The following is a 72,089-nucleotide window of genomic DNA, read 5'->3' as shown; positions in this document are numbered from 1 at the left end:
TTAGAAAATGAAATGTATGTGTTCTGAGACATCCCTTTCCCAGATGCAAGTTTTGTATACGGTGAGCATGACATGTTCTGGAGGATTACTAAGGAAGAAACTGTGCAGTCACTCCCTGTTCTGTGTATATTTGCCTCATAGATTCTTCTTGTCTCGCTTTTTTATAAATTATATTTCTTTTTTTCAATTGTTTACCACAAGGTTATTCCAGTATAAATGTCTTCTTAAGAGAAATATACTCAAGTATGTAGGGATGAAGAGTCTGCAATCTACTTCATTAGTTCATAGATAGATAAATTGATGGACATATAGATGCCTAGATAGATATATGCATAGGTAAAAAATAATTTATTAAAATAGAATGGAAAGTATGTGTGTATTATTCTTTCACTTCTTCTGTATGCTGACATTTTTTATGATTAAAACTTAAAAGAATGAATGAGAGGAAAGAAGAGGTGGAAAAAATGAAAGAAAGAAAAAGAAAGAGAAGAAAGGAAGAAATAAATGCTTTCTTAAGACAGACCCCCTGAAGATGTAGTGTTTAGCTGGTCTGTTCATTCTGAAAGCTTCCATGGTCAACAATAGCTTACAACATTACATTTTAATCACCTTTTGTCCAATTATTATAAATTACACAATCACTTTGTGAAATTTGATACCAGCTCCACTAGACTTCTCAGTGAACCTTCACAGAGCAACTTCTCTGAGAATCCTCTAAAGTTTCGCTGTAATCTTCTTCTGGCCATTCTGTGGGTCTGATTTATAGGTGAGATCTGATTCAGCATAAATACCTCACCCCTACTCTTTTCAGCAGTTCCAGGAATCTTTTTATTGTTGACCACCTGTCTTGAACTAGTCAAGGTAGGCATTATTGACTGGATGACCCCACCAGTAGTCACAACCTAGCCACCTAGCCCCAGCCACCTCTACCTGAGATGGCATACGTCACAGTTCTAGCCTTATAACATATGTGAAAATCTGGTGGGTGAGTTCTGAATAAATTCTTGTTTTCCTCATTAAATGGGCCTTTTCACCATTTTACCCTTAAGCCTTTGTCCTTTGGCCTTTAAATCCTTTTCCTTCTTCTTGCTACAATGTAAACATGAGTTCTGGAACTCTAGCAACCTTCTAGAGATTCTGAGGTGACCAAAGAAGAATGACAGTGGAGTGGAAAGAAGAAAAATGTCTAGGTTTCTGATATCACTGGTAAGCCACCTTGCCAGCCTTGGAATTCCTTTTGAGAAAAATAAATATTGGCCTCTAAGAGTGAAACCTTATAGAAGGGTTTTCTATAATTTGCAGCTGAAAGCAGGTCTCACTGACTTGACGAACTTTATCACCTTCTAGAAGATTTGGTCCTGGCATAACAAGAGTCACTCCCAGACTCATACTGTCCACTCATGATACCCTAATCAGAGCTTGGGCTGCCCACAAGTTACCAAGGGAGTGAGTCTTTCATGTGCCACATTTTTACACTCCACTGAGAGACTGATCTTAGGTTCTGAGCGTGACTGTTTCTTTTATTTTCTTCAAATCCTTATTCCAAAAGAGCAACGTGATTTTTTTCAGACCTGTGGACTAGGTCCAATTCTCTCAGACAAGGCAATCTTGCTACTTTCACCCCTGGAGAGTTACCCAAATATTGAGCCAAAGAAATTGAATATAGTCTATGAGTCAGTAATCATACCCATGAAATTTTTCAAGAAATAAATCTTCCTCTGGCCTATAGATATGTCTGGAGACTCTGGGAAAAGAATCCTGGACTTCTCATTGGGTAGAGAGACAGAAAGAAAAGATATTCTTTGTTCTCATAAACTTCCAAAGAACAATTTAAGTAAATAAGTTTCGACTAATAACTCTGGAGATAAAATCCTTTACCTTGGCATTGCTGAAATGCAAGCCAAGACAGAACGAATTTTCCCTGCCCCTAGTCCTCAGGCCTTAGTTTTGTACTGGCTCCCAAAATGATTTCTGTTTTGGAAACCCCAAACCACGCAAAACTTGGTAGGTCTGGAGTTTGTACATAGGAATAAAACAAGCCAAGTTTCCTCCTGACCTTGGCTAACCTTAAAATCAATCGTTCTTCCAGTGCTGGTCTGGCCAACAGTGAAGCTTGTGGTTTCATCTTGGTTTTACCACAAAACTTTGTGATGAAACATTAAGAACCCACTGAGATTTGTACTTCCATTCTTGTCGTTTCAAGTTATTTTTGCAAAACCTGGTGAGTTCTATAGCATATGACTATATAACCCTAATATTTCTCTTTTGTTGTACATGGGCTTATAACCAAATTTCTGCCCAGAAGCAGTTTTTGAGAGCCCAGTGATGAAAAGACAGAAAATATCACTAAAATCCAGTCAGTGTAACATCAAGAAGATTCTACAGAACTGATAGAAATCTATGTGATACCACACTATTACACCAACTAAAGCAACAATTCAAATAATTTGAAACACACAGTAAAGAAAAAACTTGCTGGGGACTGGGTATGATAGGGTAAAGGAGTTGGAGGAAAGAAACCCAAGAATTGACAAATGTTGCCCCAGACTAAAAGTACAAGAAACACAGAACTGGCACAGCACTGTGAGAAACCCAAGAGACAAATAAGAGGCCGGGATTTACCCCCAATAAAGAGTAGCTCCATGGTTTCTAGCCCACAAATCTGGGTTAAATCAAGAAACACATGTAGAGAAAACTAAAAAATCTGAATGTGCAGTCATTAGCAAGGACAGAGTACTTTAGTCTCATGAGCTGATTGTGCCACTGTAGGTGTAAAAAGTAACATCTTCATTCTGTATTCTAGCTTCGAATTGGTGTTGATAAAAATAAGCATGCCAAGTATTAAGTGGTCTTATCCAATACGGATTGTCATCACTAGAAATCTTTGGGAAAACATCATCAAGCACCCATCATTTTCTCATAAAAATAGTGAATTCTAACCACCTTCGGTTATGAGATACCTGAGCTGGATATAACGAAAAGGAAAAACAAAGCTATATATGCCTTAAGCCCCTTACAAATCTGAATCCTATTTTGTAGGTTTAGAAATTTAGCCACAAAAACTCATTAGCCAACCTTGGAACAGAGAATTTTTGCTTCATCCCAACAGATTCTTTTGTGAATTCTGTATGATATTCTTCAGTGATAGTAAAAGGGAAACCAGGGCAGGAGAGATATATACCACCAACTACTATAAAATCATGAAAGCAGAAAACCAGTCTCATGTCAAGAATATACTAGGGACAATCCTTGGGTCAGTGATAATATACAGACCAATTCCTGGATCTTTAAAATTTCTGCAAAAGCAATCAAGAATGACCCAAGGAGAGGACTAGATAGATGACTGTCACTTCCCCAGGGCCCCTCTATCTCCACCTCTCCCAGGTAGCTAGCATACAAAGTGTGCCATGCAATTTTCATGTCTTTCTCAAGGGCCAGGCTGATAGAAACTTCATGAAGTTCTAATAGATCGAGGCTGGGTACAGTGGATCATGCCTGTAATCCCAGCACTTTGGGAGGCCAAGGCAGGAGGATTGCTTGAAGCCAGGAGTTCATGACCAGCCTGGTAACGTAGCGAAACACTGTCTACAAAAAAAAAAAAAAAAGGCCAGGCATGGTGGCTCACGCCTGTAATCCCAGCATTTTAGGAGGCCAAAGCAGGCGGATCACTTGAGGTCAGTAGCTTGAGACTAGCCTGACCAACATGGTGGAACCCCGTCTCTACTAAAAATACAAAAATTAGCCGGGCGTGGTGATGCATGCCTGTAATCCCAGCTGTTCGGTAGGCTGAGGCACAAGAATCACTTGAACCTAGGAGGCAGAGGCTTGCAGTGAGCTGAGATCATGCCACTGCACTCCAGCCTGGGCGACACAGCCAGACTCTGTCTCAAACAAAAAAAAAAAGAAAAAAGAAGAAGAAGAAGAAGTTCTAATAGATCAAGACGTGTATCTATTTATCCTAAAGAGTCATTTCTACCTTCTTGCCCTCAATGAAAATCACAAGTTGCCCCAATGCTGCTATGAGTTCCAATCTACTGAATTGCCCTATAGGTCACAGGTCAAGTTATCTCCAAGGAACTGATTACAATAAAGTGATACAAAGGGGCACTTCTCCCCTAAATACCAACTGCGCTGTGGCTCCAAAACTAAAATTCTAGGACAAGATCACATATTTGGCATCAAAGCCATCACAGCCAAGGGGCCCCAATTTCCTACCCTTCTGCAAGATATACATATAGGCTCCCTATGGTAAAAAGCCACCCACCAACTGCCTATGTCACCAATGTATAAAACTCAGTGAGCTCATAATATAAACAGAGGACTATTTACTATACTCTTGGCACTGGTGAACTTGTAAACAATAGCTCAGTGGAATATTTTTGCATTGAGTTTGTTTCCTGAGTATGTTTTTCCTATAAATCTGCATGCTTATCCAAAGACCACATAACTCATTAGGCATTACAGCTGTCCTTGTGACCTAAAATCAAAGGGGTGTTACTTGGGCTCTTTCCCGTTGAAAACTGTAAATGATTTACCATTCTTGGTTTAAGGTTCAGGAAAGAGTTTCTGTACCTCGGCCAGCAGGTGGCACTCACATCCAAGGCTATGAGGCGTTTTCGTGCTAGCCAAGGAAATCTTTGTTCACAAAATATTGGTTCATTACAGTTCAGTAAATACTAGGCAGATAACTTTTTAGTAAAAGACCATGAATTTCACTCCTGGTGTCTTCTTAAATGTTGACATTGGAGGCCGGGCACAGTGGCTCACGCCTATAATCCCAGCACTTTGGGAGGCCGAGGGGGGCGGATCACGAGGTCAGGAGATCGAGACCACGGTGAAACCCCGTCTCTACTAAAAATATAAAAAATTAGCCGGGCGTGGTGGCGGGCGCCTGTAGTCCCAGCTACTCGGAGAGGCCGAGGCAAGAGAATGGCGTGAACCCGGGAGGCGGAGCTTGCAGTGAGCCCAGATCGGGCCACTGCACTCCAGCCCGGGCAACAGTGTGAGATTCCGTCTCAAAAAAAAAACAAAAAATGTTGACATTGGATATAAACAGGCACTCTATGTCTTTTTTTTTTTTTTTTTTGTATGAAGTAATCCAAATGGAGAAATTTCATACTGAAAATATGTCTTTGTGAGCACCATTATTTGGCCCAAGGTACCTCTGTCATCCCTTTCCTTGGCAATATTTTGGAATAGGATTAAGGACTCACATACTAATTTGAATGTTTAAAAAGCAAGCCAAAACCATTTTTGAATAAGAATGAATTAAGCAGAAATAAATAAAGACAGTCCTTGCTAAAGAGTCTCTTGATATAACAAATAGTGGCTACACTTGCCAAGTCACAGTTCATGGAGGTCTAGGAGAATTGTTTTGTAAAAAGGGTTGAAATATAATTATCCATAGACTATGCTTAGAATATATTTACCACTGAGTCACATGTACTAATTTTTTTTTTTTTTTTTTTGAGACAGGGTCTTGCTTTATCGCCCAGGCCAGAGTGCAGTGGCACAATCATGATTCACTCTAACCTTAGGCTTCTAGGCTCAAGCGATCCTCCTGCCTCAGCCTCCCGAGTAGCTAGGGCTATAGGTGTGCATCACAATGACAGCTAATTTTTTGTAGAGACAGGGGTCTTGCTACATTGCCCAAGCTTGTCTCGAACTCTCCTCAAAGCCATGCTCCTGCCTTGGCCTCTCAAAGTGCTGGGAATACAGGTGTGAGCCACCTCTCCTGGCCATACTAATTATTATTAATAATCCATATATCTCCACCTTGAAGAAGCAAAATCAATCACCCTATTATTTTAGTAAATAGAAATACAATAAAGTCTTATTGGCTGTATAAGACCAGGTATACTACTAGCTAGCACTACCACTTGCTGAGCACTTATTACATGTCATACGCTGTCAAAAACCTGCAACATACAGCAATTTAATCTTTACAGCAACCTTATGAGGAAGGTAGCACAATTATCTTCACTTTGCAGAAAAGGAAAATAAAGGTCAGAGGCAAGTTACATAATCTATGTAAGCCTCATCTCATTTTTAAACTGTGAATAACAGCATAGACATGTCTTATAGTTGAGTCCCAGTTAGGCACAGTGGCTCACGCCTGTCATCCCAGCACTTTGGGAGGCTAAGGCAGGTGGATCACCTGAGATCAGGAGTTCGAGAGTAGCCTGGCCAACATGGCGAAACCCCATCTCTACTAAAAATACAAAAATTAGCCAGGTGTGGTGGCGTGTACCTGTAGTCCCAGCTACTTGGGAGGCTGAGGCAGGAGAATTGCTTGAACCCAGGAGCTGAAGGTTGCAGTGAGCCAAGATCGCACCACTGCACCCCAGCCTAGGCAACAGAGAGAGACTCTGTCGCATTAAAAAAAAAAAAAAAAAAAAGTCCTTACAAAGTACTTAGCATGATAAGTGTAACTCTTGAATATGTGATTACTATTACAGCTACCTCAAGGATTACTGCTACTATTTATTTATTTATTTATTTTGAGACAGAGTCTCACTCCATCACCCAGGTTGGAGTGCAATAGCACGATCTGTGTTCACTGCAACCTCTGCCTCCCAGGATCAAGTGATTCTCATGCCTCAGCCTCACAAGTAGCTAGAATCACAGGTGCACGCCACCATACCTGGCTAATTTTTGTATTTTTAGTAGAGACCAGGTTTCACCATGATGGCCAGGCTGGTCTTGAACTTCTGACCTCAGGTGATCTGCCTGCCTTCGCCTCCCAAAGTGCTGGGATTACAGGTGTGAGCCACCACGCCCAGCCAACTGCTACTATTTATTACTAGTAGTAGTATAGAGGTTATTTGCTCAGGGTCACACAGACAGTATGTGACAGAGCTGGAATTTGAACTCAGGTCTATCTGACACCAAAACTTGAGTGCTTAGCCAATAGGAGATGATGCCTCTAAATGACAATTCTAGGGTAATTCTGAGAATAAAATAACACTTCTAGAAATATGAAAGTGTTATTTCATATTAACACTTTTATGGAGAGAACATACAAGAATGGTCGTCCAGCAATAGAAACCCATCTCTTTAAAATTTCTCCTTCCAGACCCAAACACACATACAAAGCAAATGCCTCCTCCCACTCATCTTGCAGGTCAAGATGACCTTTTGTCTATCTGACCAAAATATGATATCTTGATGGTCATAAAACTATATCCTTCTCAAGGGAGGAGGGTAAGGAACTAGAAGTTAATGAAGAAACATGACTGGTGCAAGCCAGAAACACCCAGCATTGAGCCAAGACGACCACACCATAGAATGCAGAGCCAAGTCTTTATCCTGGCCAATACAGTACCAGCAATGTGACTTTGAGTGAACTATGTAGTTCAGGCACATAAATCACCGTGAATGGTGATGCTGAACCATGGCACTAAGGGACAAGTTCTCTGAATAGTGGCCTTAGTAAGATTGGTGTGATTTTTGAAATATTTTTTTTTTTTTTTTTTTTTTTTTGAGACCGAGTCTCGCTCTTTCGCCCAGACTGGAGTGCAGTGGCGCTATCTTGGCTCACTGCAAGCTCCGCCTCCCGGGTTCACGCCATTCTCCCGCCTCAGCCTCCCGAGTAGCTGGGACTACAGGCGCTCGCTACCCTGCCCGGCTAATTTTTGTTGTATTTTTAGTAGAGACGGGGTTTCACCGTGTTACCCAGGATGGTCTCAATCTCCTGACCTCGTGATCCACCCACCTCAGCCTCCCAAAGTGCTGGGATTACAGGCATGAGCCACCGCGCCCGGCCTGAAATATTTCTTGATACGGTTCTAGTTCACCCACCAAGTTAATTTCACGCATTTGCCATTCTTCTAGCTGGCTTGGAATTCATATGTGAAATTGTTTTGGATCAGTATATTAAAATAGTTCAATGAAACCCCATTCCTTGTTTACCAGGATAAAGTAAATTGATTTAAATTACATTGTTTTAGGTTTCTGACCCCCAAGATTTCTGTGTGTGTCTGTGTTTTAAGCTATCATTTCTCAAACACCTACTATTTGCTAGGAGCTAGGCCTACCCTTTAAATACATTAATAGGAGAAATGTTCCTATCACTCACTGTCCCTTATACTCCTGAACATCATTCTTTTATCTATTCAAAAAGCATCCATGAAGCACCATCTAGGTATTTGGCACTGAGCTGGGCACTGGTCATACAAAGATAAATAAAGTGCACCCTCTCATATGATAGATGCCCATCTTCTTCCTCTATTTATCTTCCCTCAGATGCCACCTATGCCTTAAAACTTAGACAGAATTATGGACGAGAAAATAAAGAACATGAAGGGAAATTAGGTTCAGTAGTAAACAGGAGTAGGGGAATGTCCAAGAACAAAAGTTTGGAAAAATATAAAACTGATCAGACTCTCCTCAGGTGCTCCATATGGATCAGGTCTTATTAGAAATCTCTTACCTGGGAACTTTAAACAAAGAACAGTCAGCCTCTGATATCAGGATGACATCTGGCAACCTGACAACACTCCAGAGACATTTATTGAATATTCAGAAAAGAAAACTACATGTCTAGGTTCTTTATAAACCATCAGAGTCAAGGTTTTCTTGTTGAGGGGAGGAAGAAAGAAAAAGGAACGAGAATGCTATCTTCTGAAGTTGACCAAGACAAAGTCCCTAAATCATCACAAGCTGATCCTATCTAAAGTATGGACAATTTGAAAATCCATGAGATATTTTCCAGATTTCAGCCCAAGTCCTAGACCCCTTGAGGTTTAACTAATGTGCTAAACTTGAAATGATACTTGCCCCTCTAACCCTTTCTGAACAAGACTAGAAGGGGTTTATTGAGAGCATAATTACTGCTTCTGGAAATAACACCAGAAAATGTTTTTTAAAGGATAAATACTGAGGTGTTTTGAGTGGGCATCAAAGGTGGCAGTGAAATTCTGCCAAGAACCTTAAAAGGCAACCACAATGCAGTAGTTAACTCAGCCTGTTCTGATGGGTTATCTAGAACCTTAAATGTTTTTTTTTCTAGCCACCCTGAACTCTTAACAAGAAGATGACAAACCACAGGTTAGACAACTGCAATAAAGGATGTTATTTATTATGTACAAGTTACACTCTTAATAAATTATATTTGCCAACATGCTGAATACAGTAAGGCATTCAGGCAGCTGGTGTACTCTTAGCAGATCTCTAAGATATGATTCTATTAAAAATATAGAAAGAAATTTTAAAACATAAAAAGATAGAAATAGAACCCTGATGGCCTGAAAGCTTTTGTGTACCTTAACAGACCTGTAATTTACTAAGGGGTGAGGGAGAAGAGGTTGACTGAAGCTGCCTGCCTAATCTAGATTTACAAACTGTTTATAAAATTGGAGCAGTCAGTCCAATAAACATTATGCTTTCTGTACTGCAAATGGCCAGTTTCACTGTGTTTGAAGTAGTTGTTTTATGGAATTGCGATGCCAGTTTTCTATAGGCACAGCCTTAGGCATTTGGAAGAATCTAGTTTAAAAAGTGTAATCATAGATTATACACATGCTTATACTTGTTAACCAGTACAACTACTATTATTCCAAAAAGACACTGTTTATATTAGATTTGTTTTTCCTGGTTTAATACAGAGTTAAACACCAATAAATTCACTGAATGTAGTTAGATAAAAATCTTGCTCTCATTATCTTATGAACATTTACTATGGTTAACACCTTCCTGGGGCAATCTGGCAGTATTTTTGTTTGGATTTTTTTTTTAATTAAAAAAAATGCTAGCAAAGGTAAAGAGTCACAGTTTAAAGACAAAGATCATTTTTCTAAATTTTTTATAGTAAAAATACTTAACTCCCCCAAACATGAATGACATATATATTAGATACAACTCAATGAAAGCAGCCTGCACCTTTGTTATAAAATATGTGATGTTACCATGATGCTTTTCTAGGTAATTGTACTTCCCATTTCTCAGGGACAATTTGTCTCCAAGGCTACCTGAACGGTTTTCAGTTTCCACAATCTTATCAAAAGAGATCAGGAAGGGTGATAAGGCTATCCCATATACAGTTGTATCTGGAGGCCATGGCCAAATCCTTACTGTTAGTGCTACACTTGACCCAAGAACCATTTTGTGGATTGCTCATGAATAACATTTTTAACCATAATTCTCTACTCATTGTTAGAAAGGAGAGCTTTCTTTATATTTAACTGGTCAACTCTTTAAAATAAATGTGACCTCAACTCTATGAATTAACTAGTGGCCATGAGCAGATTCTTTCTGAGACAGCCACATTAAATCATTCTACCAGGAGGGCAGAGGCCTTTCACGATGGTGGTTTTCTAACTATTGCCAAATTCTCAAGGTAGAAAAGTGTTCCTATAAGAATTAGAGGCTGGGCGCGGTGGCTCACGCTTGTAATCCCAGCACTTTGGGAGGCCGAGGCGGGCGGATTACGAGGTCAGGAGATCGAGACCACGGTGAAACCCCGTCTCTACTAAAAATACAAAAATTAGCCGGGCGTGGTGGCGGGCGCCTGTAGCCCCAGCTACTCGGAGAGGCTGAGGCAGGAGAATGGCGTGAACCCGGGAGGCGGAGCTTGCAGTGAGCCGAGATTGCGCCACTGCACTCCAGCCTGGGCGACAGAGCGAGACTCCGTCTCAAAAAAAAAAAAAAAAAAAAGAGTTAGAGGTACACTCCACTACCCCTTTTCCTTGCATTCACAAACAAAGACAGTACTAAGTTGGAATTCTCATGAGGTGCTTACTGTTTTCAACCTTACTTTTATTATCATTGCTTGTACATACATGGCCAGCAATTTCACTTTTCCAGAGATTTCATTCTAGGCAAAATTTCTAATTTAACTGTAACACTCAGAGCATATCTAAAAATTTGGATTCATTTCTGATGAAAACAAAGGGGCCAGAAGTTTAGAAGAGATCTCTGTGCTGACATGTCTGCTTTCTAGATGCAAAGCATTTGGCTCAACCAGGCAGCACAAGTTCACTCAATTATCTAACCCCTTCTAGCATTACATTTTTACTTTTTCAAATCTTTAGCTAATTATAAGCACAACTTTATCAGCAAAAGAGAGAAAACGTTTTCTCTTACCCCTTTTGATTCAACTTCATTACCAACTCCAATGTCTCCTCCCACAAGCCTTAATTAATTACCCACTATTGATGAATTAGTCAATTATTCAATAAAGATAGTGTTTATTGCCATTAGTAAAGACAATTGCATAGAATCTACCTGGCATGGTTATGAGAATGTGTGAAAGAGGAAGATATATGGAAAAGAAAGAGCCAGGCTTTTGAGAGATTACTAGATAGGTCAAATTGCTCAGAAAATAAGTAATTTACAGTAATCTCTCACTTCACATACATTACCAAAAACTATGGTCCTTAGGAATTCACTGCTGGTTCTGTTTACTCTCTCCAAATAGCTGATCCAAGATAAGAACTTTTTTTCTGACATTAAGCTGATTCGTGAATGCACATTGTCTAAGATGGTACTTCATCTTAATAACCCATTGATTTCTACAAAACTCAATAATCGATTTTTTCTTACTGAAAAAATTTACCAATCTGGTAGTCATAAAGAGATACAGTACACACATAATAGCCATCAGTATTATAGTCTCAGTAATTCACCTACACTTAGCAACCTTATATTTTTCTTCCATAAAAAGTATTTATAAACATTATAACTTTTTGTTCAATCTTAAGAGGTTAAATCAATTAAAATATGAATAAATAGAAAGTCTTCAAAGCTTCCTCAGCCATCAGCTTAACAGCCATCCACATACGCACAAAAGATACCACACTAAAATCTAGAACAGGAAGTAAAGAATAAATACCACTTCCAGTTATGACTGGAACATAAAGGCGCATAGGCCAGGTCTTACATCTGAATTCCAGCCAGTATGCCAGGATCATTGATACTACTTCCAAGAGAACTAAAAATATTAAGGTGAATTGTGTGGTCAGGACTTGATGTTTTATTTCTCAGCTCTTAAGAAATGTGGCATCTTAGAATTCTCTTCTCTTAATGGATAAAATACTATAATTTCAAATTTTGACCAGTTGATTTACTGGGTCAGAAAGGGCTAATGGTGGACTTAAAAATAATAGTTGGCATCAAATTAGCCTTCACAATACAAACTGGCTTGTGGACAAAGAAGGAGCTACAGATCAGGCTCTGGAACTGCTGCCTCTTACCCACTCTACCCAGGGAGGCATGCAATCACCAAAAGCATTTCCCGTAGAAAACCACAAACCCCAATATCTCTGGTATCACCTGCATGTCCTCTGTACAAGGGTTGGCCCATCCCAATTCTGTTTAATTCTCAGAGCCAGCGGGTATACAATTGCACCAAACCACTGAATTTCACAATGTAACTTGAGACAAACTGAATCTGAAAGGCTATTTTATGGGTATTTTGCCTCCACTCCTGCAGGTAACACAATCCACAGTTCACCCACTGGCTAGTAGTATTTGACTCTCCTAATCCTCATTACCATACTTCCTTTGGTATACTTCTCAAGGGAAGTATGGCTGAGAACACCAGCAAAGAAAATAGGTCTTTCTTAATCGCTTGTGTTGTTCATAAAAAGCATAATGGAAGATCAAAATCAATCTTAAGTCTTGTTTGTGAGTTTTGTTTATATCTCCACAAAGATTTTGTACTTTTGTTTTACTATGTTTATTATCTATTTAAGGTAGTTATTCATATCAAAATCTTCATTGTCCTAAAGTTATACATGATCTAGTAATAAAAAGGGGAAGAGACCACAAATTACAATATTTTTCATGAGCATGTTTTTACAGCAAGTTTGCCACCATAAAATACTGAAAAGTTGAACTTTGAGAAATAAAGCTGATATTTCATTACATTCTCTGTTTAGCTCAGTTAACTAATGTTGAAATTTTTACTTTTCTTTTTTTTTTTTGTCTGTGTGACAGAGTTTCACTCTGGTCGCCCAGGCTGGAGTGCAATGGCAAAATCTCGGCTCACTGCAACCTCCACCTCCCAGGTTCAAGCGATTCTCCTGCCTCAGCCTCCCAAGTAACTGGGATTACAGGCACCTGCCACCATGCCCAGCTAATTTTTGTATTTTAGTAGAGATGGGGTTTCACCACATTCACCAGGCTGGTCTCGAACTCCCAACCTCAGGTGACCCACCTGCCTCAGCTTCCCAAAGTGCTGGGATTACAGGCATGAGCTGCTGCGCCCAGCTGAAATTTTTACATTGTATATGAAGTTGACTTAGTTTTCCATTGTTTTGGGCTTTAATCAAAAGGAAAAAAATATTTTTAACAGTTGACAGACCAGTCAGCTATCTGAGATTGACCTATAATTAAAATCATAAAATGTTATGCATCATGAAATATGCTGAAAACGTCTAGTATGTTATCTTCTAAGCACTCCATGAGGGCTAATTCATTTTTACCTATAACTAATTTCCAGTAGAATGAGAGTTATCATACTTCTGAGTATACTGACAAGTCTTTCAGTTTCATGAAGGCTAAGTGATTGAACAGGAACTATCTCGGCAGTTATATATATAAATTCTTTGAAGAAATTCTACAATTGAAGGGCCTAGATTTCCACAGTTATTTTATTTCACCATGATACATCTGCTGAGTAGAAATAAGACTCCCCTCTTTATCCAGCCTTCAAGTTCAGTCATATATTTTTTTATTTGAAATGAACTAAGGCTGATTTAGAGCGGACATGCCTTTTGGAATGCCCTGAGGCCTTTCATTTCTTGAATGATATGCTAAGGTTTGGAATCTACCCAAACCTCCTTGAAGAACCCTCTGCAAAGTTTAATCTAATTTAAATTTACTTATTCCTCAGCATAAAGTGCTCTTTCTTATTTCTCTTTGTTTTTTTGAGTGAGCACATGGACATATTTTTGTGTTTCTAAACATTTGGATTCTGGAACAATATAAAAAGAAAAAATACTACATATTTTATTCCAGTCATGTTAAAAGTTGTGGCAGAAAAATATAATTCTTAGAACTCCTGGCCCTGGTACTATGCAAATCATTTCACAATATGCAAATAATTAAGCTGCAATGTAATCACAGTTCCTACCAAATGTTTCTCCGATTATTAGACACATTCTTAAAAGTGATGGACCTGAAGTCTCACTTTATCTTCTATCCATTTCTGTGTACTGATTACATTCAAATCTTTGCAAATAAAAATAGTATTAGAACATGTATTTGCCAAAAATATGTGTGTAAACAAGTGTAATTTTGCAGGCATAAAGCAGAGTATAAATATATGACAAGTCTTTTAGGTAAATTATTAAACATGCATCTGCTGCTTCCAGTTCTACTTCAAGGAATTTGTGAGTGTAATACGTAATTTTCTTTTTTTTTTTTTGAGATGGAGTTTTGCTTTTGTTGCCCAGGCTGGAGTGCAATGGCATGATCTCAGCTGACTGCAACTTCCGCCTCCCAGGTTCAAGCGATTCTCCTGCCTCAGCCTCCCAAGTAGCTGGAATTACAGGCTGAGATGGGTGGATTACCTGAGATCAGGAGTTCGAGACCAGAATTTTTTTATTATTATTATACTTTAAGTTTTAGGGTACATGTGCACAACGTGCAGGTTTGTTACATATGTATACATGTGCCATGTTGGTGTGCTGCACCCATTAACTTGTCATTTACATTAGGTATATCTCTTAATGCTATCCCTCCCCCTTCCCCTACCCCAGAATTTTTTAAACAGACAAAAAAATAGTGTTCAACTCTTTCTGAGCCTATATGGTGATTGACTACAAATTGATTAACTTCTCTAAATTTAAAATTTAAACATGCACAGTTTTTAGTTGGCCACGATACTTTTGAAGAAAATAAAGATGATGGAAGAACATGCAGTGTTAAACAACTAAATAAAAAATGCTTTTCCAGGCCAGGCTCAGTGGCTCATGCCTATAATTCCAGCACTTTGGGAGACTGAGGCAGAGGATCGCTTGATTCCAGGAGTTCAAGACCAGCCCGGACAACATAGTAAGACCTCATCTCTACAAAAAATAGAAATAAAAAACAAAAATTGCCACACATGTAGTCCTAGCTACTTAGGAGGCTGAGGTGGGAGGACCACTCGAGCCTGTGAGGTCAAGGCTGCAGCAAGCTGTGATTGTGCCACTGCAGCAAGCCATGATCGTGCCACTACACTCTAGCCTAAGCAACAGAGTGAGAGCCTGTCAAAAAAAAAAAAAAAAAAAATCTTTCCAGTAGTAATAACAGTGAAATAACTGTGAAAGGATTGCAGTGCATGAGGATCCATCCTTAAAGACACCTACCACAGGCATACTCCACCTACTCTCTGGGTTTCATATCTACTTGTGCTGGGGTTGTTCCTCCTACCAACAGTTCTCTGGTTCTACCACTGCATCATTCTAGGGAGAAACAGTCCCCACATAATCCCAGAAGTGCTCTCTCCTGTTCCTTTCTCCCCCCCTCCCACTTTTACCCAAGAAAATTTCAGCCATGTATTTTGCTTTCAATAATACCTGAATGAGAAAGTCCTTGAAATAAGAGAAGGATGTGTTATATGTCAAAATGAGCTATTCATCCCTGGTGATCATTAGAGTGTCACAAGAGAAGAAATGTACCCAGGAGGGTCTTGCAAAATTCCAACTCTGGGAATTGTGTTCTATCTAAAGACTCTCCATCATTTCAGCAGCCCATTCACTTACTCAAAAATATTTATCAGATGCCATTATATCCAGCACTGTGTTAACATCAGCAAGACATTAAATCTTAAAAGTAGTTTCTTATTCTACACTTACGTTGACACATTTAGGTGGGGCCTTAAATTCTCTACTCAGCTAAATGCTTTAGTTCTCTTCTAAGTAATTTGTCATTTTCCGTCACATTTAAGTGGGTTTTATTTTTTATCAATGGAATTCTACCATATATAATGACATTTACGTAAGAGTTCAAATCATGAGATATAGCAATAGCAAAATCCAAGCATTACAGATTTAAATATTCTTCCGGAATTAAATTACTGGAGTTAAACTTCTAGATTCTAGACTCAAGAGTTTCAAGAAATAAATTTCAGCTTTGACTACCTTCAAAGGCTAATCAAGACCTATGTCTTCATAGAATAACTTGCGTTTCTTTTCGTGATCCAGAAAAGGAGGAAATGGCCATCATCTGCCCTCACTACAAACTCTAGCATCACGGGAATTTTCCCAGGCGGCTTTGTGGCAGTCTAAGGAGGCTCCAAGCGTGCTATAACTGCTATTCATTTAACATCTATTGTGCCAAGCACTTTACATTCAAGACTTTGGCTCATTTTAAGCTTCCCTTGCAGTCTAAATATTGTAGTTCCTATTTTCCCAAAGAGGAAATCGAGGCTCAGAGATGTTATTAACTTGACTCAAACCAATGCAATTTGTGTGTGCCAGCGATGCATCTGTGACATTGCCCCATCAATTCTCTCCACAATGTGTACGTTTAAGAAAAACAATCATCCGTGAAGGTTGAGGAGAGAGATGGGGGTTGATAATGTTGTCTGAGAAAGATTTCTGAACACAAGGGGACATTTAAAAAGAAAATTCTGTAACAAAACAAACCAGTCGCAGCTGTTTGGGTTAAGGGGAAAAACTCGCCTTGAGGGGTCCTGGGTATACTTCCTCCTATCTACGGCTAAGCTGCGCCTGCATCAGGGGTGGTGATTGGCAGGCGCCTATGGCCCACGCAGAGATGGCCGCGTGGGGGGTCGGAGCGCCAACTTCTCAGCTCCCCTTCTCCCATGACCCTCACCCCCACCCCATCTTCAGCCGCCCGCTGGGAGCTTCCCCCACCCCCACCCCCCAGTGCCGGCGAGGCCCCGTGGCAGATGGAAGCTGCTGACTGATGGGGGCGGCCGAGCGCGAGGGCGCTGAGTGAGGCCCTTGCGCCCCAGGCGGTTGCACTCCGGACCCCTACAGCTGTGGACGCCGGAGCTGTGCGCAGTCATCCTGAGCCAGCCCGCGGGGCCCGATCGGAAGGGACGCCTAAGCCTAAGAGCTGGCCTGGGGTCCTGGAGCCTCCACGCGAGCAAGCGGGGGCTGCAAAGGCTGGGCTGGGCCTCCGCTGCGGCCCTCGGGGGGCTCTGGGCCCTCATGGCCTGGAGGCCGCGCGGCCCAAGCCCCTAGAGCAGAGGCCGCGCTAGCCTTCAGGGATCGGCGCAGGGCCGGAGGCAGCGGCTTCTCCTTCCCACTCCGGGTTGACCCTAAAGACACGATTTAACGTGACGGCGGCAGCTGCCCACGCTGTCTGGAGGAGCAGGGCGCCTGGGACGCGGCGGCGAAGCTGGCCGGGAGGAGGGCCCAGGCCTCACGCGCCCGGCTCTCTCCCAGCTCTCCTCCTCCTCCTTCTCGGGCTTAGAAAGCCTTCCAGCCGCGGCCCCAGCCCTCCCCCTCGCCTGTGCTGGGCTCCGCTTTCCCTCCATCAACTCCAAGCCGAATTCAATCCGAGAAGGCTCCTTTGAGCTTTTGTGTTTGCTGGGGGAGATGTGGGCGCAGGAGGGATCGCGTTACAACTTTCATTTCCTGAAATGTTTGAGGGAACATCCAGGGTTTTTATCCCCACATCAGGCCGGGCGATGGGCTCGAGTTTCAGGCCTTGTCACTCAGCTGTCACCAAACAAACGAAGCTCTCAGAGCCCAGGAGAGGGAGAGCTACCTGCTATTCATGACCCCTGGAGCAGGTGATCGCTCATGGGAAAAACAGGTAGAATTAATCACAGGGCTGTTCTCTGTTTCCTCTCCTTTTTGGCAGACCTGCCCACAGTGCGAAACCTATCAGCAAACAAATTAACTCTTTCTTGTCACCCAGGGGAACTAAAAATACGGTTTTAGAAAATAACACACACGTTTCTCACCAAATGACAAAATGGGAGTTGGAAGGAACATCTTACATCCCACTCCACCTTGCAATTTCTTAGTTTGTGGGATTCTCATCTGGGTAGGATTTAGAACTTGGGGAAACTGGTAGAGAATGAGGCATTTTCATGTTACCTGGTCCTACTACTGGATGCAGCCCCAGGTGTGGTCCCTGAACTCGGGTAGATTTCAACATCTCCTTCTTGGCTGGGTGTCAATGCAGTTGGGCTTGATCCTACTAAAACAGAAAATCTCTACTCCAACAGGAATTTCTAAGAAATTTCTGTAAATTAGTGTTTCGCTTCCCTCAGACTCTTCCCTAAGTCAATCATGTTGAGCATCCATGTTGGCTTCTGTGTTAGAAAATCCAAATGCTTTTGAAATCTCCCCATTCATTTCAATTCTAACTTAATTCTAACTTAATCCTAACAGTTTTTTTTTTAAAAAAACTACTTCTTGCCTTAGTTGAACTAAGACAGAATGTTCAGCATACTGGTGTTCTTTGTTTTTGTAGATACTGTTTAATGGCTACTTATTAAATATTACAATACAAATTTCAAAGTGTATCTTTATTTTCTGTTTAGTTCTACTTTTCCCTTTTTTACCTCTCTTTCCCTTCCCGAGAAAATAAAAATAAAGAAAGAAAAAGAAGAAATGCATCTGAACTTGTTTCTAAGATATATTGATACTGGAAAAGTTAGGCAAGACGGCTTGGGAATCTTCAGACTGATTTTTTTTTTTTTTTTAAAGTAGAAATATGGTAAGGGGCCAGTATTGTCATTCTGCCTTTCAGTTCTTCCATAAAAGTTTTGTGTGCATGTGTGTGTGTGTGTTTGTGTGTGTGTGTGTGAGAGAGCGAGAGAGAGACAGAGAGAGACAGAGAGAGGAATCAGGAGATACACTGTATGTAAAATAATCCTCCTGGTCCTCTTCATGAAGATTTTGTCTGTTTATTTTTAAAATAGCCATTGGTTCCAGATTCCCAGAGCTGATTTTCTTAGATTAACTATTTGTACTCAGAGGTAGAGCCCTGAGCAATATTATTCTTCAATTAAAATCAAGAACTTGACTTTAGGAGGAAGCATGTTATGTTTATATAACATCTGCAATGCATAGAAAATACTCACCACACATATCTGAAGACAAAGCTTCAATTGTTTAAATGTTCTTTTCACTTTATAGATACTAAGGCATGTTGATTTTCTATCGAGCTTAATTTTTTAAAAAGCTTGTTACCTACTTCCATCTTCAAGGCATTTTAAATAAATACAGAGCTAATGCTGTCTTCCTTGTAACTACCTCCTTGATTTAAAGGTAAAATTACCTTTTGTAAAGTATTGCAGGCTGCCAACTCACCCTCATAAATGTGCATTTTCTCTACAAGCACTCCACCAAGTCCCCACCACTACCAGTCCCCACCGCTATCACAGGCAAAAGTGCTGCAAAAGTTAAGAGGAATATGACTGCATACAGATACTTAGAGTTTAATATAATAGCTGTGTGAAGGCCAACACAAAATGTCGTAATTATGTGGGTTTGGTTTGGTTTGTTGGCTTTTTTGGGGGGTGGAAGGGAAGAGGTAAGGAGGTGTTCACAATCCCATTGTCTCTTCCTGGTATTTAGACTATTTGGAAAACTGGCAACTCAAATTAAAACTGAAGTATTGCAAAGCAGCTAAAGTTTTTCCATGAGGGGGAAAAAAAGGAGAGTAGTTAAGTTTGTAAAAACACTTAATAACAAGAAAAGAACATCTAGAAGGTTGATTTTATAGGCATCCTGGCTGGAATCTGCAGATTTTCTATCAAGGATGTCTATGAAATTTTCTTCAACATTTCAATATTCTTTAAGAATCCTGACACTTAATGGCTTATGTCAGTAAAAATATGTAGTCTAGACTGTTTTTTTTTTTCCTTTAATATCCCACATGCATATTAGCTCAGGTCTTAAACCACCACCAACCCCCCACTGCTCCCCTCCCCCCCACCAAAGAATGTTTCTACTGTAAATAAGCCATGGCATTTTAAAACCAATAATCAATTTTTAATCACTAATTAAAATAAATTATATAGCAAATTAAAGTAAATTTGCCTTGTGTTAATCCACGAGTGTTTCTACTTGGGTCTGCTTATGTCAGTCTCATAAAACACTGATCTTCTAAGTTAGCACGGAAAGGACAGGGGACCAGATGAAGGGAGGTGGTATACATTTCCATGCCTTATTATAGTAACTAATTTCCATGACTTATTATAGTAAGCAAAGAGCCAGAGTCTCTCTGTCTACTTATTTATCTTTTTAATGGCAACCACTAATGGCAGTAAAGAAGGGAGAGTACCCAATATCACCTAACCATACTTTAATTACAGTTGGGTAGCCACTTCAGGTGAGCTTAAGTATGTGTTAAATCTGAAGGTAACTGTTTTCTCTTTCCAAGATAAGATTGTTTGAGTTTTGGGTTTTAGGTTTTTGCTTGTTCCTGCATTTTTTGTTTAATCACAAAAAAAAGAATGTTATTTCAAGAATATTTAACATATGGCAAAGGAAAGGAGTGAGCACTCTCCCAAAAGGAGAGGGGAGGAGGGAAGATTCTCAGGTAGCAAAGCGGGAGGGAGCAAACCTTAAGGTGATGGGTTGGACTCTACCTGCTGAGAACTGGGGTCTCAGCTGTCCATTAACAAGTTAAAAGGCGAGTAACAAACTCCACTGGAGAAGAGACAGGCGTCCACGCGCCTCAAGCAGTCTCTTTCTTTGTTTTTAAACGCTACTGCAGTGTTGTTTCTCGCTGTCTGAAAGGACCACAGCGTCTAAAACCCTGATTGTCATCCTCAGTGGGAGAACAGGTTTCCAATTTCATCAGCTGGACCCAAGTTGTGTGTGTGAGTACTTGGTTTAAAATATTAGAGAAAATGCAGCCTTTCCAGGGCAGCGCTTTTTCTGGGTAGGCCAATAGCCAACAACTCGCCTTTGATTTTGGCTATTTTTGTTCCTGGCTGGCTCACACCACTCGTATCTAACTCAACCCCTTTAGAGACTCTTCCAGGTGGAATTACTGGATTCGGTCAGAATGGGAGAGGGGCCACTATGCCCTTAAGAGGCTCAGAAATGCCCACCTGGCTAAGGTCGCGGAACACGCGTGCAGGCGATGAGACTGAGCCTTCGGGTCCCTCAGTGTGAATTGTCCATGGGGACGAGGTGGGCACACACACTAGTGCGCTGGCTTCAGGCAGCTGAAGGAGGTAGTCTCTGAGAGTTTTTAGAGTCCTCTCCGAGGGAAAGCTTGGAAAAAAGAGAAATGGAACGGAAAGAGCACGTGGGCTACCAGCGACCACCCTCACCTTAAACCTAACCCACCTGTCCCTGTCAACGCCACCCTAACAAATCAGGGCAGAAGGTGAGCCGCGACAGCATGACCCGAAGCGCGCCGCAGACCTAGGCTGGTGCCTTCCCTTTGGGGCCAGGGCTGTGCGTGGGGGACAAGGCCGCTGCTCGCCCTAGGGCCGCCGGCTAAGAAGGAAATACCTGGCCTGGCCCCACCAAGAAAGTGGAGCTCCTCCACCCCCAGTCCTGCTGGAGACACTAGAAGCCAGGGCCTCTCTCTCTGCCACGGGAAGTTCTAGCGACAAGCCCAGAAAGCGACGCCATCTCTACCTGGCACCCCTCCTCAGAGCGCGCGGGTGAAGAGTTTGGGTCCGAAAACCAAAGCCAAGACCCCAGGAAGCCAAGAAGGAGACAGGAGGTGTTTGAAGCAAGAAGGGCACTGGGGAATCGGCAGCAGGGCCTAAGCCTCCTCCGAACCAGGATCCAAGGCCTGCGCCATCTGCCCTGTGCGGTAAGCGCGGGGCCTGGGAGCCAGGGAGCGCTCACACCTGCGGTCGGGCAGGGGGCGCAACGCGCTGCCAGGGCGGCTTTATCCTGCCGCCACAGGGCGGGGACCAGCCCCGCAGCCGAGTGTCCAGCGCCGCTCACGTTCTTTGCCTGGAGCTTAGCTCTCAGACTCCGAAGAGGGCGACTGAGACTTGGGCCTGGGAGTTGGCTTCGGGATACCCAAGGCGACGACAGCTGAGTTGTACTACGAAGCTCAGGCCGAGGCCTCCTCCCTTGTATGGCCTTCCAATCCATACTGGCAGCCTCTGCTCTCAGGGACTCCGCGGGCCGGGCCACTAGGCCCCCTGCGCCTGGAGCTGCGCTATGATCCGGGTCTTGAGATGCGCGCGATTCTCTCTGAACCGGTGGAGAGGAGGCTCTGCCCCGCGCGGAGCAGAGGACAGCGGCGCCCGAACTTCCCGCACCTCTCGAGGGCCCAATGGCAAGAACAGCCTCCAGCCTCCGGAGTGCGCGGATGACAGGAAAAGATCTTCAGTTCTTCTGCCGCTAGAGAAGCGCAGGATACAAGCCTCTATTGGATCCACAATCTGGAGTCTTGCCTTCGGACTTTGCCAAAGACTTGCAGGCGGTGGGGAGGCAGTAAGAAATGAAGCCCCCTCCAGCCTCAGCCGCCGCCGCGTTCGGTGCAGCAGCAGCAGTGCCACAGCCACAGAGCAGAGGAAGGCCCGCTCCGCGCGGGTTCTGTGCCAGGTGTCCCACTGGCCCTCAGCGGACAAGGGAGAGCCGCTAATAAGGGTCGCTGCTCAGCAAGCTCAGAGCTCATCCATAAGTGCCAACGCCACTGCCTCTTCCTGGAAGCTTCCACTCTGGCCCGGGGTCCGGCCCCGGCCACGCTGTCCTAGCCCAGAGAACAGGTTCAAGAACGGTGGTGCCCGGCCCCAGCGGTGCCCTTCTCCTTCCCTGTAGCTCGCTGGGCTCTTGAGCCCCTACCCACTAAGCCAAAAATTCAGGAACCGGGAGCCAAACCCCTTGGCCTCTGAGAATTTAGGAAGCTTCCTTTTCAGCCAAGAGGTCAAGGCGAGCAGACAGTGGGGACTCGAACAATCGTCTGTTTAGGTTTAAAACGTTAAAAAATCAACATCACCCGAGTGGTTTTTTTTTTTTTTTTTCATTTCACTTGGCACAATGCTGTATGGTTTCGTCCTACAAACACTTTATTTATAAGCCGTTGTTCATTGCTTTTGGCTACCGTTATGACATCTGTAGAGGAGAAACGAAAAGTGGCTTTAGATTCAGTTAAACTGCGACGCCCAGAAGGTAAATTGGAGGTCCCTTAACAGCTGGTTCTCGAAGATTTCCTCGAGGGAAGAAAAAAATATGGTTAGTTTCCCCTAATGATCTCTCTGAAATGATTGCCAAAAAAACTCAAAGCAATATCCAGCTTTCTCACCTCCTCCTGCTCCTCCCTCTTTTACCCAGACTGAGCCGAGGACGGCGGAAGGAGGCACATTGTGCAATTTCTTATTAAACACATCTGGAATATGCGCGCTCTGGATTTAGTGCCAGGGGTTTTACAAAGAGTTTATGACTGTGACAGAAAATTGTCCTTTTAACAAGTTTACAAGCAGTAATCACGGGGGCTTTTACAGGACCGGCCCTCTTGCTCCTCGCCGGATCTGCAGACATTTCCAAGATTCACCAACTAAGGGAGCAGGAAGTGGGCCGGGGCGCCCTGCGAGACACAACTTCCACGAGCCTAAAATTATCCCAAGCGGAGCTGGGAGAGTGGGGGGTAGTCACTGGAGCAGGAAGAAACGGCATGTAAGAAATTAAAGTAATTGGCCCTTCCTATTTTCCAGAGAGATTTCCGCAGCGTCCTTTGAAGCCTGTCAGGGTCATTGAAAGCTATCTTTGTGCAGGGTGTTTGTTTTGGGGAGTGAATGTGAAGAATGTGCGGAGATTCCCTGTGAGAGCCCCTCCTGCAGAGGGTGGCATTTCTCCGTGGCCCAAGACAGGGAGAATAAACACCCTAGTGACTTAAATAAACACCGACTTAATGATCCAAAACACTAACAAGAGAGATTGGGACCCTGAACTCCCAAACCAAATGATGGTCTCTGAGTGGCGGTGTGCACATCTGTCCATCACTGAGGGGAAAAACGACTTTATAAGTAAAAGTGTCTATAGTTAAGTACAGTGACCATTTCTCCCTGGAACTCAAAGCTATTTGACAGTTTTAAAAAATAAGAAGGCCTTGATTTCCCCAAACACACCTCAGTTTTCTAGATCAGAACAGAAATAGGCAAGAGTAAGAAAGAAATAATATATTAATGGTGACACTTATAGATGGGAAAAAATCAAAATTATGAAACTGTCATGTCAGAAAATAAATAGATTCTCCCTGGGGAACAATATTTTACAAAGCACAAGCAAGCCAATCCTGTTATCCTGAGTAGAATTTTAATAAATAATGCCATTTGTTTCACTAATTTTAAAAGCTAAATACAGAAGATACATCATTTTGCCCCAGGCAAAAATAATATGGAGCCTACATGATTACTGGGATTTTTCTAGACACTATCTGGCAGCACTGCAAAAGATCTCCTGTCCTGCTGGTCTGCTATTTGTACGAATTAATTCACAATGTTTGTATCCTTGTTCTCCTTCCCTTTTTTGTCTTCAAGCAGATAAATTATTTTTACTTTCACAGTCTTGTCATAAACTTGTTAACACAAAAGAGCTTAGTTAACGTATGAATGCTGTGAAGAGATAGTGGTAAACAAAATTGCATATCTAAATAATAGAAGTTAATAAATACCCCAAGGCTAAATTCACTCTGTCTGTCATATAATTAATCTAGTTACTACTCTTGGTTCAGATGATGGCCTTCAAAGTACCCTGCAATTCACAGCCACCATTAAGTAAGAAAGAAAAAATATATATATATTTTTTAAAAAAATAGGGCCCAATGACAGCAATACACCACTCACCTTTCAGAAACAGAATCATACTCCTGGTGTTCTACTAAGTTTTAATTTAGACTGCTTTAGGTACAATAGAAAAGAAACCTGAAAACACATGCTGTTTTAGTAACAAATACCAGGTTGCCAGATTCGTTGGCATACCTTTGCAAACTAGAAACTAGAAACAGGAGAAACCCTTAACAGGAGTAGGCTACAGATATGAAAGCTTTGAGGGCATGAGTAATGGCATTCAGGAAAGTGTTTTTTCACATTGGTACATTTTTAGAGTTTGTCATTAAAAAAAAAAAAAACCCAAGAAAACAAATAATAACCAAAAAATCCCACTAAATTTGACAAAAATAGTTGCATTACTAATGGTCACGTCTATTTCTGTCTCACGTAGAGAGCATTAAGACATTTAGGCACTTGTTTTTTCCTCCTAATACTGTTCTTTTAATCTACATTAAATTGTTTAACACTAAATATGAAAAATGTAAACTTAATTTCTCCTCATCAAAGAAAGTTATAGATTGTATTTTTCCTATTCACCTTAAGAATGTAATCAGCTCTTCCGAGCCTGGAGGCTCTTATTTTCACTATTTTTATCTCCCTTTCTCTTTCTCTTTCTCTCTCCATTTCCTTTTCCTCTTCACAACACATTTCTCCATATATAAATTAAAAGGAAATAATGAAAATCCAGTTGATTTGCAATTCCTGTTCATTGAAAAAAAAGAAAGCCTGCTGAAACAGGCGTATCAGTTGCCCAGAACTGAGACTGGGTGCCTGGGTGCTTTTGTTTGTTTGGGTTTTTTTTTTTTTTTTTTCCCTGATCTCTGCATTGGGAAGGAAAATGCAAAAGTGGAAAGAGTTGGAGAGAAGAGGGAGATTAAGCTTGAGATCGCTGTTGGTTTTGATTTTTAAAAAGATACTTGTGAAAGTCCACCACTCCTTTATGCGCAAAGAACTCCAGAAACAAGCTGCAAAAATGTTCCTGATTTCTATTTACAAGTGTCCCTAGTCGCTGCAGTAGTTGCTGCTCCAGGAATCCCTTCGAGGCCCCAGTCCCTCCCCACTTAGGACCCCAAGTCCACCAGACTGGAGGTGAGGGGGCCGAGCAGAGAGTCTTGGAGCTGATGCTGGTGGGCCTGCAGGCCGTGACTGGGCTGCGAGGCTGTTAAGCCCGGGAGAGAATAGTTTGAGCTCCTGGCGTGGCCCATATTGCCCTGCAGCAGAAGGACCGAGTTCTGGTCTGGACTTTGGGGAGGTGAGAATTCCTCTTCTGAGCTGGACATGAGCGGCTTGCCCCCTTCCAGAGGAGAGAGTTGGTTCTGCTTGTTGGAGGAGGAGTTATTGTTTTCGGTGTTCTCCCTAAGAAATAGAGGACAACACCATATGGTTAAAAAAAAAAAAAAAAAAAAGGTTAAAAAAAAAGTGTGAGATGGAGGGAGGGGAGCTGGAAGGAGGAAAGGGCCATTGTGCAATCTGTCACCAACCCAAATGGAGGAGTTCTACCCTTCCACCCATCCCCAAGGGTAATGGGGGAGGTGAGGAGTCAGAGGAGCCTGGAGAAATGGAGAGCTACGGACAGAGCCTCCTGTTAGGAGCCAGGTCCTTTTCTCTTCCAGATTTCAGAAAGTGATAGATTAGTAGGATTTATTTGAAACATACAAAATATATGTTTTAAATTTTGTTCAAGCAGTTACATTTAAATACATATAAACTAGCAACATATTTAAATGTAACTTTGAAAATCTTTCAATAAATAGATATTGGTGATAAAGAAATGATAGGGGACAGAGTCCAATGCACAAATGTTTGGGGTGAATCAAGTCCATTGCCTTGTTCCCATATGAGGAGACAATTAAACATCCCGTTTTCCTGCCCCAGCCCAGAGCTAGTGGTTTTGGAGACACAGGACAGGTCATGGGAAGTGGTGCCCAGCCCGGCCCAGTGACCTGAGTAAACACAGGGAGCGCAGCCAGTCTCTGATTTCATCTGCAGTCGGCCCTCGGGCCTGGCTTATAGGACGGCCGTTTTGTAACTAAAGGCTAACTGCAACCATACAATCCCTGTTCCTGTGTTACTTGCTAACTCTTCAGCCCCTCGGGTCCCCCTCTCAAACTTCCTACCAACACCCACTCCAACCCATCCTTTCTGGGCAGGGTAAACTTCGCCGCCCCGCACAGGCTGCCAACGGGCGCGGCGCGCTGGGGCGTCATTCCCGGCACTCGGTGCCGCTTAACATCAGGATTTCGCTTCCCTCGCCGCTTCCGCCTTCTGAGTGCTCGTCAGTCCTCCCGATTCCTAGCGCCCGTCTGTCTCCTTTCTTTCCCCTAATCCTCAGTCTCTGTCTCCCGGCAAGCCCATTTCAGCAGAATTTATCCTGGCTCTGGTTTTCCACCAAGACAAGAAAGAAAGCAAGATCTTCGGCCCCCAGTCTTGGAAGCGAACAAAGGAAAACCTAACCGGCCCCTGCGCTCAGATTTCCCCCAAACTCTTTAGCTTCGCGGAGCGCTCTCCCCGCCACAGCCACCTCCCCAGCGTTCTTCCGAATCTCTGTCCAAAACTCTACAGAGAACGGAAGGAGCCTGCCCAGGCGGCCGAAGGTATTGCCCCGAGGTGGGGGAAGGTAGAGACCAATTTTAAAAATACTGCCTTGTGAGCTCTAGTGCGAGAGAGAAGGCTGCGACTGGAGACCCTTTCCTCGTCTGGGCAGGCGGCGCCGTCAGCCAGACCGACGGGCTGCAGTGCCGGGCCACGCGCGACCGAGCACGGTGAGGATCAACCCTTTCTTAATTTGGGACGCCGGGGAGTAAATACAGCGCCAACTCTCCCCAAAGCTCTCTTTTTGGTGTATCTTTAAAAGACTCCTCCCTTTGTCCAGCTAGTGAGAAATGAAGCAGGCTACCTCTAATCCAAAAGACTATCGAGAGAGCAGTGGAGAACCGGGCGGGAGTAGGGGCAGAGCCAATGTCTCAGGCCAGCTTCACCCCTCTGGGGAGCAAGAGGAGAGAGGTTCGCGAACCTCAACTCCCACCAAACCCCTTTCCTTGCGACACCAATCAACATTTCACTGCCCGTTGATTTAGAAACTCACTCTCCACCCACCACTCCAAGCCGCGGCCAGCCAGGGAGGCATGAAAACCAAACCTAGCGCCAATATTTCCCGACACTCACATCCCAGAGAAACCCACGCGCGGGTGCTCAAAGCAAATGAGGCCCCATCCTTAGCAAGGAACCTCAGAGTTCATGAACTTTCGCTGCAGCGCCTCGGAGGGCCTGCGCGCCGCCCCGTGGACGGGCTCCGGCCGGCGGGGAGGACTTGGTAGCTGGTGCCTGCGGGGGCGGGAGGGGGCGGAGGAGAAAGGACGGCTTCCTGGGGTCGCCCGAGTCGCGGGAAGCACGCCGCGTACCTTTCCTTGGCCTCCGCGGCCCGGTCTCTTTGCCTCCGGTTCTTAAACCAGTTGCTGACCTGGGTGGTGGTGAGGCCGGTGGCCTCGGCCAGCTCCCGCTTCTCACGCGGCGATGGGTAGGGATTATGCGCGTACCACTCCCGCAGGACACCCCTCGACTTCTCCTTGAAGCAGTAGCTGGTCTCCTCGCCGTCCCAGATGGTGCGCGGCAGTGGAAATTTTCGGCGCACCCGATATTTGCCCACGGCGCCCAGGGGTCGGCCGCGCAGCTTCTCGGCCTCCACGTAATGCGCCTTCAGCCACAGTTGCTGCAGTTTGGGGTGGTTGTGAGGCGAGAACTGGTGGCTCTCCAGGATCTTGTAGAGCTCACGGAAATTGCCGCGGTGGAAGGCGACCACCGCCTTGGCCTTGAGTACGCTCTCGTTCTTGTGCAGGTGGTCGCAGGCGGGCAGTGACCACAGGAACCTGCCCAGGCGCTCCAGGTTTCCGCCTTGCTGCAGAACCTCGCACACGCATGCCACTTGCTCCTGCGTAAAGCCAAACGACGGCAGCATCGACATGGCTGGGGCCTGCCGGGGCGCACGGCCCAGGCGCACGCGGCAGGGAGCAGAGCCGAGAGGCAGGGGGCGGCGGCCGCAGGGAGGGGGGCGCGGCTCTTCCTAACCTCCTCCTTAGGCTTTGCAAACGCGAAAACCCGAGTCGGAACTTGGAGGTGGGCGGCCAAGGAAGAGAAGGCGGAGGAGTAGGGGACGCTGTGGACACGGAACGGCCGGCGCACTCAGTAGCCTTTAAGGCCTTGCTGCCTCCGACCTCCCGCCCGGTGGATGCTGCTAGTTGCCGGGGAACTTGGTTTCTGTTCTCCCCGCAGCGGCCTTAAAGCGCGCAGCGTCCCCGGCACTCTGATTGGCTGCCGGCAGCGCCTATCCGGGGCTGGCCAGCCAGCGCGCCGCCCGGCGGGGCAGAGAGGCCGCGCCGCCCAGCGCGGCCGCACCGCCCAGCGCGGGGAGGGCGAGGCTGCAGAACTGGGGGTTGGGGGTGTTGCCGGGGCTGCGCGGGTAGGGAGTGGTGGGAGGAGTTGAAGAGGAAAGGTGGGAAGCCAGTTGGGGTCTGAGGGAGCTGCGCTGCGGAGGTGTGGGGAGGTAGGGAATAGGTGAGCGCGTCAGGACCCTGCAACGCGGGACCCGTCGCCAGTATCACCTAAGGGGAGTCGCGCACAACTCCGCACAAATCAATGACCCCAAACCTTAATTCCTCCCCTCTCCCTCTGTACTCTTGTCCTCATCCCTTGCAGACTTGCCCTTTCCCGGTGAGCTCATATTTAATTACTTTAATGTTGGAATGAATAAATAATGGATTGATGAATAGCTTATGGAACGCGATAAATAATTCAAGAGCAGACCAGGGTCCCCGCATGCAGCCTCTGGAAGAGTGGCTTCTCTTCGGGTTGGCTTCAGCTCGAGCAGTCCAACCCTATTTCCTCCTCCCTCCCCCCACCAACTTCCACTGTCCTCCCCGCACTGCTGCACACCACCCTCCAAAGGGCACAAGTACTCTCAGTCGGACACCGTTTCCCTGGTTCACAAAGGACCTCCATGATTTGAGACCAGGCAGAGAGCTGTTTAGAGCATACTTGCTGAGCACCTAGAGACTCCGAGCGTTCATTTGTGATTTGGTATCTTAATGTACTGCGATTGAAAGCAGCAGGTTCCTGAAGCTTCGCGACTCAATTTCCCTATCTGTGCGGTTGCGTTTTCCAGTGCCACCTCTGCTACTGAGGAATGCCGAGAGGCTTTACTTGCTATTAGCAAAAATGCTTTGGGAACCTCGTACGAAAGGCGCTGGATGTGGTGTAAATTAAATAAAACTGTGCCCGGCTCCAATAACCGTCCGGTTGTAACATAATCCTTACCCTGCTCTGAGAGGGACACTGCCCTCAAAGCGAGGACGACAGCGGCTCCAAGAAGATTAAATAAAGAGGTGTGTGTGTGTGTGTGTGTGTGTGTGTGTGTGTGTGTGTGTGTGTTGCAATGCTGGCCTATTTTGCTGCCAGGGAATGAGAGATGCACTGCAATTTAAGTCCCATCATCTGCTGTTTTGTTTATGTGTGGAGAATGCTTAGTAAAACTGCACAAACAAATGAAGTTGTAATTATCTTAAGCCTCATTTGCACACCTAGTTCCAAAGCAATTATTAAAAAGATTTTGAAGACAATTAGCCTCTCTAAACAAAGATAATCTATTGTCAGTAGCTGAGACTAGCAGGAGATAAGAACAATGCATGGAGATAAGGGAAGCCAAATGGTGGAAGGAGAGTGACTTTATGACTATACTTATCTCTGATTAGATAAGTTCAAAACAGAATTCTAAGTACACTTCAAAAATGCTTTTGATTTCAATGTGCCCTCTTAGTGAGTGGTGAAGAACAAACTGTAGGCTCCTTAAATTGGCTTGTCTTCTTTAAATATGTTTTGATTCCTTTAGCCAAAGAGCCCAGAACTACAGAACCTTTTGCATATTGGGATGCAAGTGGGAGAAGGAGAAGCAGTGTCTGGGTTTCCCCTTTTATTATTAATTTGGTTTTAAAATGATGCACCCAGTACAGTGCACCCTGCAACATACATTCTAAACTCATAAAGCGTTCCCACCTCAGGGCTGCCACATGGGAGATTCCAAGTAGACAGGAAGCTGCTTCTCGGCTGGACATAATGCTTTCTGCATCCTTGAAACTCTTGCTTATTGCATGCAATTAGATCTTGGAAGCAGATGCTGATATTTCATTACCTTAGGCTTTTTTTAAAAAATGCATTTAATAAGTGTGCATTCTTTCAAAAGAGCCTCTGCCATATAGTATGCCCAATGACTTTCTAAACTGGAAGCCTGGCACTGCTAAACCCAGAGCCATGTCTGGTAATTTCTCCTCACTGTCTTATTTTAGTGCTTATGATGTTTCACATGAAGTCTTAAGGAGCTGCAGTGTCCTCCCAGAAGGAATGCCTCTGCTTAAAACAGTCCTTATTGACATGGCAGCTGTGTGCGGACCGGAACGGAGGCTTAAACCCGGCTCTAAAAATCAGTTAATACCCTAAAGTCTGGAGCAAGTGCGCACAATTACAATGCGGGGGGGAGGGTCTTTAAGCACAACCACGTCTCTTAGAAGACAAACAGTATGTTGAGTATGGGGTTTGCTTTGTAATTAACAATTTTGTATAAGGAAATGAGGCATAGCCTGGACAAATAAGGGCAGGTATAAATTTACAGAGGATGACAGAGAGCAGAGAGATGGCAATTAGACACAAATACTACCACCTTTTTTTCCCCCGGCTTCCTCCAGACCTACCTGCCCATTTCTTTTTATCTGTCTTCAAAAGGAACCAGGACGTACTATACACACTGCCGTCATCTGGGAAGACGACGTGTAGAAGCTGTGATTGTGGGAACCCGGGTAGAAGAGAAGAGGTGCTCTTCCTCAGAGGCCGTGACTGGGCCGGCCAACATTTTTCCTCCCGCTTAATCCAATAGATCGCGTAACTGGAAAGGGAAAGAGCTATGCGCTTCATACCAAGGAGTCTACCTGCTATTTCGATCCCTCGGTTAGGGGAACCAATTGTTTTAATTATTGGCTCGGATATATAAGGTTTCCCAAAATGGAACCTTTCACTGAAAACCACTGAAAGAGGTAAAATGACATGAATTTACAAACCACCTAAACCAAATGATCCATTTTAAATCGCACACAGAAAGGTTTGAGTTGTTCTCGTAACATAAAACCTTTGCTGTCAATGCAAATCGCACGAAAAGCAGAGATGCGTTGGAGATTTAAAGGAAACGAGCAACTCTAGCCAGCTGGCTGCTGCCCTCGCTGCAGCGCGGCTCGGGAGGGAACACCGCTGGCAAGGAGCGCCCGATGCTAGGTTTCGGCTCTCCAGTGCCTCCTCTGTGCAGGTAACGGCCGCGTGCGCATTAGTCGATGAAAAAGCATTCAGTGGGACAGCATTAGCGGTTGCTAGGGTTTCTCGGCTGGGCTGACGTAGGCCTTGATGCAAACACCCCTAGCTGGGACCCACTTGTTTCCCTTCTGGCTTGGAGCAAGATACTTTGGGGCTCCCGGGCCGCTTTCTTGGAATTCTTTCACCATCCAGAACGACGGTGAGGATTCTACTCTACCTACAAATATTTGGAAAGGGAGGACATAGAGAGGTGTTTCTTCAATAAATTCGTGTCATCGCTCTGGGGCAGTGCGGAGACTCCCCAGATCCGGGCTGAAGTGCCAAAATTCTTTTTCCTCTGCTTAGTCGGAAACTCCGGGTGCCCTCGACCCTTGGGAACTCCGGCTTCGATGGCCGGCGTGGCGCCCAAGCAGCAGCCCACCTGCTCCTGGGGGACGCCGCTCCCCGCGAGGTCTGAATAGGCCTGGGGCTCAGGCAGAGAGATTTGCGGACTCAGAGAAGAGAAACCCAAAACCAGTCCATTAGTAAATGAGTTTTGTGTTGTCAAGGTTCTTTCCCATCCACTTGCTGTTCTGAAAAATAGATCACGTTTCGTTATCTTTAGTGGGAATCTGCAACGTGACACCGGATCCGCGCGGCCCCCGCCTCCCTCCCTGCCTTGCTCTGCCTGGCTGAGGGGAGCATGCGGGCCTCCTCAGCTTATTTCTGAACAATGAAGATTTGTCTGTTCCCCAAGTGTATTTATGTATGGAGGGAGGGAGGAAGTTTTCTCCTGGAAGCGGGAAGCTCGAGAGCAGAGCCTCCTACTTCCTTGGTGCGAAAACGCTGCGCTGGCCCAAGATTCAGGGCGACTGCCGCCCCACCACCACCACCACCGCCCACACCTGGACAAACAGAGCCAGCTGTGAGCCTGGCTCGCCGCTGGAAACCCTGCCGCCCCGCGCGGCTCCCGAAAATACCATCTACGTATTGTCTCGAGGTCAGGGAAGGAAGAAAGAGAGAAACACACACAGACTGATGTACCAACTGAGGGTCAAACGCTGGGAGGGAGCTCAAATTGGAGGGGAACAGGGCTGGGGTGTGTGTTTTTGGAAGAGTTATCCTCTCTCTCCCTCTACGTGTGTCCCCGCGGCCGGTCTTTCCCAGAGTGTGTCTCTAACTCTTTTCTCCATCTGACAGAGGACGCTCGTTCATTCTGTCTGTACGTGAACCTGTTTCTCATTCTCTCTCCTTATCTCTCTCTTCCTCTCTTTCTCTTCTTTCTCGTTGTTTTTCCTCTTCCTCTTCTCCTCTTCCTCTTTCTTCCTCCTTCCCTTCCTCTCCCTTCCCCTCGGCTCTGGGCGCTCGTTTTTTTCTCTCCGGGACTGGGCGCTGTGAGGTTTCACAGAGTGTGCTTATGTCACCCACTCAGGCAGCGCAGTTCTCTTGAAAGTAGACCCTCAAGTCTGGGCGGTGTAGTAGGCCTTACTTGGCGACAACCTTTCACAGGGAGTGGAGGGCGGACAATAGATGGTGTGGCCTGCACGGAGGGCGGGCAAAAGTGTATTGGCCACCTAGGGGAGAAAAGGGTTAACCAACTGCCCTCTGAGAAAGCTCTGACCAATCGCCAGGTTTGAGCTAGAAGACCCTACTCAACATCAGATGCCAACTACCTCTCTGGAAAGTGGAGCCAAGTTGTCACAAGAAACAATTCTTAAGAATTTAAGGGACTCTGCGCCCCGCCCCCATTCCCTGTTTTTAAAAATACCTCCTTAGGGCAGGTTTATGAAATGAAACTCTCCAAAACCGCTTATCTTCCATTGGATTTCCAATCAACTTTTTTTCTCAACTTATGTACATCCTGAATACCACATCTGTCTAAGCTAAAAAGAATTTCCTTTTGGGAGGTGAAAGCCTGCAGCTCCTCCTGTTCAGAGGAAAGTGCTAGTGACGGTAATGCAGGGTGACACTAAATAAACAGTTAGGGTGGACTGGAAAGATGGAGTTAATTATCCAGTGAGCTGCATTTCAGCCCGGGCTGATTTGTTTTGGCTCATATTTGGAGGAAGGAGACAAACCACTCTCTTCTCCACATCTCCTTGGGATCCTGATCATTCATGTCTTCAACAAAACAAAAAACAAAAACCACTACCCAGGTATCACTGCTTCACTTAAATTTTGGTTTATTACTCCTCTGCAGGCTCTGAAAAAATGTCCACTCCATTGCCCCATATCCCTGGAGGGAAGAACCAAAGCGACTCAAAAATGCACTCCCACGAGAAAAAAAATCAAGCTATTTGGAGTCCAAATGGTAAGGAGGCCCAATGATAAGGAAAGCAGACATTTAGCACCCCTCCCCATCTCTTCACTTGAATTCTTACAATAAACTTATAAAACTACGTGTTTATAAAAACTAAGATATTGGCTTGGTTTCATGATGGTTTTACTCCACTCTCCAAAAAATCAGGCTTCGTGAAATTTGAAATGCAATTAGATTTATCGTTAGCGTGATTCACTGACTATCTGGTTTCCTCAGGTAAACCTGCACTTACATATAAATCCTAGTAATTTGAAACTTCTCCCTCCCCACTTTGCCCCCCCGCCCCCCCCGCATTCTGATATTAATAATCCCCGGCTGCCCCTCTTTCCGGGTCATTACGGTACTGCTGGTCTCTAATCAATCCTAATGCGATGGCAATTGGAGTCCCTGATGACTGCGGCTCGGGTTTCTTGTAATGGCTCTACCACATTTTCCTGGACCTCCTTCTTTAACCTGAGATGCCAGGGGGACGAGTCTCTTCTCGGCTGCTGATTACTTCAAGATGTGGGGGCTGGTTTGAGCTGAAGGATAAAGACACGCGCACAGCGTGGTTGCCACAGCAGGCAGGGCGGCTGGGGAGAGCAGACGTCTGCACGCGGGGCGCCGCAACCCGAAAACCTTTCGCTACTCTCTTTTCTTTCCCTCCATTTTCCAGGCCCAAACTCACCCTGGTGGACCGAGATGAAGATTCTAAGAGCAGATTTTTTTTTTTTTTTTCCTGGTGCGGAAAGGCCTGGTGGTTTCTGGGACTCTCCAGTTATCGAGCGTTCCCACCCTACAGCGTCCTCCCAGGCGCAGGCCTGTCCCTGGTTCAGGAGTGAACCCCTTCTCCCATTGCAAAGAGCCAGCTTCTCTTTCCTTCGGGTTGTTTTCTCCCAATGCCTTCCTCCTCCCCAATTGCCCAATTGTAGAGTGGGTGTCCTGAAGAGAGACTGGAATCTCCGTCCCGCCCCCCCGCCCCCATCTCATTCACTAACCCTTGACCTTTCTCCTGTTCCTCATCCCAGCAGTGCCTGAAGTTCCCAACCTGTTCCTGACCCAAAACCCAGACCCTGAGACTAGAAGCTTGGCCTGGTCATGTTGGGATATGACCTCCCTCGACCTTTGGGGATTCGTCGCTGGGAATCCTTAGCCTTTGGAGATAAAGGGCCAACACTCCTTTCTCGCTGGTGCCACCCGGAGACGACCACAAGTGGGAACTTGCGCCTGCCTCCCTTCTCCCCGGCCGAAAGCCCTAGTTCGCCTCCCCTACCCCGGTCCAGGCTCGGCAGCGAGGCAATCAGCACGTTCGCGGCATTTATATTCTTCCATTTCTCAGCCTAAGCCATTTAGTGTAACCCGAGCTCAGGATAATTGCCACGTCTCTGCCGTGATACTTTTTAAAACTAGATAATGCTTCTGAATTGCGGAAGAAAGTGCTGAGGACAAATTGGGCGCTGAGCTGCTGAGATGGATCGCTTTGTTAGTGGCGGCCAGTGGTTTGTGACTCAATTAGTGCATTTCTGGGAGCCGCCTGTGTTGTACAGTAGGGTCAGCTTGAAGCAAACTACCCCTGTGGCTCCCACGAGCGGGTAGGAATTCGGGGGGTGGGAGCACTTCAGGCCTGTACCTCAGTCGGTGCATACCCACGCCGTGAGATCTGTTTTGCATTCTCACACGAGCATATTGTTCGGGTTCTAAAGGATCCAGATTTTCGCAGACAGAAGCTCGACCGCCTCTGTTCCCAAAAGGGCCGAGCGGCGTTTGTCTGAATCACCAGTCCTCTGAGCAGTGGGAAAAGAGATACTGGGTAGAGGGTGCTGGGAAGGTGCCCACTCATCCATGCCCCTCTGCGCGTCTCGCCCACTCGCTTAGGCTTGGACTTTGCAACAAGGACCAACACCGCTGCAGTGCCTGACAAAGCCCTCCTGGAAGCCAGCAGGGTGAGGCTGCCAGCAAGCAGGCGGGCTGCGAGGGACGCTTTTAGGATTTGGAAGAAGGCCGTAAGATCTTTCCTTACCTCTGCTCAAGTTCACCCGCCACCCTCACCCATCAACCCTCGTGCAGGCCCGGGTCCACGTTTCGCGGACTGATCCTGAGCCTCAGTATAACTCGCTGTGCCAGGTGTGCGCGCGCAGCCAAGTATCCGCGCCCGGACGCCGGGGAGGCTTCACCGCCCGGTGTGCTGGCGGCCCCGCCCGCTGGCTCGCAGCGCGGGGTCTCGCAGAGCTGGGCCTCACCCGTCGCCCCGCCGCCTGCACCAGAAACTCCCTCCCGGGGCTGTGCGGGAGCTCTCGGGCGCCGCGTCTGCGCCGGGGCCGACTCTGCCCAGGCTTGTAGCCAGAGGTCGCGCTATCTTGCCGGGCTGGCCTGAGGGCCGGGACGCGGGCAGGCTTCGGCCCCTGCCCGCTGATCTCTGGGGTTGTTCCCTCGGGCGGTGCATGGGGCCCACAGGCTTAGGGGCTTGAGGAAAGAGGAGCCGGGGCCTGAAGGGCGGGGACCACAACGAGGCGCAGGGAGGTCAGTGGAGCGGAGAGCCGGCGCAGGCCGGCGACGGCGCGGCCGGAGGAGAAAGAGGGCGCTGTCTTCCTGGCAAAGGAGTTTTCGCCTGGCTGGCAGGAACCGAAACAACAACAACAACAAAAAGAAAATCTGCTCGGCCGAGTCCGCGGAGTGAAGAGCGCGCGGCGGGAAGGGTCTGGGGTAGCGGAGCGGATTCTCGACCCAAAGCCCGGGGACCGCTCAGCCCACCTTGGCCTCGCCAGCGCCACGTAGCCCCGGACGGGACTCGCGAGGAGGGAGTTTTCTTTGGCTTCTTTAGCTGTCTCCATAATCGCCTTCTTTTAGGGCCATCCCTCCCTCACTTTTTCCCTCCAAAAACTGGAGGCGTTGGGATAAGGACGGCGTCGCTTCGCTGGCAAATAAGGTGCCTCAATTTGCCCGAGGCGAGCGGGGGATTCGGGATCTCCTTTCATTAAGCCGAGCTGGCTTCTCGGTTTCGTGGAATCTGCGGCCGGAAGCCGCGACCCCAGCCAGTCATTCGCGTTGAAGCGCCGCAGCAAGTGGCAATGCGTTTGGCCGCGCATTGCCCAGGAACAGCAAAGGGATGGAAGACCCTCTCATTTACCATCACCAACTGGCCGGGGAGCACACGCAGAGACCAATAAGGTCCCAAAGACAACTACTATCAACCATTCTCCACACAAATCCACACATCAAAAAAACTGAACTTGTATTAATGCGGGTGAAACAGCTATCCCTGCATTCCAAAAGTACATACGTCTCTGTCATCTACCCAGGATAATGTGTTCTTGCCTTTCCATGAGCGTAGTAAACCAGGCAAAGCAAAACAAAAGGATCCCAGACTCACTTATCTTCTGCCTTGAAAGGTCGCTCTGGATTCATGGACAAAGTTAAAGGCCCTCCTGATTTGTACATAGATACCAGAGCCGATCATCTCCATCCACGTCTGCCGCCAGAGCGCCTCAAACTCCAGTCTCTATTTGAATTTCCTGTGAAGTCTTGACTCTTCTGTAGCCCCTCCAGTAGAATCCAGGTGGCCTTATAGTTCCGCCTTTGGCAGGAGACCTATTTCCTAGGAGTAACTGGGTGGGCTGCAGTCTGCCTGCCTCTTCACATTGAGAAGCGCTTCTCTTGTGGGAACGTCTGTTTCTATTCAGCCGATTTTCTAATTTCTTTGATCAGCCTAAATATTTTCTTGGCAAACGGAAATTGACCATGCCATGAATATGATAACAACCTGCTTGGAAAAAAAGCTATTTTGTTTCCAAGCAGCAGAAAAAAAGGGGTGGGGGGACAGTGAAGGAGGCTGGCTGTTAGTAATGCCTGCAACAGATTCCAGCACATACATCTTTTTGCAGTCTCTGAAGCAGCTTTGTGAAAACTGCCTTTTCTCTCTCGTGAAGCTTCTTTCCTTTCTCTCCTCCTCTCAGTTAAACACACACCTGGTCTCCTAAAAGCCTTTGATACTCTTTATTAAAAAATAGAACTTCAATGGATGCCTCAGGAGACTTTCCCTTTAAAACAGATGAAAGGCAAGGTTAATACAATGTTCTCTTAATCCCTTTGCCTTCTGAGTCAAAATAAATATTTTCTTCTGCATGTGATTGTACATCCTGCCATTTGGCTATGGCTATAAGCAAATTGACGGTAATAAAAGGGTTTGAGGCTGTGTATTAAATGCCGTTCTCTTGAAACCAAGGGAGGGGAGGGAGGAGCCTCACTTCACAGGCAAGAATTGGTGGATTTCTGAAAAAGCTGCAAGAAAAGGACCTTTCACCTCTCATTAGTGATGCCATCAGTGCTCAGGCAGAGTGGAGCTGAGGTCATGTTACATATGGCACACAGTCTGCTCAGCACTTGAAACGTCAGCTTTGAAATTTTAGAGAGGGGAAAGGTCATCTTTAATAAGCTAAAGTCTGGGGCTCCCATTGCCCTCATTGCTAGCTGGGTGGGTGTCCATATGCTTCAAACCCTATGCACAAGTTTTTTTTCTTTTTCTTTTTAATTTGCAGTTTTAAGCTGATTTTTGTTTCTTCATTGAAATCTTAATGTTTTCAGCTGTTAATACTCCAAAAGGCCTTTCATTTTTATAGCAACTTCGTCATCTTCCCTTTTCTTTTCATGCAATCATAAAACTGTCTGTTCTGAGTGATAGCTTTTTAGAGCTCAACTTCCCAGGAGAAATGAAGTGTATCTGTCCATCTGCATACATGAATCCAGACATGTGGGCTATAGGGTTACCCTTCTGTATGGGTAATTTAGACTTCACTCTTGTATACTCATTATTTACTGAACCTTCAAAACATTGAAACTTCCATATTATATGAAAACACTAGTTTCTGAAAACTTCCTGGATACTACCAAAATTTTTCATGCCAGTTACTGAAATTTCACATTTTACTTTTACCATGTGGGAGAAACTCTCAAATCAGAATATACTGCTTTTTCTAGAAGGCTTGAAATTAAGACTACCCAACAGATGCTATAATCGTAGATACAGTACTGAAAAAAAAGGTGCTAACATCTCACTTCCTTGTTCAGAAAATATTAGAAACATTTGTGATTGTTTCATCCTCAAATTTGTTCAAGAAGTGAAGTCAACCAAACCAAAGCAACTGGCCAGAGACGGTAGCTCACGTCTGTAATCACAGCACTTTGGTAGGCCAAGGTGGGCAGATCACCTGAGGTCAGGAGTTCGAGACCAGCCTGGCCAATATAGTGAAACCCCATTTCTACTAAAAATACAGAAATTAGCCGGACATGGTGGTGCATGCTTGTAATCCCAGATACTCAGGAGGCTGAGGCAGGAGAATCACTTGAACCTGGGCAGCAGAGGTTGCAGTGAGCCGAGATCGTGCCACTGCACTCCAGCCTGGATGACAGAGCAAGACTCCATCTCAAAACAAAACAAAACAAAAAAACCAAAGCAACTGAACTATCCCCAGATCTCTTTGCAGCCACTGTAACGACGGATAAAAATACTTTTAGGTAGGCCAGGCGCGGTGGCTCAAGCCTGTAACGCCAGCACTTTGGGAGGCTGAGGCAGGTGCATCACAAGGTCAGGCGTTCGAGACCAGCCTGGCCAACATGGTGAAACCCCGTCTCTACTAAAAACACAAAAATCAGCCAGGCGTGGTGGCGCTCACCTGTAATCCCAGCTACTCAAGAGACTGAGGCAGGAGAATTGCTTGAACCCAGGAGGCAGAGGTTGCAGTGAGTCGAGATCGTGCCACTGCACTCCAGCTTGGGTGACAGAGTGAGACTACATCTCAACAAAAATAATAATAATACTTTTATGTCACCCTGTAAGGAACTTCTCAATAGTGATTTGTTAGTTCCAGAACATTTTTTTTCATATGGACCCACAGTCCAAGAGGAGTAGCCTCAACACACCATTACATGTATTCCTCACTTACTTTTCTTTGTATCTGTCAACCCATTTTTTTTTCCTTTTTTATAAATAGGATCTTGCTACATTTCCCAGGCTGGATTCAAACTCCTGGGCTCAAGCAATCCTCCCACCATAGCCTCCTGAGTAGCTGAGACTACAGGCATGTGCCACCATGCCTGGCTACTTGTCAACCTTTTTTTTTTTTTTTTTTTTTTTTTTTGAGACGGAGTCTCCCTCTGTCACCCAGGCTGGAGTGCAGTGGTACAATCTCGGCTCACCACAACCTCTGCCTCTGGGGTTCAAGCGATTCTCTTGCCTCAGTCTCCCGAGTAGCTGGGATTACAGGCGCCCGCCACCATGCCCGGCTAATTTTTGTTTTTTTAGTAGAAACGAGGTTTCACCGTGTTGGCCAGGCTGGTGTCAAACTCCTGACCTCAAGTGATCCCCACCCCCGTCTCGGCCTCCCAAAGTGCTGGGATTACAGTCGTGAGTCACCGCACCCAGCCCTTGTCAACCCATTTTATCTGTTTATATATACCAGATTCTGCTTCTTTTTCCAGTTTTTTCTTTTTTCATAAAGGTTACATATCTTGTGCTTATAAAATTAACTTTAAAAATAACACAACAATGTATGCTAATCAGCTTCAAACAAGTAGACTCAATGATATTTTAAAATCCTTTTTCCTACTCTGCAAATCAAAAATATTGGAACAATCTTTAAACATTCTCTTGAGCCAACTAGGGGTTCCTCATTACTAAAGAATTTAATGATGGCGATATGCAGATAGGTGTTGGTTTTGCTTTGTGTGTAATCAGATTCTCAAAAATCCTTAATTTTGAATGAGCAAAATTTTAAAAGAACAGTTTTTCATAATAGCAACTGAAACTATAAATGGGAAGGATGATTTTTACAACCAAATGACATCAAGTAAATAATTTATTTCTAATCACTTTGCTACATTAGGGTTTACTGCTAATGAGCTAGTGGACTTTGTGATACTTTAGCTAACCCAAGGCACTTGAGGCTTTGATGACCCAAATGGTTTAGTAAGTTCAATCAATCTAGTCAATAGAAAGTGAAGATAAAGATGCACGCTGTGGTCTTAGAGAGTGCAAGTGCATGCATATGTGTGTGTGCATGTGTGTTTGGGAGGGAGATTATGTTGCTTTTTCAGTTTTAAAGTTCCCCAAATACTCCAGGAAAATTTATGAGCAGATTGCATCACTCCAGTAAGCCTGAAAAAACAAGAAGTGAAATATTTCAAGAGGCAGATTCATTAATGATAGGTTAATAACTCATTAACAGCCTATGCAAGGAATAGTAATAATTTTTTTCTTTCGTTTTCTTTTGTTTTTTGTTTTTTTTTTTTTTTTTTTTAAAAGGAGTCTCACTCTGTAACCCAGGCTGGAGTGCAATGACACGATCTCAGCCTCACTGCAACCTCCACCTCCCAGGTTCAAGCGATTCTCCTGCCTCAGCCTCCCAAGTAGGTGGGATTACAGGTGCCTGCCACCATGCCCAGCTAATTTTTGTATTTTTAATAGAGACCGGGTTTCACCATATTGGTCAGGCTGGTCTTGAACTCCCGACCTCAGGTGATCCACCCACCTCAGCCTTTCAAAGTTCTGGGATTACAGGTGTGAGCCACTGCACACAGCCCAATTTTCATTTCTTTTAGCATACCTCATTCAAAAACATGTAATATTTTACAAGCCTGATCTCATCCATCTCAAAATTTTGGGACCTATCATTCTTATTACAAGCAGTGATTATCTCTATTACAAAAACAGCAAAAGCTGGGCACAGCAGCTCAAGCTTGTAATCCCAACACTTTAGGAGGCTGAGATGGGAGGATCACTTGAGCCCAGGAGTTCAAGAGCAGCCTGGGAAACATAGTGAGACCCCGTCTCTACAAAAAAATTTAAAAGCCGGGCATGGTGGTATGTGCCTCTGGTCCCAGTTACTGGGGAGGCTGTAGCCAGAGGATTACTTGAGCCCAGGAGTTTGAGGCTGTAGCGAGCTATGATTGTACCACTGCACTTCAGCCTGGGCAACAGAGCAAGACCCTGTTTTAAAAAAATAAAAATCCAAAACACCGTGGCAGAGAGGTTGCATAATTTGTTTAAGGTAACATCATTCAGAGGCAGTTTGGGGGCAAGAGCTATAAATCCCACATCCTTCCCAATTTACTTAAAAGGCAATTTTTCGCAAAGAGGTCAGTGATTAAAGTGACTTGGATTTAGTGAGTTTTTGTAAAATATTTTTTTCCTCTATAATTCAGGGTCAAGATTTGTGAGAAATTTGATAAATGTCTTTAAATTACCAAGAAAAATAAAGTAACATGAAGTAGCATCAGCCCACCTAGATCTGGTAGTTCTTCCATTCTGTCTGGAAATAAGCCATAGTCTTAGTTGGTACAAATGTCATGTGGGAGGAGACATACAGATTACAGAACCATGAGGTAATTACTACAGCTTAACTGTCCCACACAGAAGCTATTAAGTGATCGTAAACAGGGTTACAATAGAATACACATTCTATGACAAGATTTGGCCTGTACTTTCAATGCTTACAATTCTTTCTTTGGCTTATTGAGGAGAAGAAATACAAGATATACTAGAAATTAAGAATTTGGTTGATCTTTAGGGCAATGCTTCACAAACTGTAGTGTACATGCAAATGACCTGAGGCATTTATAAAATACAGTTTACAGGACTCAGCCCCAAGAGTTTCTGATTCCCTTGGTTTAAAGTGGGACCATGAAATCTGCATTTTAACAAGCAACCCAGATAATTTTTTTTTGAGACGGAGTTTCGCCCTGTCGCCCAGGCTGGAGTGCAATGGCACGATCTCGGCTCACTGCCACCTTCGCCTCCCAGATTCCAACAATTCGCCACCCTCAGCCTCCAGAGTAGCTGGGATTACAGGCACTCACCACCATGCCCAGCTAAGTTTTGTATTTTTAGTAGAGATGGAGTTTTGCCATGTTGGCCAGGCTGATCTCAAACTTCTGACCTCAGGTGATCCACCCACCTTAGCCTCCCAAAGTGCGGGGATTAGAGGCATGGCCGCCGCGCCTGGCCGCACCCCAGATAATTTTGATGCAGCTGGTCGGTGGGCTATCCTTTGAGAATAAACATCCACTCTGCCTAAGAGTAGAGCATCACAAATCAGCAGGAATAAAATCTAAACTTCAAATTTTTACCTAATCAAAATTTACTTTTCTTTGTACCATTCTAAAGAGGACTTGTAGATTAGATTTTTGGCAGGATGGGAGGAGAATCTTTGGGTTTCTGAAGAATTTTGTAGGAATTAAAATGTTTCTAGCAAGTAATTAGGTATGAAATCATTGTCCTTTTTAAGTGATTGGTCTTGCTAAATGAGATAGTAGGAAGTGACACCAGATCAGGAGTGACAGGAAAGAAAAACCTCTGAAGAAAATCCAAGCAGCGTTGCAAAAATTAAGCAAATCTCATCGTCCAATGAACACTGCAGAGTATCCAGTATTGCTAGCTAAATGCCAGCTTAAAAGGCCAAAAATGTTTAAACATCTCTTCATTGTGCATGACCCCTGTGGAATAGTGTGACTCAATTAGACCTGCCCTCCCTCAAGATTTTCAAGAAATGGGGATGCTCTGGAGAGTTGTCACAGTATGATAAAAGGAGTAGAAAATAGACTCTATGAAGAAGTTAAAAGTGGTTGTCCAGGCTGGGCACAGTGGCTCACGCCTGTAATCCCAGCACTTTGGGAGGCTGAGGCAGGCAGATCACCTGAGGTCTGGAGTTCAAGACCAGCCTGGCCAAAATGGCAAAATCCCGTCTCTACTAAAAACACAAAAATTAGCCAGGCATGGTGGTGCGTGCCTGTAATCCCAGCTATTTGGGAGGCTGAGGCAGAAAAATCACATGAGCCCGGGAGGCAGAGGTTGCTGTGAGCAGAGATCACACCACTGCACTCCAGCCTGGGCGACAGAGGGAGACTCCGTCTCAAAAAAAAAAAAAAAGTGGTTTTCTACGTTGCAACTAGAGGTCATTTGTTGCTTATAAAGGTTTATAAAGGGTTTTTATAATAAATAACACATAAATCACAGCTTCTCATTTATAAAAGATATTAAATACTGAAAAAATTAATAATCATAATTTATAATATTTTCCCTTTAAAGATAACTTGAAAATGAGATAATGGAAACATAGACACCAGACTCTTTGCTGTTGGAAGAGGCTGAGAAGTCAACTGGCAGTTGAACCTGCCAATCTTAGTAGATTCCTTTAGAAAACATTCTTGATGGGACAGCCCTCGGCTCTGCTTAAACACTTGAATATTGGAAACCTCATTATTTCACATCTGTCTTGCATATTTCAAGACACATCAAGACAAGAAAGATGTGCATGGCGATCATAAAGTCACATGGAATCCATGATCCTGTACAAACTAGATAAAATGTGAGTAACATGGAGGGGCTCTTCTAATTACTTGTTGGTCAAGTAGAAAGTAAACTGTACTAGCTAAACTGCTTTCTCAAGTTTCCATTTTAGGTATTTCTACTGTTTGCCCACTGCCTAGTAGGCTGCTGGAGTTCACTATAGGAAAAGTAAATATTGTCATTTCAAATAAAGCACTGTTTATTATATAATAGAACAGAGGCTGCTTTCTATTTTTGAGACTCTGCTAAATTAATTGCGGACAGTAGCCAAAGCAGCTGCCCAGGAGATGGTGTTTTCCAACAGCTATGGTTCTTAAAGCTAAACTGGGATTCATGTTTGTCTATAAAGTGGCATCACATTGTTCTTTTCATCAAATGTATTTGGCTGCTATTGGGATTTCGTAAATGGGGGTGCCATTTGCACTACTTGACTAGCCCATTTGACTCCTGCATTGAGGACAAATGATAAGCCAAGACAGATAAAGCCAAACTTGAAGGCTTCCATGAATGAGAGTCAGCCCAAATTCTTCTAAATGAAAGAGAAAAGATGGCCTTAATGCCCGTTTCCATCTAAAACAGGGTTTCCAAAACTTTGATAGGTTGAGACTGGGCTCAGTACTTTTAATAATGTTTTAATAATGTTTCCACATCCGTTTTGATCTGGTGCCCATACTTTGCTACCTACATTTTGAGAAACACTGGTCTAAACCAGTGACAGGGAAAATAAATCTGGACTGAGTGGTGATTTAAGAGAAAAAGTTTTAGTTGAAAAGAGAATGTTATTTCGGGAATAACACTTTACACTTCCGTAACACTTTCTGTCTTTCAAAGGACTTCTTACACTTGATCCTCACTTGTGAGATGGATTAGGAAGGACAATATTATTAACTTTATTTTACAAATAAAGAAACTGAGACAGAGTAGCTAAGTGACTGGATATGGGGGCTGGAAGCCTGAGCTTTCCCATCTTTGTTTACACAATTCAGTCTCATTTTTAGTGTATCAAAACATATAGATAAACCTCAAGCTCTTTAATGGCTATAACATATTTCATGGATATTATTTTAATTATCTGTTTTAGATAATTTAGATAATCATCGAAGACATGTTGATGAACATGTCTTTTTTCCCCAAGTTTTTCTTGTATGACTAATGTTTTATTACTATCTTTTCACACATATCTTTGAGTACTTGTATGAATATTTTGTTAGGGTAAATTGCTAAAAGTTAAATTGCTGAGTCAAAGGGTATATATATATTTTTAAATATATATGTGTGTACATGTATGTGTGTATATATATACCCACACATATATACATACACCCACCCACACCCACATACACATACACACACATATATTTTTTTTCAGATGGTGTCTCACTCTGTTGCCCAGACTAGAGTGCAGTGGCACAATCACAGCTCACTGCAGCTTCCACTTCCTGGGCTCAAGCAATCTTCCCTCCTCAACCTATAGAGTAGCTGGGACTGCAGGTACACACCACCATGCCCCACCAATTTTTTTATTTTTGTAAAGACTGGGTTTCACTACATTGCCCAGGCTGGTCTTGAACTCCTGGACTCAAGCAATCCTCCCACCTCAGTCTCCCAAAGTGCTGGGACTATAGGTGTGAGCCACCATGCCCAACTGGGGTAGATGTATTAAAATTTTGATGTATATTATTAGATTGGCCTTCAAAAATGTGTACCGTTTTGTACTACCCTAGACAATGTACAAAAAACTATCTTTCCCTAAATGCCTGTTTAATCTTTGCGATTAATTGGGAAAATGCGGCAAATTTAAAATTTTTCATTTTTATTATTAATGCAGTTAGCATCTTTCAAAATTATGTCTAAGTAAATATAAAGAGATAAGAAAGTGTACAAATCTAAAGTATACAGGTCAATGGCTTTTTAACATATGTATCATCTGAGTAACCATCATCCAGATACATAACACATTTCTACTATTAATACCTCAGAAAGTTCTTTCTTGTCACTTTACCCACCTACCCAGAGACAATCAGGCAAAATGAATTATTATTAGAAGTCAGAAGACTTCTAATATTAGATGCTGACTTGTAATGTTAATTCATTTTGCCTGTTCTTGAATATAATATCAATGAAAGCAAACAGTTTTATGACGTCTATGCTCAACATAATACCTGTGAAGGCTGGGCGTGGTGGCTCACGCCTATAATTCCAGCACTTTGGGATGCCGAGGTGGGCAGATCGCCTGAGGTCAGGAGTTCGAGACCAGCCTGGCCAACATGGCAAACCCCATCTCTACTAAAAATACAAAAATTAGCCTGGTGTGGTGGCGTGTGCCTCTAATCCCAGCTACTCAGGAGTCTGAGGCAGGAGAATTGCTTGAACCCAGGAGGCAGAGGTTTCAGTGAGCTGAGATCGCACCGCTGTACTCCAGCCTGGGTGACAAGAGTGAAACTCTGTCTCAAAAAAAAAAAAAAAAAAAAATATATATATATATATATATATATATTTGTGGACTCATTCAAGCTGTTCTGCATATTAGCCATTCATTCTTTTTTATTAATATGTTATATTCCATCATATGACTACAAATTAGATTAGTTATCCACTCTGCTGCTAATGGGCATTGGAGTTGATTCCAGTCTTTTACTGGAATAAATAAAGCTGCTGTCAACATACTTGTATATGTCTTCCATTGGGCATAAATTCTCATATCTCTTGGTTATATACCTGAAGTTGAATTGCTAAGTCAAAGAAGACATACAAATGACCAACAGATGTATGAAAAAATGCTCAGCATCACTAATCACCAGGAAAACGCAAATTAAAGCCACAGTGAGATATTGCCTCATATCTGTTAGAATGGCTGTTATCAGAAAGATGAAAGATAAGTTTTGGCAAGGACGCAGAGAAAAGAGAATGCTCGTACACTGTTGGTGGGAAGTGAATTAGTACAGACATTAGGGAAAACAGTATGGAGGCTCCTCAGAAAATTAAAAATATAACTATCATATGATATAGCAATCCCACTTCTGGGTATATATCCAGGGAAGATGAAATTAGTATGTCAAAGAGATATCTTCACCTCTAGGTTTATTGCAGCATTCTATTTACATATACATAAGATGCTAACTGCATTAATAATAAATCGCCAAGATAAGTCAACCTAAGTGTTCATTGATGAATGAATGGATAAAGAAAACGTGTATACTATACAGCCTCAAAAAAGAAGGAAATCTTGTCATTTGCAACAACATGGATGAACTCGGAGCACATTATGCTAAGTGAAATAAAGCAGGCACAGAAGACAAATACTGCACAATCTCACTAAAATCTGTGAAATCTAAAAAAGTCAAACTCGTAGAAACAGAGTAGAATGGTGGTTGCTAGAGGCTGGGAGGGCGAAGGGGGATGTTGGCTGAAGGGTACAAAGTTTCCGTAAAGAGGATGAATAAGTTCTGGAGATCTATTGTACAACATGGTGAATATGGTTAATAATAATATATACACAAAAATTGCTAAAAGAGTGGATCTCAAAACGTTCTCACCACACACAAAAAAGATAACTATGTGAGGTGATGGATATGTTAATTAGCTTGATCATAGTATGATTAAAGTATAAATTATTATAGTCATTTCACAATCTATACATATATTAAAATATCATGTTGTACACTGTAAATATATACAATTATTATTTGTCAATTATACCTCAGTAAAGCTGGCCAAAAAATTGCTGAGTCATAGAGTAGGTGTGTGTAGCTTTAATAGACACTGTCAGAGAGTCTTCCAAAGTTACACTCCCAACAGCAATTGTATGAGAGTTCCAGTTGCTCCACATTCTTCCCAATACTCAGTATTTTCAGTCTTTTAAGTTTTTAGACTCTTGTAAGTGTGTAATGGTGTCTTGTAGTTTAAATTTGCACTTGCCTGAAGAATAATGATGTTGTCTATCTTTTCATACACATAATGGCCATTTGGATATTCTCTTTTGTGTGGTACTTATTCAAGCCTTTTGCCCATTCCTTATAAAAATATTTTTGTCTTATTTGATTTGTGTAAGTTATTTTTAGATTCTGGATAGAACCCCTTTGTCAGACAGATGGATGGATAATGATAATATTATCCTTGCCTGTGACTTGCCTGTTCACTCTTTTATTGATATTTTTTAGTAAACAAAAAACTTTCTATTTCCATGAAGTCCAATTATGTTTTTATTCTTGTATGGTTATTGTCTTTTTATCCTGTTTAAGAAATCTTCGCCTACCCTAAAATCATGAAGATTCTCTCCTATGTTTTCTTCTAGAAGTTTGATTTTTTAATTTGATATTTATATTTATGAGCAATCTTGAATAATTTTTGTATATGGTGTAAGGTAGAGGTCAAGTGTATTAGTTCATTTTCACCCTGCTGATAAAGACATACCTGAAACTGGGAACAAAAGGAGGTATAATTGGACTTACAGTTCCACATGGCTGAGGAGGCCTCAGAATCATGGTGCAAGGTGAAAGTCACTTCTTAAATGGTGGCAGTAAGAGAAAAATGAGGAAGAAGCAAAATCGGAAACACTTGATAAACCCATCAGATCTCCTGAGACTTACTGTCACAAGAATAGTATGGGAAACACCAGCCCCCATGATTCAATTACCTCCCCCTGGGTCCCTCCCACAACATGTGGGAATTCTGGGAGATACAATTCAACTTGAGATTTGGGTGGGGACACAGCCAAACCATATCATCAACTTTGTGTTATTTTTCTCCATATGGATATCCAAGAGTTCTAGCCTCATATGCTGAAAAAAAACCTGTACTTTCTTTTTTCTTTTCCTTTTTTTTTTTTTTGAGATGAAGTCTTGCTCTGTCTCCAGGCTGGAGTGCAGTGGCGTGATTTCAGTCACTGCAGCCTCCACGTCCCGGGTTCAAGTGATTCCTCTGCCTCAGCCTCCCAAGTAGCTGGGGCTACGGGCATGCGCCACCATGCCTGGGTAATTTTTTGTATTTTAGTAGAGACAGAGTTTCACCATCTTGGCCAGGATGGTCTTGATCTCCTGACCTCCTGATCCACCCACCTTGGCCTCCCAAAGTGCTGGGATTACAGGTGTGAGCCACCGCACCCTGCCAAAACCTGTACTTTCTACCACAGAATTGCAGTGGCACCTCAGAGGAAAAGCATTCAATGGTTCGCCATTAAATATGTCAGCTATAGTTTCTGGGCTTTCTGTAGATAGCTTTTGTCAGATTAAAAAAATTCCCTTCTATTCTTAATTTGCTGAGCTTTTTTTTCCTGAGTGGCTTTTATATTTTATCAAATGCTTTTTCTGTATTGATTAAGATAATTATATAGTTTTCTTTGATAAACCATAATTGGTAATGATGTATCTTTTTTATTTCTCTGTATTCAACTTGCTAATGTTGTATTTATAATTTTTATAATAAAATGTATTATGATTTTCTGATATATAATGTATTATTTATATTTTTCTAAAGCATATTAATAATCCTTTCCATATGCAGAAAAGATTTTTGTTTTGGCATCAAATTTATGTTAGCCATAATAAAATATGTTAGCCACAAAAACAGTGTTCTCTTTTTCTCTAATCTCTGAAAGGGTTTGAGAAAGATTGTCATTATTCTTTCTTAAATATTTGGAAGAAGTCACCTTTGAAGACATCTGGGCCTGGATTATCTTTGTGAAATTAAAAAAACATAAATTTCCTTCTAAGCACTGTTTAAGCTCTATTCCACAAATTTTGATGTTTTATTTTCATTATTCTTTGATTCAAAGTATTTTCTAGTTTTGTTTGTGATTTATTCTTTGGCCTGCAGGTCATTTGGAAGTATGTTCCTTAATTTTTATGCATTTTGGAATTTTCTACTTATCCATCTGTATTGGTTTCTGGTGGTCAGTGAATATACTGTATATTATTTCAGTCCTGTGAAATTTTTTAAGACTTGCTTTATGCCCCAGCATATGGTTTATCTTTGGTATGCGCTTGAAAAGAATGTGTATTCTGCAGTTGCTGGATATAGTGTTCTATAAATATCAATTAGGTCAAGTTGCTTAATAGTATTGTTTAAATATATCTGTATTGACTTTTTGGTCTTCTTGTTTTTAATAGTTACTAAGAGATGTCTGTTAAAACCAATTAAGGCGAGGCTTGATGGTTCAAGCCTGTAATCCTAACACTTTGGGAGGCCGAGGTGGGCAGATCACTTGAGGTCAGGAGTTCGAGACCAGCCTGGCCAACATGGAGAAACCCCATCTCTACTTAAAAAAAAAAAAAAAAAAAGGCCGGGCGCTGTGGCTCATGCCTGTAATCCCAGCACTTTGGGAGGCTGAGGCAGGCAGATCACAAGTTCAAGAGTTCGAGACCACCCTGGCCAACATGGTGAAACCCCATCTCTACTAAAAATACAAAAATTAGCAGGGCTTGGTGGTGCACACCTGTAATCCCAGCTACCTGGGAGGCTGAGGCAGAAGAATCACTTGAACCTGGGAGGTGGAGGTTGCGGTGAGCCAAGATCTTGCCATTGTACTCTAGCCTGTGCAATAGAGTGAGACTCCATCTGAAAAACACAGAAAGAAAAATTAGCCAGGCGTGGTGGTGGGCGCCTGTAATCCCAGCTACTCGGAAGGCTGAGGGAAAAGAATCGCTTAAATCTGGGAAGTGAAGGTTGCAGTGAGCCGAGATCCCGCCACTGCCCTCCAGCCTGTGAGACAAAGTGAGACTCTGTCTAAAAAACAAAACAAACCAAAAAACCTCCAATTATGATTGTTTGTCTATTTCTCCTTTTAGTTCAGCTCATATATTTTAAAGTTATGTTATTATGTCCAGACAAATTTATAATTGTTGGGTCTTCCTATTGAAGCAAACCTTTTTAGTATTATGAAATGTTCTTCCTTATCGCTAGTAATACTTCTTGCCTGAAAGTATAAAAGTATACTTTGTCTCATAAATATGGTCATATCAGTTTTCTTTTCTTTCTTTTTTTTTTTTTTGACAGAGTCTCACTCTGTCACCCAGGCTGCAGTGCACGATCTCAACTCACTGCAACCTCCGCCTCCTGGGTTCGAGCAATTCTCCCGCCTCAGCCTCCCAAGTAGCTGGAATTACAGGCGCATGCCACCACAACTGGCTAATTTCGGTATTTTTAGTAGAGATGGGGTTTCACCCTGTTGGCCAGGCTGGTGTTGAACACATTACCTCAAGTGATCCACCCACCTGGGCCTCTCAAAGTGCTGGGATTACAGGTGTGCGCCACTGCACCTGGCCTCCAGCTTTCTTTTTTTCTTTTGTTTTTTTTGAGATGGAGTCTCGCTTTGTAGCCCAGGCCGGAGTGCAGTGGCACGATCTCGGCTCACTGAAAGCTCTGCCTCCCTGGTTCACGCCATTCTCCTGCCTCAGCCTCCCTAGTAGCTGCAACTACAGGCGGCCGCCACTATGCCCGGCTAATTTTTTGTATTTTTTAGTAGAGACGGGGTTTCACTGTGTTAGCCAGGATGGTCTCGATCTCCTGACCTCGTGATCCGCTGGGATTACAGGTTTGAGCCAACACGCCCAGCCTCCAGCTTTCTTTTTATTAATATTTTCATGCTGTCGTTTTTCCATCCTTTTGCTGTCATCTGTGTCTTTATGTTTAAAGTGTGTTACTAATGAACAACATATCATTTAGTGTTTTATAAAGAAAACTGACATTCAATTACACTTAATGAACTTTCTGATATGATCTGATGTGACTCTACCATCTATTTGTTTTCTGTTGGTTTCATCTTGTCTATATTCCTCCTTTCTGACTTGTTTTCTAATAATTAAGTGGTTTGGTTTTTTTTAAGAGACGGGGTCTCACTCTGTTGCCCAGGTTGGTGTACAGTGGTGTTATAGCTCGCTGTAACCTCGAACTCCTGGGCTCAAACAGTCCTCCCACTTCAGCCTCCCAAGCAGCTAGGACTATAGCTATGGGCCACCATACCTAGCTAATTTTTTAACTTTTTTGTAGAGACGGAGTCTCTCTGTGTTGTCCAGGTTAGTTTCAAACTCCTGGCCTCAAACAATCCTCCCACCTCAGCCCTCCAAAGCATTGGGATTACAGGCATGAGCCACCCTGCATAACCCATTAACTTTTTATTTCATTTTATTTTGTCTCCACTTAATTTTTATTTTTTTTAGTAATTACAAAATGACATATTCAAAATATTAAGTCAATCTATTCAGGAATATGGTATATTTCTTTTTTTTTTTTTTTTTTTTTTTTGAGATGGAGTCTTGCTCTGTCACCCAGGCTGGAGTGCAGTGGCGCAATCTCGGCTCACTGCAAGCTCCGCCTCCCGGGTTCACGCCATTCTCCTGCCTCAGCCTCTCCGAGTAGCTGGGACTACAGGCGCCCGCCACCACGCCCGGCTAATTTTTTTGTATTTTTAGTAGAGACGGGGTTTCACTGTGGTCTCGATCTCCTGACCTCGTGATCCGCCCGCCTCGGCCTCCCAAAGTGCTGGGATTACAAGCGTGAGCCACCGCGCCCAGCCTGGAATATGGTATATTTCATTCTTTATTCAGGTCACGTTAAGCCTACAGTGAGTTAAGTGGTGTCCCCTTGAAATTCCTGTCTACATGGAACCTCAGGATACAATCTTATTTGAAAATAAGGTCCTTGCATGTAAAACTAAGAAAAGAACCTGGTGTGGTGGTGCCTGTTGTCCCAGTTACTTGGGAGGCTGAGGCAAGAGAATAGTTTGAGCCCAAAAGATTGAGGCTGCAGTGAGCTAGGATCACGCCATGACATTCCAGCCTGGGTGACAGAATGGGACCCCATCTCTAAAATATATATATATACACTTATGTATACAATATATACGTATATATACACACATATATGTGTATATATGTGTGTATATATGTATGTGTATATATACATATATGTGTATATATACACATTTAAGTGTATATATATACACTTACATGTGTAAATATATATATAACATACATATGTGTGTGTATATATACATATATATGTATGTGTGTGTGTGTGTATATATATATATATATGTAGTGCCGTGGCTGGCTCATGCCTGTAATCCTAACACTTTGGGAGGCTGAGATAGGAGGATTGCTTGAGTCCATGAGGTGGAGGCCAGCTTGGGCAACACTGTAAGAGGCCATCTCTACAAAAAAATTTTAAACCTAGCTGGGTGTGGTGGCACACACCTGTAGTCCCAGATACTCTGAGATAGGAAGATCGCTTCAGCCTGAGAGGTTGAGACTGCAGTGAGCTATGATTGTGCCACTGTACTCCAGCCTGGGTGACATAGCAAGACCCCTTCTCAAAAAATTATATATATGTGTGTGTGTATAGTGCCCAATTTCAAATAGTGCCCAATTTCCAAGTTCCTTATATATATACGGTAAGGATTGAGATGAGATCTTACAGGACTATTGTGGTCCCTAAATTCATTGAGAGTATCCTTATAAGAGACAGAAAAGGACGCACAGAGGTGCAGAGAAGGCAATGTGAAAATAGAGGTAGAGTGGAGTAATGTGTCTTTAAGCCAAGAGACAGCAAGAATTGCCAAAACCACTAGAAGCTAGGATAGCAGCATGAACAGTACCACCCTCATGGCCTCCAGAACCAACTTTGCTGACACTTTAAGACTTCTACCCCCTGAACTATGAAAGAATAAATTTCTATTGGTTTAAGCCACCCAATTTATGGTGATTTGTTATGGCAGCCCTAGGAAACCAATCCAAACCCTTCAGGAAAGTTTTAGAGTTTATTAATATAAATCTTATAAAAGTCTTGTTAAATTTATTCCTAGAGATTTTATTAGATAGCTTTTATTGCTACCATGAATCAGGTTTTTTTTTTTTTTTTTTTTTTTGAGATGGAATCTCGCTCTGTCATCAGGCTGGAGTGCAGTGGCATGATCTCGGCTCACTGCAACCTCCACCTCCTGGGTTCAAGCAATTCTCCTGCCTCAGCCTCCTAAATATCTGGGACTACAGGCGTGTGCCACCACGCCCAGATAATTTTTGTATTTTTAGTAGAGACGGGGTTTCACCATGTTGGCCAGGATGGTCTCGATATCTTAACCTCATGATCCACCCACCTCAGCCTCCCAAAGTGCTGGGATTACAGGTGTGAGCCACCACACCCAGCCCTTGAATAAAATATTTTTAAAGACCTTTTATTTGATTACTGCTGGGGATGTAGGGAAGCTATGATCGTTTATCTGGCCTTCTTATTGAATATGGGTGTAACTTTTTTTTTGTTATTCTCATTGACTTTCTAGGTTGACCTCAAAAAACAACTTGAAGAAAATAAAATTTTATATTCCCACAATCTAGAGATTATTACCACGGTAAACCTAAGTAGATTTCTTTGTGTTGACTATCTCAAATTCCTTGTGTAAAATATCCTAGGTCATGATATAATGGTTTTTAATACACTACCGTATTTATTCCATTAATATTTTATTTATAACATATCTATTCTGACTGGTGAAACTGCTCTCTGGTCATGGTTTTGTTGTTGTTGTTGTTGTTGTTTTGAGAACGGGTCTCACTCTGTCACCCAGATTGGAGTTCAGCAGCATGATCATGGCCCACTGCAGCTTTGACCTCCGGGACTCAAGGGATTCTCCTGTCTCAGCCTCCAGCATAGCTGGGACAACAGGTATGCGCCACCACACCTGGCTAATTTTTTAAATTTTTTATGGAGGTGGGGTTTTGCTATGTTGCCCAGGCTGGTCTCAGGACTCAAGCAATCCTCCCACTCGGCTTCTCAAAGTGCTGAGATTATAGGCGTGAGCCACTGCACCTGGTCTTCACCATCTTCTAAATTAATTGAAGCTTATGGATGCTAAAAACTGTTGATTAAGCAAACTTGATTATAATGCAGCAGTGTTAATTTAGGCCAAAATGTATGCCAAAATAAAGCAGTGTTGTTGATTCTATCTATGAATTTAGGTATGTATGTATGTATCTCTCTCTCTCTCTCTCTCTGTCTACCTATTTATCTATCTACCTGGTTTCTTGGGCCTGGCCTTGAATAACTGGATGATTTATAGAGAGGGTTTTGATTATTGTCTCTCCCAGGCAGTCTGAAGCAACAGGACTCAGAGTAGCTACTGGAGTTTAACTGGTAAAAAACAAAACAAAACAAACAAACAAAAAACCAACCAACAATTCCTCCCTTAACTAAACAAAAGACTCACTTTCTTCAGGAACTACTGCTCAAATAGTGCCCAATTTCCAAGTTCCTTACATACCTGTTGAAAACTGGAAGTCCATTCTTTAAACTTTGTAATTCCTTTTCTGGTGTCAGTTTTAAATAATCTTTACATTTCTTGCAACTCTGCTTACATTTCCTGTGCTTTACTTACTAGTTCATTACAAGCTGTTCTGCTCTCTACTCCATTGCTTTCTTGCATCCCATGTGGCAATGGGATCTCTCTGCAATTATTTGTAGTAATCTGTCCTCACTACCCCACCAGGCCAAAGTGTTCTAAAACAGTTTTTCCATGCCATTCTGAAATTTCAGAATGTGTCTAGATAAGATACGTAACTTTTTTTTTTTTTGAGGTGAGTCTCGCTCTGTCGCCCAGGCTGGAGTGCAGTGGCATGATCTCAGCTCACTGCAACCTCCGCCTCCCGGGTTCAAGCAATTCTCTGCCTCAGCCTCCCAAGTGGCTAGGATTACAGGTGCCCACCACCACGCCTGGCTAATTTTTTTGTATTTTTAGTAGAGACGGGGTTTCACCATCTTGGCCAGGCTGGTCTTGAACTCTTGACCTTGTGATCCACCTGCCTCGGCCTCCCAAAGTGCTGGGATTACAGGCGTGAGCCACCGCACCCAGCCCCCCCCTTTTTTTTCGAGGTAGGGTCTTGCTCTGTCATCCAGGCTGGAGAGCACTGGTGTGATCTCTGCTCACTGCAACCTCCACCTCCTGGGCTCAGCTGATCCTCCCACCTCAGCTTCCCGAGTAGCTGGGACTACAGGCCTGCATCACCATACCCTGCTAATTTTTGAATTTTTGTAGATATAGGGTTTCACCATGTTGCCCAGGCTAGTCTCGAACTCCTGGGCTCAAGCAATCCACTTACCTTGGCCTCCCAAAATGCTGGGATTATACATTTGAGCCACCACGCCCAGCCGAGTCTTTTTTTTTTTTTTTTTTAATTCGTCCTGTTCTGTACTTAATAGGTCCTTTCAATCTAAAGTTTTACATATCAACTCTGGGGGATATCTTGTTATTTTTATCATTCTTTTCTCTCTGTTCTCTCTTCCTAGAACTCCTGTTGGATAAATATTTATTATTAATTTAATTTTTTTTTTTTTTTTGAGACAGAGTCTCACTCTGTTGCCCAGACTGGAGTGCAGTGACACAATCTCAGCTTACTGCAACCTCTGCCTCCTGGGGTCAAGCAATTCTCCTTTCTTAGCCTCCTAAGTAGCTAGGATTACAGGCCCCTACCACCACACCCGGCTATTTTTTGTATTTTTAGTAGAGACGGGGTTTCACCATATCGGACAGGCTGGTCTTGAACACCTGACCTCAGGTGATCCTCCCACCTTGGCCTCCCAAAGTACTGAGATTACAGTCTTGAGCCACCACACCCAGCCAATATATATATATTTAGTTGTTCTGCCTCTGTTGACACTTTTTTCCCCAAATGTAGAAAGCTGGGAGGAGAGGGAGACTCTGCAACCCACCAGCATCATAGCAAAGATGCAGTAGCCTCGGTTCCATACCACCCTCTAGTTTCTGATCCACTGAAAATCTTTTCCTTAAAATGAGCATAGCGTAATCATGGGAGGAGAAGAATGTGGCTGTGGAAAGGACATTTGGAATTCTGCAAAATGTTTAAGGCCTATTCATTCCATGTGTATCTGTCCCTTCATTTGTAGAGTTCCTATCCACTTCAAAGGCTTTTCTGAGTGCTGACAAGGAAGAAAGTTCTGCTAAATTGGAACCTTTTAAATAGATCAAGATTTTCAACATATCCCAAACATGGTTAGATTAGATGCAGATAAATCTCAACCACATCACAATGTTAATGGGATCATTCATTTCCTTTCTTTTTAGCAGCAGAATAACTGTCATTCCTAAACACATATCAGGCATTTAACCCTAACAAATGTTGTAGTAATCAAAATAGAGGGTGAACAGCTTATCCAGTTTCCCATCTGTGCTTCAGCTGGGATGTTTAATTTTCATTTCCTCCTTTCACTTGACATCCTAACCTAGTCAGGGAGGTCTGATAGCCCTTTCCAGGGGATGTTGTTATTTCCTTATTCTTACATAAGAGCTGGAATTCCATTTGGAAAGAGAAATTACATTGGGCTTGATCAATAACCTCAAAGAACTAAGAGAAAAATATTACCTGTTATCAGACTTTAATATGTACTTGATGTCCATGATTTGTGTTATTGTGTTAATTGTAGGGTCACTAGCAATTAGATTTAGCTATTGTTAATATCTAAAATTGATTTAAATGCTAAAAGAATCAATACTTGAGCTAAATGTTTAAATACCAGGACACTAACAGGCGACTGAGTCTTCTTAATTGAATTATTCTCTGCTTTCTGCATTTTAGAAGACTGGGCCTATTTCAGAGCGATGAAAGTAATAGATGTCTATCTTGTAAATGACAATGTAAATACTTGCTATGGTTACAGAAATGAAGGCAGTTACACAGGTGGGAGTCATGGTAAGTATAGTTTGTGAAACTAAAATACTTGGTTGGGTGTGGTGGCTCACACCTCTAATTCCAACACTTTGGGAGGCTGAGGCAGGCAGCTCTCTTGAGCTCAGGAGTTTGAGACCAGCCTGGGCCACATGATGAGACCCCCATCTCTACAAAAAATTAGCCAGAAATGGTGGGGAGGGCTGTGATTGTGCCACTGCACTCCAGCCTAGGTGACGGAGTGAGACCCTGTCTAGAAACAAAATATCTTGGCAGTCAAATTTCACAAACGATCATAGTAACTACAATGGCTTATGTTTTTGAGCACTTACTGGATGTTTAACACTCTTATTTTATTTTTCTCATTTAATCTGCACAACAACCGTATGAAGTCGGTACTAAATGAGTCAGTGTAGTCAATACAATATCCATGTTTGATTACACTGACTTGCCTCCCACCAAGTCACAGGTGGGAAGTAGGGGTGTTGGGTTGAAGCCCAGGTCTTCTGACTACAGATCTAGAACCTATAACCAGTGTGTTATGTTTTAGCAGTTGTGATTTTAAATATTCTAAACAGAGTCTTGACAGAGCTTAAAGTGTGGGAAGTCAAAAAGACTGATACATTCAGACATGCTTTGGAGTTTACAAATGACTTACCCTTATTGTTCATCAGTTTTACTCTCTTGTTAATTCCGATACCACCAAAACCCTAAATACTGTTTATTGGAGTCTACAGTTATAAGGGAAACTTACAGTTTTTTAAAACAAATTCGACTCTTTACATTCTCCCTATTCTCTAATTGAGAACTATTAGAGTGTATACAATCACAGACCACAGAAACATTCATGAATCTGAGTTGAGAGAAAGCTAACCTAGGTCAGTGTGTGTGTGTGTGTGTGTGTGTGTGTGTGTGTGTGTGTGTCCATGTGTGCACACAAATAAGGGTATGCCAGGCTGGCTGTCAGTGGAGAGGTTTCTTGATTATATTAAACTTCTGCCAAATAAATTGCTTTTAAACGCCGTTTCTGTTTTAAAAACAGCAAGACTCCTTGGAGCAGATTATCCTTGTTCTTTTTTGTTCTGAAGAACCACTTGAGAAGCAGATTTTAGTTATGCAAACTATATCAAGTAGGCCCCTGGGCCCTGGGGAAAGTGTATAACAGGTTCTTTTGTGGCTTGACAAAGGCTGCTCTTACCAGTAGGCTTTGGTTTGCAAGCCTGGACCCTGGAGAAGGGAGGGGAGTAAACTGAGTAAATTTGCGGAAATGCCTGAAGAAAGTTTTCTTTTCTGTGGTTCAATATTATAGCTGAACCACAATATTATCTCTGAAGGACTGAGATAATTTGACCAAGGCCAAATGATAGGAAAGGATGCCAACAGACTGCAAGTGGAAATTACCCCGAGCCAAGGAAATTCTGACCTGGTAGCCTGGTTCAGCAGCAGCACAAGGAGAGTGTGAGTGGTCTTGGTATAGCATGTTGGTGAGGCTAGACGTCCCTCGTCTGACACTGTTGCCTGAGCGTAGTAGACATGCTTTAGACGCAAATGATTGAACACGTGAGGGTAAAGCTTGTACCCCAAGCCTGCAGTGTTCTGGGCCCATCCTTTCTTGGTTCAGCAATTTTAAAATAACGCAAGTTATTTGAACCCCAAGCTATTGGAGTGTAAATAGCAACAATATTTTAACACACACTCCAATTTTCCCAGTTTTTTTTTTTTTTTTTTTTTTGAGACAGAGTCTCGCTCTGTCGCCAAGCCTGGAGTGCAGTAGTACCATCTCGACTCACTGCAACCTCTACCCGCTGGGTTCAAGCAATTCTTCTGCCTCAGCCTCCCTAGTAGCTGGGATTACAGGCGTGTGCTACCATGCCCGGCTAATTTTTGTATTTTTAGTGGAGACAGAGTTTCACCATGTTGGCCAGGCTGGTCTCAAACTCTTGACTTCAAGTGATCTGCCCGCCTTGGCCTCCCAAAGTGCTGGAATTACAGGCATGAGCCACTGAGCCGGGCTTTTTTTTTTTTTTCCAGAGATGAGGGTCTTGCTGTCTTGCCTGGATAGACTCAAACTCCCGGACTCAACTGACTCTCTCGCCTCAGCATCCCAAGTAGCTGGGACTATGGGCATGCTCCACCACACCTGGCTAACTTTATTGAGAATACACCAAGAGTTTTGTCGTAGGGACTTAAGAATCTCAGGAGAAATAGGTAAAATGGTCAACAGCTTTTATGTCAGCCTGGGGTGATACAAAGACCTGTAATCAGTAGACTCGTTCTGATTCTTAGCTACCATTTAAAAACAAGAGCTTAACTTTCATTCACTCATTGAACAAATACTTCTTTCTTTCTTTATTTGGTAGAATAAAGAGAAACAATCATACTAAAAATACTTAAGGCTGAGAACGGTGGCTCACACGTGTAATTCCAGCACTTTGGGAGGCTGAGGAGGGCAGATAGCTTGAGTTTGAGACCAACCTGGACAACATCATGAAATCCCATGGCTACAAAAAATACAAAAATTAGCAGGGCATGGTGGCACATGCCTGTAGTCCCAGCTACTTGAAAGGCTGAGGTGGGAGGATTGAGCCCAGGGAGGTCAAGGCTGTAGGCAGCCATGATCGTGCCACTTGCACTCCGGCCTGGGCGACAGAGTGAGATTCCGTCTCAAGAAAACAAACAAACATTTAAAGTTATATTTGAATTAGTTATTGTTTTCAGAATATTTCAATAATCTGTAGTCTTTTTTAATTGACACATAATTGTGTACATAGTTATGTGGTATATGTGATGTTTTGTTACATGCATAGAATGTGTAACAATGAAGTGGGTATTTGGGGTATGTATAACCCCAGCTATTAATCATTTCCATGTGTTGGAAATATTCCAAGTCCTCTCTTCTAGCTATTTTGAAATATATAACACATTGTTGTTAACTATAGTCACTCTACTCTGCTATCAAACATTAAAACATATTCCTTCTATTTAACTGTATGTCTGTACACATTAACCAACCTCTCTTCATCCACCCACCTCCCAGCACACACCCTTCCTAGCCTCTGGTATCTATCATTTTACTTTCTACTTTCATGAGATCCACTTTTGTAGCTCCCACATGTGAGTGAGAGCATGAGACATTTGTCTTTCTGTACCTAGCCTGTTTTACCTAACATAAAGACCTCCACCAGTTCCATCCATGTTGCTGCAAATGACATGATGTCATTCTTTTGATGGCCAAATAATATTCCATTGTGTATATATACCACATTTTCTTCAACCATTTGTCTGTTGATGGACACTTAGATTGATTCCATATTTTAGCTATTGTGAATCGTCCTGCAATAAACATGGCAGTGCAGGTATCCTTTTTATAAATATTTTTGTTTGTTTATTTCAGACAGGGTCTCACCTCGTTGCCCAGGTTGGAATGCAGTGGCACCATCTTGGTTTACTGCAACCTCCACCCCCCAGGCTCAAGTGATCCTCCTACCTCAGCCTCCTGAGTAGCTAGGACTACAGGCACGTGCCACCACACCCAGCTAATTTTTGTATTTTTTATAGAGATGGGGTTTTGCCATGTTGCCCAGGCTGGTCTCGAGCTCCTGGGCTCAAGCAATCTAACCACTTTGGTCTCCCAAAGTGCTGGGGTTACAGGCATGAGCCACTGTGCCCAGACTTTTTTTTTTATTTTTAATTTTTGTGGGTACATGGTAGGTGTATGTATTTATGAATTACATGAGGTATTTTGATACAGGCATGCAATGTATAATAATCACATCAGGGTAAATGGTGTATCCATCACCTAGGTATCCTTTTGATATACTGATTTCTTTTCCTTTGGATAAACACCTAGTGGTGGGATTGATGGATCATATGGTAGTTCTTTTATTTTTAATTTTTTGAGGACTCGTTATACTGTTTTTAATAGTGGTTGTACTAATTTACATTCCCACTAACAGTCTATATGAGTTCCCTTTTCTCCACAATATTGCAAGCATCTGGTTTTTTAAAAAGTATTTTTAATAATAGCCATCCAACTGGGGTAATATGATGTCTCACTGTAGTTTTGATTTGCATTTCCCTGATGATTAGCGATATTGAGAATTTTAAAAATACAGCTATTGGCCATTTGTATGTGTTCTTTTGAGAGATTTCTATTCATATGCTGTGCCTACTTTTTTTTTTGAGACAGAGTCTTGCTCTGTCACCCAGGCTGGAGTGCAATGGCGCAATCTTGGCTACTGCAAGCTTCACCTCCCAGGTTCATGCCATTCTCCTGCCTCAGCCTCCTGACTAGCTGGGGCTACAGGCGCCCGCCCAGCTAATTTTTTTTGTATTTTTAGTAGAGACAGGGTTTCACTGTGTTAGCCAGGATGGTCTTGATCTCCTGACCTCGTGATCCGCGCGCCTCGGCTTCCCAAAGTTCTGGGATTACAGGTGCACACCACCATACCCAGCTAATTTTTGTATTTTTAGTAGAGACAGGGTTTCACCATGTTAGCTAGGCTGATCTCAAATTCCTGACCTCATGATCAGCCCACCTTGGCCTCCCAAAGTGGTGAGATAACAGGCATGAGCTGCTGCGCCTGGCATGTTTAAGTCTTTAATACATCTTGAGTTGATTTTTGTAAATGGTGAGGCTAGTTTTATTTTTCTACATATGGATATTCAATTTTCTCAGTATCATTTATTGAAGAGGTTGTCCTTTCCCCAGTAGATGTTCTTGGTGCCTTTGTTGAAAATCAGTTGGCTACCAATCCATGGATTTATTTTTGAGTTCTCTATACTGCTCCATTGGTCTATGTGTTTGTTTTTATACTAATACCGTGCTGTCTTGGTTATTATTGCTTTATAATACATTTTGAAATCAGGTAGTGTGATGTCTCCAGCGTTTGAACAAATATTTATTGAACATCTATTATATGCCAGGCATTGCTCTAAGAAACAGAAATGAAGAAAAAAGACAAAAATCTCTGCCCTTGGAGCACTTACATTCCAGTGACACTTATACAGCAGGCATTTGTTCTGGCAGTTGATTGCTGTGTCAGTTATTTATTTATTTATTTATTTATTTATTTATTTATTTATTTATTTATTTATTTATTTATTTTTTGAGATGGAGTCTCGCTCTGCCTCCCAGGCTGGAGCGCAATGGCACGATCTCGGCTCACTGCAACCTCCGCCTCCCAGGTTCAAGCGATTCTCCTGTCTCAGCCTCCCTAGTAGCTGGGATTATAGGTGCGTGCCATCACGCCAGGCTAATTTTTTTGTATTTTAGTAGAGACAGGGTTTCATCATTTTGCCCAGGCTGGTCTGGAACTCCTGAGCTCAGGCAATCCACCTGCCTTGGCCTCCCAAAGTGCTAGGATTACAGGCATGAGCCACCGCGCCCGGCCCCATTGCTGTGTAATTTAATACCAAAAGCAATGGTATTAAAATGTGGGCAAAATTTAGTTGGCAATTCTTTTCTTCATACATTACCCACACTGGTTCCTATTCAGCTGACAGCCGATCTGGTCTGTAGGATCCATATAGCTTCACTCAGATGCCTGGCACCTCGTCAGGATAGCAAGAAAGCTGGCCACAATGAGGCCTCTGTCCTCCATGGAGTCGCAGGGTTTCTCCATGTGGTCTTTCCAGAGGGGTAGTCAAAGTTCTTACACTGTGACTGGATTCCCCCAGAGGGAGCATTCCTGGAGGTCAGGGAAGAAGCTGAAAGGCTTCTGACCCAGACTTAGAAACCAAGCAGGATCACTTCAGCGGCATTTTATGAGTGACAAGTGAGTACCTGCTACCAGTGTGGATGCAAGAGGAAGAATATTAGGTCCCATTTTTTTCATGGGAGAAGTTTCAAAGAATCCGTGAGCATTTTCATGCTATACGATATGTATATATGTGTATGTGTGTATATATACATTCTATTTAATCCTCATAACAACCCTATGAGGTAGGTACACTTAAGTTATACTCATTTTACAGACAAGGAGACTAAGACAGTAAGGTTAAGTAACTTGCTCAAGGTTACATACCTGTCAGCAGTCAAGCCACGATTCAGAAAACAGGAGTCTAGCTCTAGAGCCCAATTTTTTAGCACTACACTTTACCCCCTCAAGTGATTTGCATTACCTTAAGATAATATATTGGATTAAAATGGCTGGCTCCCAATTCCTCATGCACAAAATGAGAGGCTAAGAATGGATGTTTCCCACCTCACACCAGTTAGAATGCCCACTCTCAAAAACAGAAATTAAAAAATCAAGTTGAGGATGTGGAGAAATTGCAACTCTTGTGCGCTTTTCCTAGGAATGCAAAATGGTGCTGCCGTTATGAAAAACAATATGGCGGTTCCTCAAACAATTAGAAATAGGACCAGGTGCAGTGGCTTATGCCTGTAATCCCAGTACTTTGGGAGACTAAGACCGGTAGATCGCTTGAGCCCAAAAGTTCGAGACCAGCCTGGGCAACATAGTGAGACCCTGTCTCTACAAAAATATATTAAAATTAGCTGGGCATAGTGGCACATGCTTGTAGACTTGGCTACTTGGCAGCTGAGGTGGGAGGATTGCTTGAGCCCAGGAGGCAGAGGATGCAGTGAGCCAGGATGGTGTCACTGCACAAGACCCCATTTTACACACACACACACACACACAAAATTAAAACTAGAATTACCATATGATTCCATAATTCCACTTCTGAATATATGCCCAAAATAATTATTCAATTATTTTGGACCCTTTTGAGACCCTTTGTCTCAAAAAGATGTTTGTACGCCCATGTTTATTTCAAATGGCTGGCTCCCAGTTCCTCATTTTTCAGCAATTATTCACAATAGCCAAAATGTGGGAGCAATACAAGTGTCCATCAACAGATGAATGGATAAACAAAATGTGGTACATGCAACAGAATATATTGAGCCTTAAGAAGGAATGAGGCCAGGCGCAGTGGCTTACTTCTGTAATCCCAGCACTTTGGGAGATCGAGGCAGGTAGATCACTTGAGGTCAGGAGTTCAAGACCAGCTTGGCCAACATGGTGAAACCCCATCTCCACTAAAAGCACAAAAGTAGCTGGGCGTGGTGATACACGCTTGTAATCCCAGCTATTCACGAGGCTAAGGCAGGAGAATCACTTGAACCCGGGAGGCAGAGGTTGCAGAGAGCCGAGATGGCACTACTACATTCCAGCCTGGGCAACACAGCAAGACTCTGTCACACACACACAAAAAAGTACAATAGTAAATTTGACATTGTATGTATTTTACCGCAATTGAAAAATAAAAAAGAATGGATGAATCTCTTCAGCTTTTCATAATTCTATGTAATTTTATCCTATATCTAGTATAATAGTGATTACTTCTGTTGTACTCAGAAATAAATATGTACTTAGAAATAAATATTAGAAATATTTATTGTTGTACTTAGAAATAAATATTCCATTATGAGTTGGTCCTTAGTCTCATAATTTTACAGAAAGTAACAAATTGTCTTAAGAAAGTAGAGCACATTGTATATTTTTCCACAAAACATTGAAATAATGAGTCATTAACAAAGGTGTCTAGTGATGTATACAGAAAGTTACTAAAATACACAATAGAATTAGCAAATCAAACAGTGAAAGGCAAACTCAGACATGACTCCTTGCCCATCAGGACAGGCCAAAGCAAACAAGGGTATTTTGCATTGTGCTGTGAAGGTCAATAAACACAGACTTGGCTAGTTCAGGAGAGGCAGAAAAATGTAGAAACCAGGGCCTTTGGAATTAAGCCTCACCCCAAAATTCAAACCATAGGGTAGAACTCAGATGCAAACAATGTTTCTGCTGACTGGAAGGTGACTTGGGAAAAAAACCACAACTAACCAGGTTCTGGGTGTCAGAAAACGATTTTACTAGGCCATTTAGGGGTTAGCAAGTTTGATTCCAAGTTCTAATCAAAAGGTGAATATCATTGTCTTCCCAAGTGACTAGAAAGTCTGTAAGAAAGTGTTTCAGGGACACTACCAAGCCCCAGGGCAAGAAGGAGAAAGAAGGAAGTGGTGTTCTTTTTTTACTTTACAATTTTCTTCCTGATTATCTGCATAAAACAGGTTCATTGAAAAGTGCAACACACATCGTTATTCTGAGGGCCTAATAGCTCTCCTCTTTTCTAGATACATGGCACTCTTCATTCCCTTGCACTAGCCATCTGGTCAGTGAATACTGAGGTCTCCTTTCACAAATCTATCTTCCTGGCCACAGTGATTGTTCTAAGAGTAGACACCTGATCCAAGTTGGCCCATAATACTCTCTCATTACCACCACCTGAGCCACTGTGATTGGGTAATGGTTGGACACGTGATCTAACATGGGCCAATGAGAACTTTTCATTGTGATTGTTCTAGATGCACCTCCCCAACCCCACTCAAACGATGGGGAGACAGTCTTTTTTTTTTTTTTTTGAGACGGAGTCTTGCTCTGTCGCCCAGGCTGGAGTGCAGTGGCGCAATCTCGGCTCACTGCAAGCTCCGCCTCCCAGGTTCACACCATTCTCCTGCCTCAGCCTCCCGGAGTAGCTGGGACTACAGGCGCCCGCCACCACGCCCGGCTAATTTTTTTGTATTTTTAGTAGAGACGGGGTTTCACCGTGGTCTCGATCTTCTGACCTCGTGATCCGCCCGCCTCGGCCTCCCAAAGTGCTGGGATTACAAGCGTGAGCCACTGCGCCCGGCAAGGGAGACAGTCTTTTATTTTCCTTGGCAAAACTAGAAAATGTGAATCCAGGAGCTACTGGTAACAAGGTTCTAAGGCTTGTGGAGAAGGCAGAGCTACCCTAGGAGACATTGACCCCAAGGTACAGAGAGGAGCAGAAACTGGATTCCAAAGAACTGGAGAGACCCTGGTTGCAGTCAGTTTTAGCAAATGGTTTCATGAGCCAATAAATATTAGTGCCCTGACTGACTCTGTGAACCAATAAATATCCTTTTTACTAAGTTAGTTTGATTTAGGTTTCAGACGCTTACAACCAGAAGAGCCCTGATATCATCAAACAGAAAAGCATAAAGAAACAGAATACTCATCCATAGTGTTATTCTCTAGTGGCAACAGCTGATAATGAGGCAGGAAAATAGGGTCTGGAGGAAGGGAACCTAAGGCCATTTCACACTGACTTCCTAGAACTAAACTGAAAGGAAATCCCTAACTTTCCCCACCTAAGTAACAAAAGGACCAGAGGCTACTCCCTTTGTAAACCCCCATCTTTTCTGCAACGCAGCTGGGAAATTGAAAGTGCCTCTGCAAAAAGCAACCAATCAGGCATTTGCATAGGAGCGTAACTTTGTAATTTCACTTCAGCCTCTGATTAGTTGCTGTCTGCAGCCAATCAGACCGATTGCGAGCCAAGTTTCATTTGCATAGAAGTGAAAAATTTGTAACATCACTTTAGCCTCTGATTGGTTGCTTTCCACAATCAGTCAGATGTTTGCATGGGAGTCTGACCTTTGTAACTTCATTTCAGCCGCTGATTGGTTGCTTTCCACAACCAATAAGTGGGCAACCACTGGGAAACCTCTAGCTGGTATTTGGACCCGACAAGATTCTGTATCTGGAGCCCTTGAACCGCTGCTCCTGCCGCTCCCACGCTGTGGAGCGTACTTTCATTTGCAATAAATTTCTGCTTTTGTTCTTTCGTTGCATCATTCTTTCCTTGCTCTGCTGTGCGTTTTGTTCAATTCTTTGTTCAAAACACCAAGAACCTGTACAACCTGCAGTCAAGACCCTCTACCAGTAACAGTAACATTCCTTTATATGTACTTGTGGACTTTTAACTAAGCTTTTTTTTTTTTCCATTATTTTCTCATCAAATTGAAGGTATAATATATACCCTTTGGGGGTCCTTTTATTTTTCTGTCACGTTGTATCATTTTCTAGTATAACACTGAAAATGTTATAAAATAATTATAATTTTTTGGCCAGGCACAGTGGCTCACACCTGTAATCCCAGGACTTTGGGAGTCTGAGGTGGGCGGATCATGAGGTCAGGAGTTCGAGACCAGCCTGACCAACACAGTAAAACCCTGTCTCTAATAAAAATACAAAAATTAGCTGGGTGTGGTGGTGCACATCTGTAATCCCAGCTACTCAGGAAGCTAAGGCAGGAGAATCGCTTGAACCCAGGAGGCGGAAGTTGTAGTGAGCCAAGATCGTGCCACTGCACTCCAGCCTGGGCGACAGAGCAAGACTCTGTCTCAAAAAAAAAAAAAAAATTATAATTTTTACAATTGTTTACATAATATTGGACTTTAGGTTATTTTCAAGTTTTTGATGCATATTGGGAATAAATTTTTATTTGTCTCTCAAATTATCTTGGGAAATATATTGCTAGGAAGAAAATTAGTGAGGCAAAGATTATGAATAGTGCCTTTGAAAGTTTTACACTTCTGTCGTAAAAGCGATATATGATAAAAAGAATTAAACAATTTAAAAGGATATAAAAGTGAAGGTTTCCATCTCTGACCTTCAGTCTTATTTCTTCTCCCTAGACTGCATGTATGTGTGTGTGTACATATTCCCCTGCAACTTTTTTTTTTTTTTTTAGATGGAGTCTTGCTGTGTCACCCAGGCTGGAGTGCAATGGCACAATCTCGGCTCACTGCAACCTCTGTCTGCCAGGTTCAAGCGATTCTCCTGCCTCAGCCTCCCAAGTAGCTGGGACTACAGGCAGCAGCCACCACGCCTGGCTAATTTTTGTATTTTTAGTAGAGACAGGGTTTCACCATTTTGGCCAGACTGGTCTCGAACTCCTGACCTCAGGTGATGCACCCGCCTCAGCCTCCCAAAGTGCTGGGATTATAGGCATGAGCCACCGCGCCCAGTCTCCCCCGCAACTTTTGAAGAAACCCACCAAATTATGGTATTGTATGAATACTGTTGTGTATTTTGATTTTCATAGTTTTAACAACATGTATTTTTAACAGCTGTGTGGCATTTAATTACCCCTTCCAATGATGGGCATCTAGGCCTTTTCCACAGTTACCATTACAAAGAAGTCTACAACGTGCACCCTTAATATATAGGATTATTGCAAATGTGTAAAATATGTCTGTAAAACAAATCTCTACAGAAGAAATGATGGAGTCCGAGTATATGCATTTTGTTTGTTTGTTTTTTGAGACAGAGTCTCTTTTTGTCGCCCAGGTTGGAGTGCAGTGGCATGATCTTGGCTCACTGCAACGTCTGCCTCCTGGGTTCAAGCGATTCTCCTGTCTCAGCCTCCCGAGTAGCTGAGACTACAGGCGCGTGCCCCCATGCCCAGCTAACTTTTTGTATTTTTAGTAGAGACGGGGTTTCACCATGTTAGCCAGGATGGTATTGATCTCCTGACCTCGTAATCTGCCTGCCTCAGCCTCCCAAAGTGCTGGGATTATAGGCATGAGCCACTGCATCTGGCTGCATTTTTATTTTGATAGGCAATTTCAAATGTCTCTACAATGGTTATTCCAAACAGACTCCCATCAGTAATGTGTGAAAGAGTATGCCTCCTGATACCCTTATCAAGATAATGTATTAACAAATTTTTATATCTTTGCTCATATGATTAGCAAAAACTTGTTTGTTTTTGTAGTTGTAATTTTAAAAACTACCTTCGGGAAAAGTTGTGCCAATTTGTACTTCCATCTGTAATATGTAAAATTGTCTGCCTTATTGCACATTCATCAGCATTAAGCATCATCATTATTTTAAATCTTTACTAATTTAGTAGGAGACAATAGTATCTAATTTTAAAATATTGCTTCTTATTCATTCATGGAATATTTATTTCCCAAGTACCTATTGTGTGAGACATTGCTCTGACAACAATGTTAAGTCACTATCCTTATGGAGCTTATAATTCTTTGATTACTAATAAGTCTAAATTTTTTTTAAATTGGCAGTTTTGGAGCCAGGCACAATGATGCACACCTGTAGTCTCAGCTGCCCGGGAAGCTAAGACAGCATCCCTCGAGCCTAGGAGTTCGAGGCTGTGGTATGCCATGATCAGGCCTGTGAATGATCACTGCAGTCCAGTCTGGGCAATATAGTGAGTTCCAGCTCTTAAAAAAAAAAAAAACAGCTTTTGAGTTTCGTTTTAAACTGAGTATTGTGCACTGCCTCAAACTTTTTAAGGAGATACAAGATGATGATAATTTAAAGATGATGTTTATCATCCTGATTCGAAGTGGGATCTATAGAGATCTCCAATGAAAAATTGGCATTTCCTCTTTCATTTATATGACTACTTCCATTCTGTTATCCAGAAGAGAGAGCTCCATAAGCTTCAAGGAAGTAGGCCAAATACAGTGGCAGGTTACTAATTTGACCATTGCCCTCGACCCCAGTGTCTATAGTCCAAGGCAGATTACTTATTGACCATCGCCCACCACCCCAGTGTCTATGGTTCCTTTTTGGAATATAATTTCCCCACCTTTGAGTAGGGGATATGGCTACTCACCTAGAGACTACAATTCCCTTGGAGCTAGGTGTGGACATGTGACTAGCCAATGATATGTAAGAAGTGATTTAAGCAATATCTTGATTATTTCTTAAAGAGGTAATTTCTGCTGGGCATGGTGGCTCATGCCCATAATCACAGCACTTTGGGAGGCCAAGGTGAGTGGATTGCCTGGGCTCAGAAGTTCGTGACAAGCCTGGGCAATGTGGTGAAACCCCGTCTCTACAAAAAATACAAAAGATTAGTGTGTGTGGTAGCAAGTGTCTGTAGTCCCAGCTACTTGGGAGGCTGAGGTGGGAGGATCCCTTGAGCTCAGGAGGTGGAGGCTACAGAGCTGAGAACATACCACTGCACTGCAGCCTGGGTGACAGTGAGACTCCGTCTCAAAAATAAATAAATAAATAAAGAGATAGTTTCTACTCTAGAAATGACAGGGAATGAAAATCAATGTTGAGGGGCACAGAGACCAACTGCCTGCCTGGGATCCTGGATGGCCTGATAGAGCAGAGGTATCTTATCAACCTAGGCTACTCACCTTTGGACAGTTACTTGAGATAAATAAACCTCTATGTTATTGAAGTCACTGTAATTTTGGGCCTCTATAACAGCAGATAGGCATGTATACTAACTGATATGCTTACATAATGTGATATGATATGAAAGGTGCTACAGAAGCCCAAAATATCTGTTCTACTGGCCTATATAATGCATGAAATGTCCTCATTAGAGAGTGCTCCCTCTGAGTTAAGACAGTGTTTCACAAAATATGTGCTGCTAAACACCAGCTTATCAGATAATTACAGATACTGAGATGTGCTAGAATAAAAGGGCTAGTGGCCGGGTGCGGTGGCTCACACCTGTAATCCCAGCACTTTGGGAGGCTGAGATGGGCAGATTACCTAACATCGTGAAACCCTGTCTCTACTAAAAATACAAAAAATTAGCTGGGCATGGTGGCGGGTGCCTGTAATCCCAGCTACTTGAGAGGCTGAGGCAGGAGAATCGTTTGAACCTGGGAGGTGGAGGTTGCAGTGAGCTGAGATCGCGTCATTGCACTCCAACCTGGGCAACAAGAGAGAAACTCCATCTCAAAAAAAAAAAAAAAAAAAGAATAAAAGGGCTAGTGTCCAATTACATTTCAGACATGCAGAGTCATATCACGTTTTTTGGCCTTTTATTTTATTTCATTTTTAAATTGACAAAGAATAATTGCACATATTCATAGGGTACATAGTGATGTTTCGATACATGTAATGTATAATGATCAAATCAAGGTAACTAGCATAGCCATCATCTCAAACATTTATCATTTCTTTGTGTTAGGAACATTTG

At 43.2% G+C, this 72,089-nt stretch overlaps 1 protein-coding gene across 1 annotated transcript; it reads right to left on the bottom strand.

Moving 5' to 3' along the window:
• Nucleotides 1-22,844: 22,844 nt before the first annotated feature.
• SIX1 (SIX homeobox 1) lies at nucleotides 22,845-28,913 on the bottom strand. Its single transcript, XM_032180403.2, has 2 exons — nucleotides 28,066-28,913; nucleotides 22,845-26,020 (listed from the first exon to the last, which is right to left on the bottom strand). The coding sequence occupies exons 1-2, from the start codon at nucleotides 28,623-28,625 to the stop codon at nucleotides 25,726-25,728; spliced, it is 855 nt and encodes a 284-aa protein (XP_032036294.1). The 5' UTR covers nucleotides 28,626-28,913; the 3' UTR covers nucleotides 22,845-25,725.
• Nucleotides 28,914-72,089: the final 43,176 nt, after the last annotated feature.

Source organism: Hylobates moloch, unplaced genomic scaffold, assembly GCF_009828535.3.
Source record: "Hylobates moloch isolate HMO894 unplaced genomic scaffold, HMol_V3 SCAFFOLD_16, whole genome shotgun sequence".
NCBI lineage: Eukaryota > Metazoa > Chordata > Mammalia > Primates > Hylobatidae > Hylobates > Hylobates moloch.
The sequence above is the reverse complement of the archived record's forward strand: the minus strand, read 5'-3'. Positions and strand labels throughout refer to the sequence as shown.

Coding starts and splice junctions, on each gene's coding strand:
- SIX1 (XM_032180403.2), bottom strand. CDS start 28,625: ATGTCGATGCTGCCGTCGTTTGGCTTTACGCAGGAGCAAGTGGCATGC. Junction 26,021..28,065: donor GCCGCGGAGGCCAAGGAAAG/GTACGCGGCGTG, acceptor TCTATTTCTTAG/GGAGAACACCGAAAACAATA.